Consider the following 72089-nt stretch of genomic DNA (forward strand, 5'->3'; position numbering starts at 1 on the left):
CAGTCCGACCTTCATTAGGTATCATTTTCCCTCCACAATCAATTACTTTATCTCTTCTTAATTCTTCTCCATCTTCCAATTTCTAAATCTATCTCACACATTGATTGTTATTTTTACAATAAAGCAATAAATTGACCCTACATCTAGGGTCATATTAATGTATCCATACAATACACCTAAGAGCTGTTAGCACGTATAAATGTCTCATTCATTTTTATTCAAATCTGACCCGAGAACACACTCTGTTTTTCTGAGGGAGACACAAGTGTGCACTTAAGCAAGATTGTAGCCGGTGGCACATAAGAAGATAAATAATTACTATGAAATGAAATATAATGACATAATAAACATCAGGAAATTATATTTTTAATAACAAATATTTAAATAAATGTCTTTTATGAAGGAATGATTAAAAAAGCAGGTGATACTTCTTTTTCTCCAAATCCAACGACCGAGCGTTGGATCTGAGTGTGGGTCAAAAGTCAAGAGAAGAGAAATTAACCAAGACTGTAAAGATAATAAAATATATGTGAATTTTGCATAGAATTAAAAGTGTCATTTTTGGGAGAGACGTGATCAGTTTCGCAACTGATTTCATCATTTTTGTATGACTCATATCAAGAAAAGAAGGATTTTATTTGTCAGCTGACTCTGGGTCTTTAAAGCTAAACATTTCTCTCAATTGGACAAAGCTTATTGATTGGGGGAAAAAACATTGTGGCCAATTGAAGATTTACTTTAATTAAGAACATGTAATATTTTGTAACAGAAACATAAAAATCTGAAACCAGTTAAAGAGGAAGGCCTAGAATGGCATCTCCATCTCCTGGTCAAGGACATAAATTTACCTGAAATTTCCTTCATATTTATGTTGCTGTTGTTAGTGAAGGCAGTGTGTGTTGTGTGTGTGTGTGTGTGTGTGTGTGTGTGTGTGTGTGTGTGTGTGTGTGTGTGTGTGTGTGTGTGTGTGTGTGTGTGTGTGTGTGTGTGTGTGTGTGTTAAAATGTTATTTTGCTTGTTTGTTTATAGGCCTATCTGTGGATGTGTGTGTGTGTGCATTTATGTATTTTCTACTACTCTGTGTGAAAATATAAATAACTACCTTGGCGGTGTGTGCAGTGTAATCTGCTCCCAGCAGGCTGGATTCCCACTGTGAGAAAGACAGTATATTGTTCCTGCAGCACCACAGATAACAACTCATTAGCATACTGAATCATTTGGCTGCAAGAGCCACTCTGCCACCCATCTGCACTGAGCTGATAAACACACACACACACACACACACACACACACACACACACACACACACACACACGCCTGCTCTCTCTCTCTCTCTCTCTCTCTCTCTCTTTCTCTCTCTCTCTCTCTCTCTCTCTCTCTCTCACACATACACACAGATCTATGTAGAGCCAAGCACATACACACTCACACAAGCCTCTCATCCCCTCCCTTTCAATCCCCCATATACACTCCCTGTATCCCTCTCTTTTTTGTGAGTGTGTGTGTTTGTGGAGAGTCAGGAACACTGAAGCAGGTAAATGTTTGGCAGGCATTAACCCTGAGGGCCTCTCAGTGGAGTCCCAGCACAGCCTGAGCAGAGCACAGGAGGGGTCCCCAAACACCTGGACGTCTCTGATGCTCCCTGGAAGCAATTTTAGTTTTTGACAAATGTCTAAGAGCTGTGGCTGTTGTAGTGATGGAAAAGCGTGCTGAGTGGAGTTTTTGGAATATAGGGACATATAGACGTTTCAGAAAAGTAGCATTTATTTGGCAAAGCAACAACCCTTCTGCAAATTTGTTATTAATGAACAACGGTTTGGTGAACATAACTTTTCGATTGCGTAAGTTGAATAACTTTCGGGCGGCGGGAGTCTCAACCACTGTGGCCATTTCACAGTGTGTACAGACACAACAGTGTGCAAACGAGTGCAGCGAAGGCTGTCAAAACCACTTTCACAATGGCAGGATATCCTGCAGGTCACCGAGCCGTGTTAACCTCCACAGGAAGTTGTCACTTGTTGGGTGGAAGTGAGGATTCCAGCGTCCATGGGTAGGGGGGGTTTCATGAGGAGGTTGTGGTTTCAACTATACACTCTGTTCAGACAAGGTGGGAAGCAGCTGCGTGGTAGGTTATGCCATTGCCTGTCTTAGAATTTTGTCAAATAAGTTATGCAATTATGAGTGAGTGGGTAAAAGGTATTATTAATCATAAATGGTGAAATGTGGTAACAAGTATCATACATTCAGTTTCTTTGACAATGAAGGAATTTAATTGACTTGAACCGAATTTAATCAAATTACATTGAACTGAGCAGAATATAAATAATTGAACTGAATTGAATATAACTGGATTAAATTACCTTGAATTACAGTAATAAAATCTACAACTTGCTTGAGTGAGATCAACCACAAGGCTTTTCCTCTGCATGTTTTATTCAGGGGTTTTGTATAAAATTCATCGATTTAACATTGGATATATTTATAGATACAGCTATCATACAACAAATATGTCATTACCAAACGTACAATGTCCCTTTACTGCAATTCATAAAATACCATAGTTACCAAAGGTACCAATATAGGCTACTAGGTCCTGCTGAAAAAGCAGAATAACCAACAACAGTGAGCAAACCTTAACTGTATTAATCAGAAAACTGCTGGTGTTGTTATGATATTAACACTGTATGTGTGCGTGTGTGTTTGTGTCTCTGTGCGTGTGTCTGTATGTGTATGCGGCAATGAAGGGATTTATTTGTGTACCTTACTAAACTACAACTGCATTACAGTTTTAAAAAAAACACACTGAAACATTCATATCAAAATGACTCCATGAGTCATTTCATAATATCATATGACTCATATTTTGTACACTTTAAAAAACACTGCATGTCTTGTACCTCCGCAAAATCAAATAGATATATTAATTGCCGGCAGTGAAAATGTTTAACTGTCTGTCGCCGTATTTGGTGTCATTTTCTCATCACCAAAGAGTAACAGAAGTAAATGGTACCACATTTGATGTACTTCGTTCAGTTGTTGCTTTACATTTTGAGTTCTTCGCATTCAGTCTCTATTCTTTTTTGTTTCATGTCTCCCAAAAGACCATTTTGCTAGTAAACCAATTGACAAACACATTATAGTACATCTTAAACCACATGACTTGAACTCGAGTCACTGTTGTTACATTGTGCCGTGGAAATATAATGCTATTTACAATACATACGTTTCTGCATGGGTACAATAGAGTCCAGTCGGTTCATTTACGGCCTCCAACTGAGGCAAACTTACTCTTGTGTCATTATTCTAACACATTAAATTTGTTGGGCATAAATCTCCAGGGTTGGCCGCATTATATTGTAATCACTATCATAATCGAAGCATCCAAACTTCAATATTACACATCAAAAAAGTGTCTCTTGATTGATCTTTTGTTTGGTTTGTTTTTTTTTGCTTGTTCTTTCTTTCTTTTTCTGTGTTTTTATTTTTATTTTAGAATATCCTGTCTTTGGACTTTTAAAAACACGGACGGTTATAAACCGCAGGTCAGTCAAAGACATGAGACATGCAGAATTTACAAGTCTTTTGTCGGATCAAATTCAAACAATCACCAATCAAAGCAAGCGATTTATCAGTGCTCCCTCAGGTGTAGGGTGGAGACAGTAACGCACACCACTATCTCACTAGGTGGTGCTTGATTCTCTTTCCTACACTGACAGCTCAAAGCTAACAGGTCCTGAGCATAGACACCTCTTTCTTAGTCCCTCTCATTTCCGTCTCAGGTATTGTGTCTGTGGTCTGTTGGCATCAGCATCAGCATCATCGGCGACTGGAGCCATCTAAAGGGCGGCCATTGCGCCTCAGATCTCTGGTAGCTAGATGCAGCGCGGGCCCACGTGAAGCCGTTAGAGTCCTTGGAGCTGGAGGCGAGTCCTGGTCCTCCATAAAACTCTCAGGACTGCCCTCGGCATCGCCGTCAGGCAGGCTTCCACAACTGGAACCTGGTGACATGGTCTCCAGAAGATCGTCCCTGGCCAAGCCAACCACTGTGTCCTGATGTGGACCACCCTGAGGGCCACCCTCGTGGGCCCCAACTCCAACCAGCAGCCCTGTTTCCCCGTCAGTTGTGCTGCCAACATTCCTCCCGCCATCCTGGTCCTCCAGGAGGTTGGAGAGGAAGCTAATGTACTTCATGGCAAGCCGCAGGATCTCATTCTTGCTCAGCTTCTTGTCTGGGGGGTGAGTGGGGATGAGTTTGCGAAGCTCCGAAAATGCCCCGTTTACGTTCTGCTGCCGCCAACGTTCCCGACTGTTAGTGAAGATACGACGCACGATCTTTGGCTGGCCAGCTAGCAGGGAAAAGGGAGGAAAAGAGTCGGACACAGAGAGTAAGAAGAAGAGGCATTGGTAGGATAACCCAATTAACATGAAGTGCAGAAGCTGAAACTGATGCTGTCTGTAAAAGGGTATAGCAAGTGCAATGATAAAAATGGAAGAAGTAGCCACAGGAGAATGGATGCACATAGGATTTGAGGAAATATGTTTTCGTGGCAAAGAAATCCTAAATAAATAAGCTCAAAATTGTCCTCCCTAAAATATGGGTTTTTGAATGATGGAGAAGAACTTATAGAGGCCTGCAAAATAGTGCAATAAGCTCAGTGTCAAATACTATGTACATGCGGTGCAAGAGAAATGGCATGGCAAATCCCAGAAAAGAGTGTGTGCTCCCGATTCCATTTTTTATGTACTTTTTATTTATTTACGATAAAATACCCCACTGCAGGTAGTCACATCCTGCCGCCCTCAACAATTGTGTCTTCCAGGCTATTGTCGCCCTTGGAACACACCCAGTCTATCTTAATCCTTCAGCCCACTCTGCAGTAAAACCTTGGCATGGAGGCAGCAGCACCCCCATCCTCCACCCCAGTATATGGCAGTGAGTGGGCAGCGATGGAAAGGAGGTTTCAAATTAAATAAACCCCAAATCTGACTAAGTATAGCTTACTTTAATGGCATGCAGGTACATGTATTTGACATTCAGATTAGCAGCATTCACTTATGCCATGAATTATGATGTATTTATTCCTCTGGGTTAACACTTATTTATTTAAAGGCATCTTCTGCAACACTCAGATTAAGTACAGTATAGATCGATGCCAGTGGATGAATGACAATGGAGACGAGGAAGGAGACATTTAGGAGACAATATTGGCAGAAGGCGGACACAGCAGAAGTGCGTCTTACCATACTTATAAAGATCTAAAATGCACCTACCCTCGTCGAGTTCAACCTCATAAGGCGCCGGGCGGCGCTTTACCCTGTTGCTGGGGTACATGCTGTACTGCTCCGACTCCCCTCCGAGACTACAGCAACAGAAAGCAGACAAAAGATGCACAGGTATATGAGAAAACATGAATTTACATCATTGCCTTCATTGCATCTAACCCTCAACAACCCCCACTCCTTGCACCAGTAGCACACACACACACACACACACACACACACACAACACACACACACACACACACACACACATTTAGGATAATTATCCGTCATTCCTGCACATTACTAAATAATGTCAACATATTGAATACATTACAAGCATATTTCTGACACTGTAGAAGCCTATTCCTGGGCCACAGGGCAACATAGCAGCCGTCAAACTTATGGTGAACACTCACAATGATCAAAGGAAAACGTGCATTCCTGAAACTACACGATATTTATTTTTCTTTCTCCACCTTTACCTGTTGATGGCGGCGAGAGGCTGCGCCAGGTTGTAGAGCATGGCCCGGGCCGGGACAGGAAACGCGTTTGGGCTCAGTTGGACCATTCGAGCGTCGTCTCGTTGCGGCGGCGGCAGCGGCAGCGGTGGAGGTCTGCGAAGTTCCGTGATCGGCACCAAATGGCTTTCTGTCCTCTGCTCCACCGCTTTTATAGCGTCCCTCCTGGAGAGCTCGATCACCGGCACTTCCCTTTTCAGGTCAAGGGCGTTGTGAGAGGCAGTTTCCTTGGCAACGCCGTTGATGATGATGCTGATGCTGGTCCCGTTGCTCGAGTTCTGCAGAGAAACGTCATCCGTCTCCTCAACCCCCTTGAAGCTCCCTTCCCTCCCCTTCTCCCCCTCCTCTCTCATCGGCTCCTCTTCCTCCTTGCATCCGTTCAGTCTGGAGATGATGGAGGAGTCCTCCCGCTTTTCAGGACCGGACTCTTCATCGGGACTTCCAGGACGAAGCTCCGGCTGCCGTTTTTCCATCATATTTATACCGTCACCACTCGCTCGAGTCCACTAGGTCCTAAATAAGATTTTCCTCCATTAATGTATTGTTCAAAATAATTTGTGACAGTCTCTATATAGCTGCAGATGAAAAACAAAGCGTTTGCTTCCTATGGAAGCCCATGGGAATTTAACATCCATTATCATTGTTATTGTTATTGGCATTTAGATTATGATTCAATGTTCTTATTATACAAATATTATCAATTACAGACTTAACCTTTCCAACAAAACAAATAGTCAAAGAGCAGTGAATATGCTATTAGTTGCTTACTAGCTAGATTACATATTTTTCTTAATTATTGCATCTAGCAAAATATTTAAAAAGAAAATGAAAAAATAAAACTCGAATTCAGACAATTTTGCCACAATGGACGATAACACTAATTATTTATGATAACTCAATTTAAAAACATTTTAATTTTCGAGGATTTTGTCATTTTTGTGAGCTGTTGGTGAAACTTTTCTTTAAGTTAAACCTGCTGGGATGTGATACATTCCTTATAATCATGAATTTACCCCAGTTAAACATTTTTTTCATAAACTTGGAGCCAGGGATATTTTTAAAATGTTCATTTGTTGTTTACAAAGAGCTTTGTCTTGTGGTTTCTGCATTGCATGTTTTTTTTCTCCCTTTTAATAAATCTTCGTAGGTAATGCTTGCTTGGGCATAACGTTCAACTAATATCTTAATGTATTTAAACCGACGTTTGAGCTCGACATAAAGTTATATTCGATTATTTCCAAATATGATGTCGGCTGCTGTTGATTTAGAGGTGACATTATCGTCTTATAGAGAGATTGAATGCCAGGACCACGAAGAGAGCTTGGTATCCATTCTTTGTCAAATAAAATTCATCATTTTTTTCCGTCTTCAGCTAATACAATAAAACAACCTCCAAAAACAGTTTGACGTGATCATTTTCATAGCAACACATGTCAGAGGTGCATGGTGTGATTCTCGTTTTATGGCGGTGTAGGCCGTGGTGCTGTTGTTAAAGCCGAACATCAAAGGCTTGTCATATGTAATACACCACACACCAGCGTTAGGGGTTTTAGTACAATTAACTCGATTAATGTACAAGGCACATTATCATAAACGGAACACAAGACCGCCGATAAAAAAGCGCACTTTTATTTCTGGGAATTCTCCAATAGGCCTCGCATCCGTTATTACATCCCGTACAGTGTGAACCATCCGATCGGACAATAGCGGAAAATATAGGCTGAAACAAATGCACATAGCAGTGATACAATCCAGACGATAGCAATCCAATTACAACCTTTAGGAACAACGAATACGTTGGTTTAAATAAAGAGGTGTATTTTTTATGCACTTACCGTTCCAGTCGTGTTGTTGATGTTACTGTGTAAGTGGAGCCATTTTGTGAGTGGGTCATCCATGTCTGAGGTTTTTTTCTTTTTTTTTTTGCCAGTTGTGGAGCTGTGTGTGTGTGTGTGTGTGTGTGTGTGTGTGTGTGTGTGTGTGTGTGTGTGTGTGTGTATAGCTGAGTTATTCCTCGCCGCATCCAGTGCGCTGCCTCAGTATGGGGAGCGGAACACAGGCCGCAATGTGGCCGAGTGAGATAAGCGCACGGCAGCGGCCTCTTCATTCCCGATAAGCCCCTAAACCCATTATTTATGAAATGATTCATTATTATTTGGCTGTCGTGGGCTATATAGGCTTGTGGAGGGCAAAGCATTAAAAAAAAGCAAACAGGCATAGCACAACGGCCTGTAACAACGTGAGGTACACTGTAGCCTGAGCTATTTGGAGGTGTTTTAATTTTTTTGATGAAAGAAACAAAAGCTCAGGTTAAGCTGTTGACCTATTTATAATTTCAACAAAGGGTTTTTTTGCTAAGCCAATTTATCCTTCAATAAGATAACTGACGATAGCAGAGGGTCGTGTCTTTTTTATTTTCATTTTACCCTAAAAAAAACCCAGTATATCCATTAATCCATATCCATTCCTGTGCCTTGAGGCTGGATGTGCTACTGATACAATAGATTGCTCAAATGAAGAGAGAGTAATTATGATAACGATGCCATATTCGAACGGGACACAATTCTTTATCAATCGACCAATCAATAAATGTACAATTGAATAGGCCGCTGTAGGTGCTGTTGCATGTCAGTGGTTGTGTTGGGGGTCTTGGACGGCGGTTCCCCGTGGCCCGTGGGGACTCATGGCTGGGAGAGATAAAAGCGTATCGGCTCCTGGTGGCATCAGATACAAGAGCAGCACGATATCAGACCACGTCCAGGACAACCTAAACGGTAGCAGGTACATCCTAATAACGGATTTTACACACAGTTTTTTTTCTTCATTTTTAGTCAAATACATTTATGAATTTAAATAATCGCATACATTGAGTCGGACAAATTCGTAACATGGCAAAGTACAGTGCAAACTGCGTCATTAGATAGAACCACATATATTGAAATAAGCCCAGTGTTTAAAAAAATAGCGAGCCCTACAATTAGTCACGACCTTTAAACAGACCTGTTGAAGCAGCAGTCACGACCTTCTTCCTGCATCCTGCTCAGCCTCGCATAATCCCTTTTAACTTTTTTTATAAGCATCTTGTAGGGAAACCTCAAATGTGCCAAGATGTATATTGCTGGGGAGCACTGGGCACTACTTTAGGTCCATTTTAATTATATAAAATTTGCAAATCAATAGGCCTAATTGATTTAATAGAGGCTGATTTAAGTATTAGGGGTTTTACTGTCAAATTAAGAAGACGACTTTCCTAATTCATATGTTTAGAATGCTCTAAATTTAAATGTTTCAAATATGCTCATCCAACTGAATGGATATGTGATATAATGTTTTGTTGTTGTGTGCATAATTCATGAGTTACAAAAGTTAATAAAACATTTTTATTTTAAAGAAAACAAGTATCAGTTTCCTGAAGCAATGGGTGGTACAGCACATGTAAAATGAAGGAAGGGATCCTGCAGAGCCCCAGGGAAATACAGTATGATCCGTTGAAAAACAAAGAGATAATTAATTGCTTTTATGTTTAAACGTAATTTGTGATGCAGTTGCAGTTCAGTGGAGGGCACTTTATTTTCAATAAATAGCTCTTTAGTTTTAGGGTCTCATGGGCCAAGATTACATTTGTGGCACATCCTTCAACAAGTGAATCATCTGAAATAATCAATTAGATTAATGGGAATATTTTAAAAAATGCAACAAAATATGGTTGTACTCAAGGGTCAATTAGGGTGTTAAAATAAATCACACTTTGAACATGACAAAAGTGAAGTTGCAGTTTTGTTAATGGTCTCAAATACTTAAATAAAAATAAATGCTGTCATCCCATTTCTCTTTATTTTGTGAATAGTTTTAAGATTTGGTTAAAATTCAGATATGTTGTGAATGAAGGGAGCCCTATTCAACTAAGTCTGACCAAAAACACATGCGCAGAAACAAGTTGTGCTGGAGTTGAATCAGTATTTATAGTATTACCATTTTATAAGTATCACTCTGAAATCTAGTTTCAAGCTAATGAGTCCTCTCTACTACTGGATGTATTTTGTGATAGATTTGTCATTTGGTTATTTTATTGATTTGTCATTGTAATTCAAATCCCTTGCAGTGTCATACTGTTTTACAACAGGAAATTAACCTCTAACCCTGTAATCTCATGTAGCCATTCTCAGATGTAAAACTGCACTGAAATACACACTGGTTATCCACCATATGCTACAGTACATCAGTCGTGTTTGCAGTGGTGAATTATAATCCACGGCTGCAGGAGAAATGGCTCCGTGCCAGGCCTATCTTCCCAGTCAGCGCTGGTTGCGTCGGGCCGGAATGATCCGGAGAGAAGCGGTGCTTTCCCGGGTCATGAGCCGCGTCACATGGTCCAGACTGAGTCCAGCCACTGCCTCTCCGTTCACCTGCAGAATTTCATCACCGATGCCGAGTAGACCCATGTAAGGGCCTTCCCCACCACCGTCACCCACTTTCTCTACATACACACCTGGGAATGAAACAATAGGAGGCAAAGACACATAAAGGGGAAGGAGTGGTTGGATTGTGTGAGAATGGAGGGAGAAATATAGAATTTGAAAACAGGAGATAGAGGATTCCTTTGTGTTTACGGGACCATACAAATATATAGGCTTATACACAATATTGTAATAAATAACATAACAGATTTACCATTAGTAAAAGCATTGTATCTGATGATGTTTGATTAGCAATTTAACATCTTAACAGTAAAGCCAATTTACATCTGAACAATGACATTTCAATTCTATTCTCTTTCTCTTTTAATGTCTATTCTGTTTTCAAGATACACTACAAAAACAGCCTGGCAGTTAGCAAAGGAAATAAAGTCACCACTAAATTGAAATATCTCCAAAACCAAGCTCCTCATTTAAGACGGTGTGGATTAAAGAAAGTTACCCGTGTCTGGTCGACCTTTGCCCCTTGAGATGACGAAACCAAAGGGGCCGTTTGGGGGTCTGACGAGCTCCAGGAGGAGGGTCCCGTCAGGGAAGGCCTGCGTGACCCGGCCCACTGGACGCGCAATTCTGGAGGTAAGTACATCTTCAACACTCAGGGCCCTGTGAAGCTCGAGCTGAGGACTATCAGGGCTGTAACTGCAAACATTCAGATCCAGTCATTAGAAAACGTATGAAGTAAAACAATGTAGAATTATTATTTTTTTAATCATCTCTGTCTTTCTTACTACTTTAGTTTTCTATGCCACTTACCTTGGTGCCAGGCCGTACGGTATCTGCACCTCTCCCAGTATTGTTGAACGTTCTGTTCTTCTCTCTAAACTCTGCACTGAGGAGGCTTTGCGCAGTTGGGCCAGTGGCAGCACCTAGTGGCAAAAAAATGGCACTGTCACAAATTGTGTTTTTCACATTGGCAAAAATTACCCAGATTGGCTTTTGGAAGAGTAACTTTTTGGCTCTAACACCCCTCTAAAACTAACTAAGTGTGTGTGTGTTTGGCAGCTCACACACATAATGCAAATACAGGCAACAGAAAGTTGTTTACATCTGCTTAGTCTACTCTTACAGCTGCCAAAAGGAAAACAAGGATGGCTACCACAGGAAGTGGAAGGAAACATGGACAACCTGGAATACATCACACAGGCAGAAAGGTCAGTAATACTGAAAAGCCTTGGTTTGGTCCACTGTGGCAAATGAGTGGTGAAAGGTACTGGAACTGGAAGTTTAAAGACATGCAAATAAGATGTTTTCTCCCACATCTATTTGATACGGTGAAATAAAATAAAAGGCAATGTGCAGAGCAGCAAAGCGGTCCTGCACAAAACATAACAACATGGCATGAAAAATGTTTGCTGCTCTTTGCTCACCGTGTGGAGGGTTTGCAGTGAGGGTGTCCTCTGCATGCGGGTGGTGGGCTGTGGTCTGCGCGTGGGGCTTGGGGAAGCAGAGGTGACCCGCGGGGCGGTGGGTATACTGAGCTGTTCCATGCTGCTGGAGCGGCCTCCTTTCACGAGTCTACCAACACTGTTCAGACCAATGGAGGAAAAGAAGCGACGCAGGAAGAGCTTTGGCCGTCCATCCAGCTTTCTGTAAAATGTAAGTTATACATTGTATATTTATTGTTTACTGTAATATAGACTCAACATGTATTAATATATAATTACATTCCCAACTAAACCACTGATGAACAAGCCAGGGAAAAAGCTTTTCGATGATTTTGCTTACAGTGTTCTGCTGTAAATGGCCTTTACAAGTAATGGCCTTTATTACCAGAAGAGGGCAGGGTTGTCTTGATGTTCACAGAACAGTTTAATAACAACATCCTGTGGACTGTAGGTCAGGGTTTTAATCTTCTAACTGCTACCAATCTGGCACGCTCAAGCCGTTTTGGGAACAGCATGAAGGGGGCAAAGGATTTAATGTCTAAGCTACAAGGAACGTTGTTATCTTGGCTTACCTGGACCCGTCAGAGTTTTCCTCCCATATGGCCTCAGCTCTCAGATGTTCTGCTCTCAGCAGCTCGGCTCTGAGGTCCTCAGCCCGAGACATGCCGCGTAGAGCGGGACGACATTCAGGACCAGAACCAGGTTCACCGAGACCTGATAGAAAAGGATGTACTGAGTGGATATCAAAAACTCTTCTCAAATATTTTTTAGCAATTGCATTCTGTTCTGGCCTGTTGTTCTTTTTGTTCTATTCTTGTTCTATTCTATTCTATTATCTTCTGTTTTGTTCTGTTCTACTGCATTGCATTTTCTTCTCTTGCATTTTCTTCTATGCAAGAATTATTATCATACTTATTATTATTACTATCATATTATTATGGAATCCCAGGGTGTCAAATACTGATGCGTTTTCTGTTACCGAAGCACAAGGAACCCCTTAGCATCTGTATGAGACAAACCGGGCTTTCAAGTAACTACATTGTAAACCCTGTTATCATTAGCTCAGAGAAAATGCTCCGAGAGTGCGATGATGTAGATTAAAGGAGCAGTATATGACATTCAGAGCATTATTGAAGCAGCAAACAGCTATTATTTATTTAAAGATATAGTAGAATAATGTCAACCTGGGCAGAGAACGAAGTCACGCTCCCTCTGCATGTGTTGTTATCCAAGCTTTTTCTTGCTTTGTTTACATAGCCGGGCCGGCCGCGCAGGCCTTTAGTGCGTGTTTGTGCATGTGATCGTGCCTTACAGGCTTGCTCACAGTCGCCGCGCTGCACTTCTCTCATATGGTGGTTACAGCTGATATGCCGTCCTGACCTCCAGCTTCGTTGCAGAAGGGTAGCACCCACTCTCCGTCGTCGGCACGTTTGCCGTAGTTGGTACTGTTAGCGCTATTAGCACCATTAACTACGAGTATATGTTTACGTTTTACTTAGTTTGCATACTTATTTTAAGCCCAACCATGATGTTTTCCCTAAACCTATCCAAGTGGTTTTGTTGCCTAAACTTAAGTGAGTGTTTTCACAGTGTTGACCACGTGTTTACTGCGACCATGCACCGTGCTACCCAGTGAGTTAGAAAGCGATGCCAGGGGGTCCAACAAAGCGTCAGTATGCGACGAGTTAGAGTCTTTGTTGGACTGTTTGGAGGCCTAATGTAAGTAAAGTATTGCAGAGTGCAATTTTTAAGGTACTGGTACTTTACTTAATGAGCATTACATATACTGTATATATATTCATTGGGAATAATAATCTAAAAACAGAATATGTATATTAAAATGCAAGATTCTATTTTGCGTAATGATTACATTATATTTTTTATTACATTTTGATGATAATAATTAATTTAATGCAGGACCTTTTACAATATTATTCGTAAACAGTACTTTCACGGTGGTATTGCTACTTAAGAAGAGAGTACTTCTTCTACCACTGCTTTTCCAGAATAGTAAATCCTCCCATAAGAAAGAGAATAAGTATCATTCTATGTCACATGTAAATGGCAAAGGCCCTGAACTTTCTACCCAACCCTCCAGAGGAACTGAAATCTATCTATAGCTGTGCTCATCCCCAATGACCACTCACCTGCTCCATCTGGAGTGGCATCCCAGAGTTCAGCAGTTGGTGGGTCAGTGGTGAGCCGGGCTGGGGAGTACCTCAGGGTGGAGGGCCTGATACAGGGCACTGGGATGCTTGCTGCTGGGGTCCCTTGGGTTAAAGCCACTGCACACTCCCTTCTTGCCTCTGGAGAGTCCAGGAGGGCAGAATGCTGGGATCCTCCCTCACCTCCCTGATTTGAGGTAATCTGGAACTGAACCGTGGACTGACCTGCAGCAGAGCGATTCCTTGAACTTGACTTCAGGGCTGACTTTATAGGCAGCGATGGGGGAGGTGATTCTCTCAATCCATCAGATGCCTCCAGCAAACCGGGTTCCAGAACGACGGGGCTGTCTGGGGCAAAGGAAACCGCTCTGCTCAAGTTACCCCTGTTCCTGGGATTTGAGTTACGCCGTTGAGCCCAAGAGGGACCGTAAGGGCCATGGCCAGACTCCAGCCGACTCTCTCCTTTCCTGCTCCTTCTCCTAAGTTTCCCAAACCCGGATGGTTTCCACCCTGTGTTGCTCTCTTTATTTTCCCCCAGAACAAATGCTCCTGCAAACTTGACAGTTAGAGGAGCTTTAGGACGAGTACTTGCCTCTGGCTTGTTATGAGGTACCCAGCGAGGAGACGCTTTTTCCCGTGGGTCCTCAGGCTGCTGTGGCTCAGTGTTCTTTGGCTCTGATGGTGATGAAACTGGCTGAGGCTCCTTGACTACAGAGCCACATGCTTCACACTTCTTCACCAGCACTATTATCTCTTTAATCACTGTCGTGGGTTCACCCACAACTTCCTTCTTCTGTGAAGGAGGCATGGAGACACTTCGATTGTTTCTGGTCCTCTCTGAACCACTACTGCTAGAATCCGTATTGCTTTCTTTACTCTTGGACTTGGGCATCCCAGGCCTGTTACGCTGCCTCACTCTATCCAAGTATCGAGACTCTGCTTCTTTCTCGGATTCGTCCTCAAAGCGCACCCGTGTGGGTGAACAACCATACCGTCTAGATCGACCAACTTGGTCACCTGGGGAAGTCTCTTGGTTGGGGATAAGAAGGGGACCAGATACAGTTTGAGCTGCATGCTCTTCTTTGGTTTCAACAGCTTTCTGTACACATGTTGGAATTGGAGACTCAATTTCCTGCTTCCTTCTGCAAGAAATGAGACAGAAGTGCAAATTAAAGAAACATATTTTGTCTGTAAGAGAGCTAACACTTGTGTAAGTGAAATTTAATGTCAGCCATCTCACAGCAACAGCCCACGTAGATAAAACTTCTTCAAAATAAGAGATTTTTGGTGATTAATTAAACAAATGACACAATACATTGCAATGAGACATCCAGTACATGTAGTACAGGTAGGTTTGCTGTGCAGTCTTGAATGCAGGATCCGATGCAAATGCTCCTAATTCTCCTGCAGAAATAAGGCGATTACTGCAAACAAAACTCTGTGATGTATACACTATTTCATGAGCAGAACCACACCAAACACTTTCTCACCATTGTCAGTTCAGTGTTTGAAATTACAAAGCACAGTCAAGTTCCAAAGCTTCACCTCATTTTCAGTTAGCACACACCAGCTTTGCCAAAATCAAACTGGTTATCACAACACTGATTCATACCCATGCACATGTACGCAAAACAGCACAAACACAAGTGGGACATTCACAGTCTCTAACGTCCTACTTGTGAAGATGCCAAAGAGGTCATAGCCCACGTAAGAAGATGTAGCCAACTTACACGGTGGATCTCTGATCAGAATGCGAGCGTCTGCCGGGGCGATCGCCTTTAATGTGATTGGAGCGAGCCTTGAGTCGCGCTCGCTCCAGAAGAAGCTTGGCTTGCTCATGTCTTGGGCTCAGAGGAAGCTCGTCACTGATTACAAGAAGTGACCTGACGATGAGGAGGAAGATACAAATTAGAAAATAAATAAATCATTTAGGTGATGAAAAACAGCAAGGGAACGGATAGAGTGAATGTGATTAGACTATAGGCTATATCACCATCTGTTTGAGTGAAATTGAATATTTGATGGTGTCTTTAAATGTGCAAAGCTTATTGTCTGTTGTGACATATCCAGCAACATCATATTCCCAGCGGATTGACTTAACGTAGAGTGAGTGAATCAAGCTGCATCCTCCTAAGCTGTTTTATGTAATATCAGATAGATAGACTGGGGCGCGGCACTGGCGGTGAGCAGCAGAGAGAAACGTCATCCTTCCATCTATCCTCATGCCCAGTAGCTAAGCTGCTCTGCATTGTGCTTCATCTGTACTTGTCTTTATCCCCTGGCCCAGTGATAAAGATAGCATGATACACCAGCCATGTGGATTATCCTTGTAATGGCCTGAGTATGATTCATTCTTTCCTGGGTGTCAAGAGAAGAACATATTGTGTTTCAATAGATTACAGTCAAACACTGACAAACACAGTATAAATAGCAGTCTGTTTTGGCTGTTTCAGCTGTTTTATTCTGCAGTTAATAAGAATAATGACCAGAATGCACTCCCTAATTAAAATGGCCTCTAAAATATGTTCACCGTTGCAAAGATTGAATGAAAGTGAACAATTCAAGTAACTGAAAAATAAATTCTGGTTTTATTGCTCAGTTGCACAAAGGTGTTGGATGTAAATATTTATTTATTATTGTTTTTTATCTCTTAAAGTAAAATTATGGAAGAAATAGTACAACTTTTTAACCTGGAGAGAATACGGTTCTCGCTTTCAAACACACTGAAACAGTTCAATGGGATTTGGCATCCCCTTCTCCAATACATTGGTAACTCAAACTGAATAGCTGTGTACGATATCGATGACCCCCTTTTGAGTGACACAATGTAAAGTCATGGGAATGTGGGAGGGGTTAGGAAAAAGGGATGTTGTGTAGAAGTCTCTTTCTTTTGGTTTGTTTGTTTTGTCTCTCTTGTAACACTAAATGTTTTATTACAGCTGCTTCGTCAATAAAAAAACACTTAAAGAGTGAGTTTTTGTGTCTCATCTACAGTGATTACAAGGTTGTAAGACTTTATCTCTCTTGTAAATTATCAGATATTTCATGAACTTATTTTGAAAGAATGTCAGCTTCGTCAATATACTCAATATTTGATTTGTAGGATTTGTATATTTGACACATGTTTGACACTAACAGCTTCAATCCAGGAAAAAGACAGATCCTTAATTCCCTCAAGTGACGCTGTAAGAGTGGAATTTATGAAAGCGTGGAATTCATGAAAAGAGGATAAAAAAGTGCATGATAGTTGTATGTCTGCACCCCCGCCAAGCACATAAAGAAGCTTTGCATTGCTCACCTCAAATAGGGTTCAAGTTCCTGAGCAAGAATGGCTGAGTCTGAGCTGTCCAAAACCCCATGGGCACCTGCGACTAGCATAAAACAGAGAGGAAAAGTACATATCACAGCTGATCTGATATGAATAAAGTGTGGATGTAAAAGCTTTAAAAGTATCGACAGGTTTTATGCCCACAAAACAAGGATTTCCTGTCTTTGTTTGCCTCGACATTTTGCTAGCCTAGTGTATTATTCAAATTTAGGGTTTAGTTCTTATTTAGTGTATCATGTTGTGCTTGCTTGGGGAAAATACTACTGCCAAAAGAGCCATCAGCCATAATGTGACCTACAGGGACATGTGGGTATTAAAATAATTGGGTCTCTGTATTATTCTAAGGATTTTCATAAACCTTCATACCATTAGATTTAGTGACAGTCTCATAGGTTATCCCTGACTGATCCTTAATGTCAGTCAAAAAAAACACAGGTTATGCAACCACTGAGGGACGGATAAAGACCGATTCCCCAGAGACGAGGGAAAAAAATCACCTGATCATCATAGATTTACCAATACGGATCGCATTGGTATCGACACACTCGCACGCACACACAAGACAAATACATGGTATCACAAATAAATAGTATGGGAAAATACATAATCTGTCCCCTTACATGACTACAAAGACATTCATTAGCACACAGACAGAGATACAAAAGCAGGGACACTTCCCCCACCGCTCTGACTGCTAATAATAGCAACAAACTCATGCACATCTGCACATCTGACATCTGTTCAACTCTGGGAATCAGCCAGGTTACATATTGCGTTTCTATACAACGTCATCAGTAGACAGGCAAAGGCTTGTATCAGGCACTTTGAGCAGCTGTGAAAGCTGGACAGTGTTCTAAGTAGATGAAATGTTGACATAATAAAAAAAGCTTTAGAATGTTTGGGGGGGTGCTATTTCTGAAGCACTGAGCAGAATTTTCTGTCTCCTCTCGTAATAAATAGCAAGCAACAGACCCCTCCACCAGCTGACAACAGTTAGCACACATTACACAGCTACAGTGCACAAAGAAGTCAAGAAACTATGACTGAGCCACTTGTATAAGTATATATCAACATACCAGTATGTCTGTTTTGCTTGTTTTGTTTTTTTTGTTCACACGATAGAATGTAATAGATTGTTACGGTGGCAGACATTAATGTCTCAGTCAGAGGTTTTACAACACTTCTATGTAATACAATACTTTCATCAACAAGCTAAAAATAAAACCACCTCAAGATGAGGAGGGAGGGATCTTATCTGTGACTCCTACCTACCTTTACAATCGCCTCTGTATGTTGTGTCTTCGTAACAGCCGGCACTTTCCCCTCCGCTCTGCTCGCTCTCCTCCATGCAGTTTTGGGTTCTTTCCGTTAACTTCACGTAAGCTCTCCGCTTCACCTTCAATTCCTCGTCAGCGGAGAGTAGCCCACTTTGTGAAGACATGCTCTCCGAGCTGTCTGAACTGCACAGTCCTTTGGCCAGGTCACCGGCCTCTAACTCCTTCTGCTCACACCTGTCCAGGTAGCACTCCACACTGTCCGAGTGTTTGAACTCTGAGGATGCGTCACTGTCATCCACCACACTTCCGGCATCGCTCCTGGTGCCTGTTTTGGCTGGCTTAGAACACCTTCGAGGCTCTGTTGGTTCTTCTGTCCGAGTATGGTCCTTCAAAGGTAAAGCAGAGGGTGTGTTGTCAGGGCTAACACCATTTAGAAGCAATGTTTCAGGGCGCACTACTCTCCAGAAGCCCTTGGGTGGTGCCCAGTGTCTGGTTGATGTGGAAGAAGAAGTGGAAGCTGTTGTAGAAGCAGACGTGGTGGCAGGAAATGAGGAGGGCATAGGTAGAGGAGGGGGAGGAAGAGGAGGAGGAGGAGGAGGAGATGGGTCATCCTTACTGCTGCTTGAGTTATCAGACAGAAGACTCTCTAAACTGGTGCCCTCCCCGAGCCCACAAGGCTGGCCTGTCAGAAAACTGGCCTGGTCCTCACTCCTCTCTGACCTCTTGTCTTCAGTTTCCTCTTCCCCCTGGAAGACCTGATCTCCTCGTGCTTCAGCCGGAGGGCTGTGGATCTCGAAACTGACTTGCACCTCAACCTCCTCCTCTTCATCGCTACTGCTCAAGTTCTTTGAAGTGCCTGATCGCCAGGAGGGGGCAGGCAAAGACACCTGACCCTTTCCTCTGGGCCTCTGTCTGAGAAGGACTTCGGATGAAATTCGCCCAGCTGGACTGCTCACGAAAACATGTGTGTCCAACCTTTCTCTTTCTTTCTCTCGATCTCTCCCCCTTGTCCTTCTCTGTGTGAGTGACTTCACCTTGGTTTGTAGGGCGTGAACAGCCGAACTCTGAGGAGGAGGAAGTTGGATGCTCAAAGAAGGTGCTGGGAACACCGGCTCAGGGACGGGGCCAGTGATGAGTCCCCAGTTAATGGGAATCCCAGTAGGTAAAGGGGAACTGGATTTTGGTTGGATATTATCAACCGCCTTTTCTTCCTCCATTGGCTGGTCATGCACAGAAAAGTCCACACAGATCCTATAGATAATAAAAAAGAGACTTTAAAAAAAAGAATACACGCATGTGGACAAAAAATACATCTGATCTACATCTCTGTTACCGGCTATACTTTCTATCTGATATGCCTGGTGAGGAGATATGTAATGTGGATTCAGTCACATTGACTTATCCACTGATTACTTTGCAGTGCACAGGATAATCCTTTAGAATGAGAATAAGCAACTGCTGCCTGCAACTGAGCCACATACACAACATTATGAATGCTAGTTGTCAAGTAAAATCAACAATATGCCATGAAACAAAATGTTCACTGTAATCCAGTCACCTATTCAATAAAAAAGCAGAGGGGGGAAAAAAAGTATGAATTATTCACCCCTAAGAGATTGACTTATTTAAAGATTCTGTGTCATGTAGATCATATGAACAACACCTGGCCAATTTCTCAAATATCACTTAAATGATGAACAAAGTAAGCTTCAAAACACATTATCTGAAGCCAGATGTAGTCACATAAATAAACTAACACACACAGTGAATAGTGTACCGGGATACTGACTGAAGATTGTGTCCTTTAATACAAAGTTCCAGCGTTGAAAGTTAGCATAAATTCTGGTATAACTGCACAAATGTAAGTTACCATCCGTTCTAAAACCTGCAACAACCGCGCATCTTCAGGTCGATCGCCAACATTAGCGAGAAGACGAAACAACGTTCATGTCCGGATCCCCCCCAAAAAGGAAACAAAATACCATCTCAGAATGTTTCTCCAGATCCTGCTGACGCGCTTCCACTCTCTGTTTACACTGCTCCCGGTCCGGGCAGTGTCAGGCGAGCCAGCAGCCTCTCAATCATGATTGGTCCTGTAATCCCTTCAGAAATCAGTAGGATTAGGCAAAAATGGAATACAAAAATGCCTTCTCTAATTTAGTCCTTTCCTCGCGAACCCATTGCCGAGTGAAGCTCTCTGTTGCGTAAGAGGAGTGCACTGGCACTGACTCCATGCGCACAGTAATAAACCAATGAAAATAATAATACAAAATACGACTAAAATGTCTTAAAGGGCTTCAGCCTAAATGAGATAAACACATTGTCATTCCTAGAATATTTCGATGGTCCTGATAAAATGATAAAATGATAAAGGCTGATGTGTTCAAGCGTAATTTTGGATATTTTCAAAGAACCGACGGTTGATTATTTTTTGTCAATACAGCTGATCCTTCCCGCTATCACGGTTTATCCCAGCTCTCTCTCTGTCCGTTTCATTGACGCGTGTGCACGCACACATATGCGCTCGTGCACAGTCAGCCTAATTGGGACAACGTTTGTTCTACTTGCCAGTTGCCACAATCCTCCCCAGATGTGATCGGACTCTGGCAAATGCTGCTCAGTTTTGTGTTGTGGCTGCGCATGCGGCCCAGTTTCAGCAGAGGGCGCCATGAGCACATACACTCAGACACAGACACGCGCAAGCAAACACACGCGCACACACACACATCTTGCCCAGCTAGCTGTAACCGGCTAGCGAGTCTGTTGTCGAGTTGACACCCTCCCCAAACCTCGGCAGCAGCTAAGCTGCACAGTCGACATGGCAAGAAAATATCGCAACAATTTCCTGAAGAAAGATGAAAATCTTCCAAGTCTTTTGGAATGAGTGAGTAGGATCGACATTAATTAACCATTTTCCGGACGGAATATCACGGTAGAAGCTGCATGTTTGGTTTTAGTCACATTTATGACGCATAGCTATGGTTAGCGTTAGTTGTCGCTAACACGACTGGGAGCTAGCTAACAAGCTAACTGCTACAAGAGGGAGGAGTGTGGTTTGTTCACTGTTAGCCTCCTGTTCTCAGCCGAGTACGAGACGAGTATTTGCGTCAATGTTAGCTGCTTCTCCAAATTAAAACACTATCCTAGTATGATCCGGAACTCTAGTAAGTGAGTGTGGCTGGTGAAATGAAATACACGTTCAAGGCAGTTGTGTTGCTGGGTAGTTTCGGATGCTAGCGTTACATAATCTCGCTGTTGCATTTCAAATGGCTCCCCTCTCCAGTGTCACTGTAGGTCTTCTCTAGCTATCGTTTCCTTCACCAAAATGCGAGATAATAACTCACGTTAATGATCTGGGTTGTGTAACGTAATGGATTCATAATCATAATCACAGCTACATTCCCAATGACTGTATCATGACCAACCAATGATGTATTTTATTTACATTTTTATATATATATATATATATATATATATATATATATATATATATATATATATATATATATATATATATTGCTAACAGGACGACGTTTGCCAGCTAGCCAAACCTAGCAAACTAGCCACCCATAGCGTAGCCCGCTAACACTAAGCTAACGCTAACGTTACCTACAATTAGCTAGCCAACGTATTGCCTCATTTCAGATAAAACAGTAATTCGTGTATAATCAAACATAAAAATTGTAACAGTCACGATAGCAAAATCATTGACTAAAAAAACGGTTAGTATCATAATGTGTCTAAACTCTATTAGCAAACATTAGCCTTATAACAAGTTAGATAGCGCAGGAGGACTTGGTTGTTAGCCTCTTCAGGACCCTTTGTCCACAGTCATAGTGGTTACCAGCTCCTCAGAGTAGGCCACACAGCACTTGTTTTGGTCCTTCTGCTCGCTTGTTTCATCGGTGTCTTTATAAATATGTGCTGTGTCACCTCTTTTATTTTCTGTATATGTTTTGTGTAACGACTGAACACCGCATAGTGTTGAGTAATCAAAGCAAAACAGACATTCGATTATCGTTTTTTATTTTTTTGATATAATGTATAGGTAGTCCACTTATACACAGCACAGCCATGTTTTGTTAATGGACTTTGTTAAAGCATTAGTACACTACATTTTGAAACGTATTTAAAGTTGTTTTAATTCATAAATGTGTGCAGAATTGTAATTCTCTTTGTCTCTCTCTTTTACAGTAATCATCACGAGATGTGATCCAAAATCCACAATGTGTGAGGACATTTAAGAACAATTGAGTTCGGAAGACAAATTCTTGATTCCAGTGGAATCTTCCATATATATATATATATATTATTATTAGATTTTTTTTCTCTGTGTTAAAGCTTACATACATTTACACACACACTCTCGTCCGATCAACATACAACCATGCCAGTGCAAGCACCACAATGGACAGAGTTCCTGCTGTGCCCGATCTGCACACAGACATTTGAGGAGACTGTTCGCCGGCCCATCAGCTTGGGCTGTGGACACACCGTCTGCAAGATGTGCCTGAACAAGTTGCACCGTAAGGCCTGTCCCTTTGACCAGACAGCCATCAGCACAGACATCGAGCAGCTACCTGTCAACACTGCCCTGTTACAGCTGGTGGGAGGCCAGGTAAGAAGTCATGTGTGTGTTAGTACATTTGTTCAGCAATTTATGACAAAGATCTTGTGTTGACTAGATTTATGCAGAGCCCCTTGTTTGGTGCTAGCTTGTCAAGCTTATTGATGTATTTGAGTAGTGGAACAGTTTAAAATACCAATCCTATCTTGACCGTATGGTGTTTCCTTAATTACTGTTTCTGGATTTTATTAGAGTTTTACTCACAGGCTATTGCATGATGCACATAGCTTGGAGATTCCTTTTATGAGTCACGCTCCAGTCATTGAGCAATGACTGTTGGTTTACTGAGCGCTGGCATCATTGGTGAAGCTATATTTCTCGTAAGCGGCTTTTGACCAATAGGGCGAGGCACAGCTAATGGGTGTTTTGACTTTGCCAAGTTTCCAGGTATACACTGTATGGCAATGGATAACGTCAGTGCATCAATAATGACTGTGTTGTGTGTCTGATATAGTCATGACTGTGATGTCTTGTCTCGTAGCTCAGTGCCTTGCATATTTGTGTTACTACAGATTAGCCGGGTACAATGTCCCATCAAATGAATATGCCCCAATTGAAATGGAAGTTATTATAATGGTTCTGTATCATTTTCATTCATGAAAATAATCTAATTCATCATAATGCCCCAGAGCTGCAGGTTGTTGTGGTCAGTATTTCACTGGGTTGCATTAGATTCATTGGATTGCCTTTTACAAAGTGTGATACAGCCAAAGCATGAAAATACAAACATGACAAGAAATGCTTTCCCCCCACTGTCTTATTTTAAATATTGTATATTAGCATTTTAATCTGGGATAAATGCAGTTCAACAAACCATGACCTACAGAGAATGGCGCATAAGCCGTCAGTACAATGCAGGGATTCTTAAAATGTGAAATATGAATTTTCTTGTCAGTCATATTCTGTTGCTTTGACCATAGAGTAAGTAATGATTTGGTAAACTGAGTAATTAGTGGAGCATACTCCAGTAACATCACATGTTTCATTGTACTTGACAGATCTGTATGGATGGCCTTTATTAAACATATCTGGTTTTCTTTCAGTAGTAGTCGTAGAAGTTTGTAGATAATTGCAGCTTAGACAACGTTCATGTACACGATTTACAATTTGCCATACCATTTCAATTTGTCACTTTTCATCTTAAATCTATTTTGCATGTACGTACAAAGAGATATTTACATTATTACTTTGCACAGTCTGATGTTTTGGCTAAAATAGCTAAATACAAATACTGTACTAAACAATGTTCTTTTAATTCTTTCCCTCTTGGTGTCCTGCTGAAGGTTCCTAAGGCTCAGCCAGTTGCCTTGATTTCCAGTCCAGAGGACTCGCAGCATTATGAGGAGGCCAGGCAGTGTGTGGAGGAGCTGGCCCTCTACCTCAAACCTCTCAGCAACACCAGAGGTATAGGAAAAAACACTTGCTTACTTACTTACTTTTAGTTTGTTCTACCTTTATTCTGGTCTGTTGACACTCTTGTTGCCTTTAAATGAAACTGTAGGTTGTTGTCAACATGGGACGTCCAGGACTCAATATTATTGGCATTCAAGTGGTTTTAAAACACTTCTCAAAAATAGTGCATGTCTGTTTGATGAAAGTAACAAGAAAGTGCCAGAAAACAAGTTATATAAAAAAAAAAGTCATCCTTAATTTCCTCGAACAGACTAACATTTTTAAAAACACGATCACATGTCACAACTGTTGAACTTGTACTTGTCTGAACATTTCCACTTACAAAGTTGTGCACATGACATCACTCTGTCGTGATTTTTGACTTTCTGTTAATCATCGAAAGACATTCAAAATAGAAAAGCAGAACTAGTTTTTTAATAAATAGTACAGAGATATATCTCATGCAAGCTCTGGTTGATGGCTGTAGAAGTGATAACAATTACACAGTGGAGCCAGTTTGGACAAAAAAACCATTGCGTGTTTCAATAACAAGAAATTATACTCAGAACAGTCTGTATTTAAGAAAATGTAAGGCCATCCTTTCAATGAGTGTGGTATTATGATGCTGTTTATATGACGCTGTAATGAAGTATGCCATTGATTTTTTTTTTGTCAGGACTACATACATTAATTTTTAACTGAAATGATATTTCCAACGAACGGGGGTTCAAAAAGGTATTCCAGATATGGTGTTGCCAATGTCACTACAACTGATTGTCACGACCATAATATTCAAAGGTCAGAGTTGTTTCTTTTTATTGATTAATTTATGGCTCATTATGAGAAAACTTGTAGAAAAGGTTTCATGGCACATACAGCTCTTGCTATAGTGTTCACCTGAGGTAAACATTAAACAGGACATCTGCGTTAAATGTTAATATAACACACAGTGGTGTCTTTTAAATCCAGTTTGTTCAATTGCAGAATCACACAAATGCAGTAAATGTATTGTTTACATTAGATGTGCACATTTTAAGCAGTTTCCTCAGTCAATCATTGGTCATGTTAATAATTTAAAATGAGTGATTGACCTTTTAAAAGCTTGTAACAAAATATATTTCTAATTGGAACAAATGCAATCACAGCATAACTTGAGTAAATTAGGTATTTAAATTGTAATTTATTCAAACACAGGGAAATGAATACTGCTGATTATCCCACTCCACCGTACACAGTTCAACAACATTTACAGTTGTGGTCAAAAGTTTACATACACTTGTAAAGAACATAATGTCATGGCTCGCTTGAGTTTCCCCGTTATTTCTACAACTCTGATTTTTCTCTGATAGAGTGATTGGAACAGATACTTCTTTGTCACAAAAAACATTCATGACGTTTGGTTCTTTCATGACTTTATTATGGGTTAACAGAAAAAGTGATCAAATCTGCTGGGTCAAAAATATACATAGAGCAGTGCTAATATTTGGTTACATGTCCCTTGGCCATTTTCTCTTCAATTAGGCGCTTTTGGTAGCCATCCACAAGCTTCTGGCAAGCTTCTCGTTGAATCTTTGACCACTCCTCTTGACAGAATTGGTGCAGTTCAGTTAAATTTGATGGCTTTCTGACATGGACTTGTTTCTTCAGCATTGTCCACATGTTCTCAATGGGATTTAAGTCAGGACTTTGGGAAGGCCATTCTAAAACCCTAATTCTAGCCTGATTTAGCCATTCCATTACCACTTTTGATGTGTGTTTGGGGTCATTGTCCTGTTGGAACACCCAACTGCGCCCAAGACCCAACCTTCGGGCTGATGATTTTAGGTTATCTTGAAGAATTTGAAGGTAATCCTCCTTCTTCATTATCCCATTTACTCTCTGTAAAGCACCAGTTCCGTTGGCAGCAAAACAGCCCCACAGCATAATACTACCACCACCGTGCTTGACGGTAGGCATGGTGTTCTTGGAGTTAAAGGCCTCACCTTTTCTCCTCCAAACATATTGCTGGGCATTGTGGCCAAACAGCTCGATTTTTGTTTCGTCTGACCACAGAACTTTCCTCCAGAAGGTCTTATCTTTGTCCATGTGATCAGCAGCAAACTTCAGTCGAGCCTTAAGGTGCCGCTTTTGGAGCAAGGGCTTCCTTCTTGCACGGCAGCCTCTCAGTCCATGGAGATGCAAAACACGCTTGACTGTGGACACTGACACCTGTGTTCCAGCAGCTTCTAATTCTTGGCAGATCTGCTTTTTGGTGGTTCTCGGTTGACTCTTCACCCTCCTGACCAATTTTCTCTCAGCAGCAGGTGATAGCTTGCGTTTTCTTCCTGATTGTGGCAGTGACAAAACAGTGCCATGCACTTTATACTTACAAACAATTGTTTGCACTGTTGCTCTTGGGACCTGCAGCTGCTTTGAAATGGCTCCAAGTGACTTTCCTGACTTGTTCAAGTCAATGATTCGCTTTTTCAGATCCATGCTGAGCTCCTTTGACTTTCCCATTGTAGCGTTTGTGGGCGTTTGTATCCAATGAGCCCTATTTAAATGGCCTCAGAGAAGTCACCAGCTGTAGTCACTCATAATCACTCACAAGAAGTTAAGAGGCCATGCTATGAAGCTCATTTCATTGACACAACTTTCTAAGTCACCAAAATTGCTAATTCATGTTGCTGTATGTATATTTTTGACCCAGCAGATTTTGTCACTTTTTCTGTTAACCCATAATAAAGTCATGAAAGAACCAAACTTCATGAATGTTTTTTATGACAAAGAAGTATTTGTTCCAATCACTCTATCAGAGAAAAATCAGAGTTGTAGAAATAACTGGAAACTCAAGAGAGCCATGACATTATGTTCTTTACAAGTGTATGTAAACTTTTGACCACAACTGTAGGGAAGTCATTCTGTTGAACCTCCAGGCTTTATTGGAGAGTACTGGAGCAACATTGGAGACATGCAGACCCATTCTTGTATCAAGGGGGTAACCAACCAGGGTTGTAGCGGACAAATAACCTGATCTTCTCACAACAGTCATGAGTCTTTTTTTTCATTAAGCACACCCATGTTATCCTAAGTACGTTCTACTCGTAGTTCTTTTGATGCAATTCCATTTTCCAGAAAATTAGCTAAATCAGATTTACAAGAGATGTTAGTGCAAAGGAGGAATTGTAAAATGGGAAGTAACCACGGTAAACTCTTTCGATGTAGAGGTGGAACCACATCATTCCAAATGATCATGAAGTTGAATCAGCAGCTCTCTAAAACAGTTTCAACAAGAATGGAAAATTATAACCTTTTTATGAAGGTAAGATTTATTGCAGCAGTGTTTTACTAGACTGCATTATTTTAAGATAGCTGTACCTGATAAGCTGGCGAATGAGAGTATAATGTGTCTGAGTTCATATTCCCGTGGTTTACCAGTGTTCCTGTCTAATCCCTCACCAGGTGTGGGCCTGAGCAGCACGGCCCAGAGCATGCTGAGTCGACCCATGCAGAGGAAACTGGTAACCCTGGTCCACTGCCAGCTGGTGGAAGAGGAGGGCCGTGTTAGAGCCATGAGAGCCGCCCGCTCTCTGGGTGAGCGAACCGTCACCGAACTCATCTTGCAGCACCAGAATCCACAGCAGCTCTCCTCCAACCTGTGGGCCGCCGTGCGTGCACGAGGATGTCAGTTTCTCGGCCCAGGTAGGTGGTTTTACATGGCCTGCAAAATTAAACCAGCACATGTTCGTTTTTGAGAAGAAGCCGTACGAATATCCTCTTTAAATGTTGGCTTTTGGCAATCCCCCTTTTTACTCGTGTTCTTTTATGTTGTTCCTTTCCTAGCCATGCAGGAGGAAGCTCTAAAGTTGGTCCTTCTTGCTCTGGAGGACGGCTCTGCACTGTCCAGGAAGGTGTTGGTTCTCTTTGTAGTTCAGAGGCTTGAGCCACGCTTCCCGCAGGCCTCTAAGACGAGCATTGGCCATGTGGTGCAGCTCCTCTACAGGGCCTCCTGCTTCAAGGTACGTCACTGACTGAGAACCAGAATAAAACGTCGTATGATTTTTTTGCAAATAGTGTACACCATGTGGTGGCCATTTTTTTTAACCCTCTGAACTCCAAGCAGTTTCAGGGCGTTTTTTTGCTCCTGGAATAGATTTTTTTTTTTTTAATGAAATATCACAATTTTATGCTTTGGTTTTATTTTCATCACACATGTGTTTAACGATCGTTGTAAAGATGAAAATCTGACGTTTATGACCGTTTTTTGGGATTAATTACACAGTTTAACGTTAATCATCACAGTGTGAAATAAAAGTTGTACTGACTATCGTTATCTGCCAAAATAAGTAAAATATGCAATCAGGACATCGGCATTTATGCTTTTCTAGTCGACAATCTCTGATAATGTTACATTGTAAACAATCAGTCGCTGTTGAAATAGACAGGAGGAGAGCTAGTAACATTAGCAGCATTGCTAACGGCTAACGAACGAATCAGTTACATTGTGATGCGTTCAGGCTCTGTTCAGTGAAAATGCGTATTGGGTGAATTTAAATTATAACGTTATCATGATGTGTTCACATGTGATCTCACTTCACTCTGTTCCTCTTTCGTTGTGGCTACTTAGGTGACCAAACGCGATGAAGATTCATCCCTGATGCAGCTGAAAGAGGAATTCCGTACTTACGAGGCTCTGCGGCGCGAGCACGACTCTCAGATAGTTCAGATAGCCATGGAGGGCGGGCTGCGCATCGCACCCGACCAGTGGTCTTCTCTGTTATATGGAGATCAATCTCACAAGTCACACATGCAGTCTATCATCGATAAGGTATGTGAGAGAAGTAAATGTGTGTTTATCTGATTTTTTTTGTTTCCATAAAGGCATATTTCATAAATTATTTATGTACTGCAATGCTATAAATTATGCAGTTTCTACGCTCTTTATATTAAAACATGTTCCTATAATATAAATCCTGTCTTGCCATAAACCTACCAAAGCATTAACTCCCTGTTTTCTGCTTTCGGCATAGCTGCAGACCCCGGCATCTTTTGCTCAGAGTGTCCAGGAGCTGACGATTGCATTGCAGAGGACCGGAGACCCAGCCAACCTGAACAGGCTGCGGCCACACCTGGAACTACTGGCCAACATTGATCCCAGTCCTGGTAAGAACCGAGCACACTTCAACAATCCTGGTTTTACAGTGACGTCAGGAGTAAGTCAACTACATGCGGCGTCACAAGCTGGAATCCAAACATTGGCCATTGCGTCTAATCAACCCTCTCTTTCAAACCTTTTGTATTATTCCAGTTCATCTTATCTAATACGTTGTATGTCGTAATTAGGAGTGTAAGGGTATACAAAATTCACAACTCGGAAGAACTTCGGTTTTTGCGTCACGCTTCAATATGTTTTCAGTACAATAGGGAAAACAGAAAATGCAGAAAATAACTTTTTTGGTTAACATTCAACAATTGTTTATTGGTCATAATTCTTTAACAGTTAAGGCACTCAAATACTTGGATATTGTCAATAATAAATAAATAACAGAAATGTCTCTAATGTAAAGTATTTCTGAGCAGCTTTACTCTTTAGTTAGTTCCTTTTGGCTCAGTCTGAATCTGCCGTTGGAGGCTGCCTGAATGCGTTAGAGAGAAGGACTTGCCGACGAGACCGTTTTTGTTTCGTTTATTTATGTCTTACGAGTCAACCAATTGCCATCAATTAAAGTCTGCGTTTCTTGTGTTCTGTTTTCCCAGATGCTCCTCCTCCCACATGGGAGCAGCTTGAGAAAGGGTTGGTAGCAGTGAAAACAGTGGTGCATGGTCTGGTGGACTTCATCCAGAACCACAGCAAGAAAGGAGCTGATCCTCAACAGGTAAGTCTATCCATCGGACCACAAAAAGAGCTGGGCCCCAGCCCTTGTAAATTGATTAATTAACCCATGATATGTCCATAGGAGTATTGTTCATTAATTGTAGAAATGACAAGCTGTCCTAACACCTTACTGAGACACCTGTTGTTTGTTTTGTTTTTTTTAATTTGTAACATCCATATCAAGGTATTAAATAAAAAAATGTCAGACTGTAGTGTTAAATATCACCACTATTGAGTGTTCAGCTTTGTTTGTCCTTAAATAGGGTTTTACCATAATAACACAAAGGTTGTATCTGTTATCTCTGTTTTAACAATACTTGTTGTCTCTTTTTAGCCTCCTCAGCACAGCAAGTACAAGACATACATGTGTCGTGACATGAAGCAGAAGGGAGGCTGTCCTCGTGGAGCCAGCTGCACCTTCGCTCATTCTCAGGAAGAACTGGAGAAGTGAGTCTGATACATATCCACATTCAGCATTCAAATTAGATATTGTGGTCGAAATGAAACAGTTTTCACACCATCCAGCATTTTTTATACAATTTGTACTTTGTGTTCGTCAGGTATCGTAAAATGAATAAGCGTTTGGCAGCTCGCCTCCCTGGCTCAGGAGGGCTCATGCCAGATGAGGGTCTTCCTCTCGACGTAGCAGTGACCCGGAAGCCTTCACCTCTCACCAACGGTAGCGGTGGACCTTCCATGCCTCAGCTAATTGCCCGCGGCACTGACGCAGTCCCGTACGAACTGTTGCGTAAACCCATGAAGATGGATGGAGGGAGTCCCAGCGCTCCAGGATCACCACCTGATGGGTGAGTATTGCTTTCTCAGCACATTTAATTCATTGGCAACCAAAGAACAGGCCATGGAGTTAGCAGACTCCGGGCACCTTATGGCACATACGGTTATATTTTATTCAAATCTAACATTTATTCTTGTAGCATGGACCCTGGGCTGGTCAAACCTGGTATGGTTCTGCCACCTCATGCCATGGCCCACCAAAGGATGTCAGTGGACCACCTCTCTGGGGTGAAGCACATGCCTGTGGTAGCCAGAGGTTCACCAGTCTACCCCCAGGCACCGCTCCCTGAGATGTGCTATGACAGTCGCCCACCACCTTCTGCTTCTCAGTATGAGCCCCCTCAGTACCCTACAGGTAGGGCTTGAGTAAAATGAATGATGCACAATCAGCTTCTGTATGTGTGACTGATTAAATCTTTGTGTTTTATGTTAATAAGCCGCTTTTTATTTCTCAGGGTACCCTTACCAACAGCCGCCGCAGTATGTCCCTCGGGATTACATGCGTAACCCTCCTCCCCCCAGTGAGTCAGGACCCCCTTACCAGGACCCCTATCCTAGCTACGGCCCTCCAGAGCGCCCCTACCAGGCCCCTCATTCTGGTCCACCTTTCTCTTACCCTCACCCTCCGCACCATGACCGAGGTCGCCACGGGACCTACACTGGCCCGCCACCTCCCCCACAGCCTTACCCATCACAGAGGGACAGCCTGGTCAGAATGAGTCCCGCTCCTCTGGATATGCCCCCGCCATCAGCAGGACAGGCTAACTCCCTTTACCACCAGGAGCCCAGTTCCCGTGATAGATACCCTCCAGATGGCTACTATACACCGGGGGCCCAGCCTCCACTCATAAGGGCTTATGTCAGGGTGAGTTTGCTTGGATTGTTCCTCATTTTGAGCTCTTTGTGGTGCCAGCCTAGTTTCAAAACATTTTAATAAATGACAGTAGTTCAGCAGCAATGTTTCTCTGTTTGTGTCTTAGGGGCCATCATATAGTGGTTCACAGCCCAGCCTTGACTACCTGCACCGACGCCGGCAGGAGCTGTTATCACAGCTGGAGGAAAGGAAGGTCATATCCCCTCCACCATTCGCTGCCTCACCCACTCTTACTCACCCCTTTCCCAGCGACTACCCTCCAGAGGTTAGCACTGTGTGAATTTCACACCTCTCTGAGACCTGTTCAGATCACACACAAGCATTTTATGATTATATTCAAGAACTGTAAGTACATGCAAGTGTTAGTGACAGCACTCCCTCTGTATGTTCTGTGTCTGCAGTATGGCGAGGAGAACTCCAAAACCATGGGGAAATGCAGAGAGCCGGATTATGCAGGGCAGTACTCTCCCTGGTCTTGTGAAATGATTGGCTCCTACATTGGTACGAAGGATGCCAAACCCAAAGATGTTATGGGTCCTGGTACCATGGACATGATGGTGAGTTCAGATGGATAACTCTGTTAGTAGCAACCATGTCAGTATTTGGAGGTGGGGAAATGATGCGTTGTGGTTCTGTCTTGAAAGATTCAGTGTTGATTCACAAAACCTTAAAGGCAGTTTAACAATGTAACAAGCTAAATGACGATTGAGGTGTGTAATTAACCAGGCAACTCAAAAGTAAGCATTTGATAAGAAAGGAACATGTCCTAACCTTTCCTCTCTATACCCATCTCAACCTTTGAGTGGTCGGAAGACTAGAAAGGTGCTGTACAAGTCCATTTACCATCTCTTTCACTGTGTCTCCCAGAATGCGGAGGCTAAGGGTCTGAGGGATCCATCACTGGAGGCTCCTCGGAGGGGTGCAGAAGTGAAAGACGATGACCCCATCATCCCATTTGGCCCCCAGCCCACCGTATCACGCTTCGGTGCCATCTCCCGCACCTCAAAGACGGGCTACCAGACCACAGGCCCTGTGCAGGCGATGGCCTCCACTCCTCAGAACCCAAGCTCTAAACACATGGCCATGCCAGGTGAGAAACCATGTATAAAACAACTTATTCATGGATAGACCTACTAATATGGAGAGATTGATCTCCCGTCTTATCATATTAATATGCCTTGATAAGTTGGATATTAAGTCGCCATTTTAAATATTACAGTTTGGCATGAAAACATTTCTAACAGCCATTCTTCCACCTCGCCTACAGCAGAATACACATATGGCCATGGAGGATGGGGTGGAGCTTCATACCCCTCACACCAGACTGCCTCCTCCTCTCAGGGACACTTCAGTGAGCGGTGAGGCCTGTGTTTGATTTCCTGTCACCTTTTTTAATATTCACATGCTTATGAAAATATCAGAACTACATGCATGAAAGTGAACGTTTGTCGCTTATAAAGACGATTGTAAAGCGGTTGTGTCAATTTCTTATTGTATTTTTACTATCACAGTATGCCTATGGCAACTCCAGACAGAGAACAGTTAAAGATTGAGCTGCAGCAGGTCAACCAGCAGATCAACCAACAGACCCAGATGCGAAGCATGGAGGTGCGTATGCTCTCTCACTAACAGGAAGACCCAGGAAGTTCTGGAAAGAGCAAAAGTCTTGTTTTTAAATTCCAGAGGACATGACTTCATATTTTATGTATTTATACCCCTGCTATTATTTAATCATGATAAGTGATGTTGTGAAGAATCAAAGCAGTGAAGCTGCCAAGTCACTCCCAAAATACAGTCAACACTGGAAAACAAAAAAACAGGTTTTCTATTTCACGCAGCATTCCTCCTGCCAGAAATTTCCAAATTGCGCACTCATCCTCTTCACTTCCTGTTTGGCTATCACAGGCTGCCAGTAACTCTTTACTGCTGCAGAGGGAGGCCAGTGCATTGGCAGGCCAGCCCGGGCAGCCCGGCCAGGGCCAGGCAGCAGCAGCTCAACAGCAGCCCAAGTGGCCGGCAGTGGGAGCAAGTACAGCAGCTGTCTCCAGTGAGCAGCTGAGCCTGGAGCTCCACCAGGTGGAGAGAGAGATTGGCAAGAGGACCCGTGAGATGGCTTTGGTGAGGGGGGGGGGGGGGGGGTGTTAGGTAGCAACAAGGGATGAAACAGTCTAACTATGTATGCTGAGAGAAGTTATTGGGGTGGAAATTATTGATTTAAAAACAAAACTATAAGTTTTCCCTTCGACTTTTTATTGTGGAAGTGTTGTTAACACCATACAGCAGGATGAGTGCTAATATACATACAACAAATTATGCATACCTATGCATACAATAACGGTTGTAATGATCTAGGCCATGGCTTAAGTCTTAAAAGATATTGACTGATTAGGGTTCAGTATGTAACTGGGTGTCTTTCTAGCAACTAAGCATGTTTTATCCATCTACAAATCAGGAAAACCAAGTGACCCATGACGTTCAGCAGTATAAGATTAAACCTGCAGAGAATGGACAACCAGAGCATAAGACTCAGCTAGAAGAAATCTCCCTGGCTCTTGGGTGGGTAAACACGTACTTTAATATAAATATGTGTGTATTCCCTGAATATGTGTGTTTCTTTATGAGCCCGACCTTCTTCCCAGTGTTCCCTGTTCTCACCTGGGTTTCTTTTCTCTGTCCTTAATTCAGCGAGGTGTCCAACGGCTCCAACAGTCTGCAAGAAAGTGCAGTGGGCGGGTCCATGCTGTCACTGACCAATAAGACGTCTGCTTTGGGCTTGTGCTCTGACCCAGGTGCCACTGGTTCAGAAATGCAGAAGAATGGCGTCGTCCATTCCTGCTCATAGGCAGTACACACACACACACGCACACGCACACACTCAAGATGCTCAATTGAAAAGCATGCACAGGCACCCATTCTATTTAGAAGATGAGCAGTATCTGCCGTGATATGAATTTTCTTTCTTTTTGTTCTGTGAATGAGCTTTTTTTAATGACTTTCCTTGCCTGGAAACCAGAGCATATGATAACATTTCTTGTGTGTGTTAATTTGTTTTCTTTCTTTTTTTTTTGTACTGGGATTAAAGATAAACAAGGCTCACCATAGATGTATCACGAAGAGAAAATGGTGGTGATGTTGACAGTGGTATTGTAATTTCATCCAAAAAGGTTAGGCCTATTCCGTTTGAAATAAAACCGTCATTTATTTGATTGATCCTCCCCATGTAATACTTTTGGTTCAGCTGTACCAGCAAACATACAGATGGACACAGAGGAGCAGATTAACAAGCCCACTCACACGCACGCACTCCGAGGAACTTCTCCTGCATTCTGACGATCTGTGAAGGTATTGTAGGAAACGGCAGAAGTGCGTCACTTGGTACTCAACCCCTGAATCGTAAAAAAAGAAAAGTGTTTGCTCAGATGCAGATGGTCTGAGGAGGGAAAAGCAGTTCAATATTCCACCAGTATTCAGCTGAGAAGGAGATGAGAGGTGTTTCAGAAATCACTTTTGCAGCACTTGCACGTCTTCACCTGCCACAAGAAGTATAATTTTATTAATGCGTTTTATGAACACATCATGTATGTTTCATACTTGAAAGCAGTATATTCTATATTTAATTGAAGCATTCTGTTTTAAAGATTGCAACAAGTCTTTTTGATAACGAGCTTTCCACATGTTTTCTATAAGGGACTCTACTATGTGCTTCTCTGGGTTGTGGTGTGACCTGATGTGGTTCCGTTGTAAAGCCTGTGCTCAATAGGGCTGCATTCAATCCCAGCTAATTATGCTGTGAAATTTCTTTTACAGCATGCCCAAAAATATTTTTTTTTGGGGGGTATGAATGCACATGTTTAGGCTGACAGAGAGTACATCTTTCTGTGTCTTTATAAATTAGCGTAATTAAGGAATTCCCTCCTCAGAGCTTCTCGTCTAGCCACACAAAAGGCCTCCCCATTGGGATTATCTTGTCATTTGTTCTCCTAACTTCTATGAAGTTGCCTTCCCTTGTGTTCTTTTGTTCAATTTCGTTTTATTTTTTCATGCTTTACGTTGTTACGATTTGGGGGGGGGGGTGTGGCATACCAAGTGAAGGCTTTATAGAGGTTTTGCTTAGTGCGCGTCCTCTGTCAGGAAAATGGTTGAATTCCAAGCAAAAACCTAAACTCACTGTTTGCATTCCTATAAAAGTAGCGGTTGTAGCGTTTTAAGCTGCACAGCACATTCAGAATCATGTTTACAGACGAAGATATTGTCGTCGGTTACTGAGGAGTAAACACCTGCTCTCAAAGATGGCTGTCCGCAGAAAGCAAACTTCATAAGTTAATTTATATCACATTGAGTATATTTAAGCATTTTTTATTGGTGAGTATTACAATATCATATTTTCCTTTTCCACACCTTGATGTCATCATCACCACCATGACCACTATTATTGCTCTTTGTCCATCATGTAAATTGTTTACTGCTGATGCTCGACATGGAGCTCTTTGCCTTTTGTAAACAGTTACATTATTGGCTTCAGTCTTACAGCTCTGCTGAGAGCGAGTGAGCCCTTGTTCTCGAACGGTTGATGGGTCAAGTTTAAGTTTAACATTGACCCATCATTTTGGTCACATGACAAACTTACAGTCCGATAAATCCCTGATAACTGATGAGTCAAAAAAATAAAGACACAAATGTTTTGTGTCTCTCGTCTGGGTTCGATAGGCATCTCTTCCAATATGTCAGCGCCATGATAGATGTTTGGGTTTTTCTTTTTTTAAATTTTTTCCTACCACACTTCAAGCCTCTGGCTGCTCCTTGCTACATTTATTGTTTAGGTACACAGCTCACTTATACATATGAGTATGTATACATACATTAATATACTAAAGCACTATTAATGTGCCACCTCTTATTTTACTCGCTCAGCATTTATATTAAATGATCTCTATTTAGAATCAGCAAAATGTTTTTGTTTCTTTTCGTCGTTTGATTTGTTTTCTGTCCACTGGTTGCCAACACAGACTTTATCCTTTCCCAGACGAAGGACTTCTGTGCGCATTGATGTGTGTTCACTTAATCTTTTGTGTTCAAACAAAGATGTTCTTTATAGACTATGCTTCCGAAGAAGACAAAATTCTGTAACTTTGGAAAATGTATGGAGAAGTTTTGTGTGTGCTAGATTGTATTGTAGAAAATGTACCCTAAGTTTTTTTTTTTTCTTTCCTCAAAGTGTGCTGTACTGGGTGATAGTTTTGAGGTATTAGAAAAGTGTTGGTTTTTTTTCCCACGTCTGTCCCCAAGAGGATATTCAGGAAGTCTCTGACGATAGGTTGGCCTTAAATCCTCTTGCAATGCCCCTTTACCTTGTCTGCTTTAGGAGCACGAGGTGATTTCAAAATGACTAATTAACACTGAATTGGACTGATTTAGAGTCATACAGATGGACTCTAGTAGATCTCCCCCCCCCCCCCCTCACTTTAAAATTTAATGTAGAACAGCAACATGCAAATAATGCAATTCTCTCAAGATTTGAGGCAAAATGTTATTTTTTAAGGAAATGTTGTTGACCTAGCTCGGTTTGTAGTCCTTTTCTCTTTCTCTTGTTTTTGTTCCTGCGATAGTTGAGTGAATTTACTGACCTGCAAGTCTTACAGTCTTTAATGTATCATCTGACCTGATGTATCGTCAGCAGCTAAGAATATCTGAGTGACATTCACACGAAAGTTTTGTTCTCCTTTAAATGTATATTTACAAGAAATTGGCCCACCAGCTTAATTCTGCTGTTATAATGCCATGAATTGGCAACAGATGATGTTAATTCAATATGATGTTTCTCACCCTCTCTAAGTACAAGTCAACCAAAACTGACCCAATGCTGATTCTATCGGATACGTCCCTGCAGGTGTGAATGAGCCTGAATCACCTTTAGCTTAGTGGAACCAACATACGACTAATTGGGGTGGTTTACTATATAGTAAATAGCAAAGATGTTCATTTCAATCTCCTGTGTGTTTTTGTATCTGAGTGGAACTGCTGCCTCTACCCCTCATTTACATAACCAGTTAACTCCTCCACTCCCACCCTTGACCACTGAACTCTGTTACTGCTGTTTGAGGCTCACATTTTATTCCCTGACTTTCTGGGGAAATTCGCAAATGGCTATTTTATATGATTACTCCCTTGTAAAATATCTCTTAAATTAAGGTACAGGTTTGATTTCAGCAAGAAAAAAAGTTTTTATATGTATATTATACTCCATTAAGGAATGTCTAGAAATATCTTCCTCCAATGTGGATGTAGCCATTATTACGCCATTTTATGACTTTGTAAGAGAATTCACTGTGTGAAAATTGGTTTGCATTTTTGTATAATACAATCTGCTTTTTTTTTCGTTTGATACGAGAGGGAGGTCAAACTGGAAGTTTGAAGAGAGAAAAAAATGAACCTGTGAAATTGAGAAAACAAAGTGTAACTTATGTACAACAGTGATTCTAAGCTGAGGGGAAATGATTAAATGATATTGCTAACTCTGATTGTTTGTGTCATTGTTTTTTTTTTTTTTTTTAAACAGTGTTCAGCAAATTAAAGAGTAACTTAAGCTGTAGAAGAAGCCTTTTTTTTTTTACCCTGACCCCCAACCACTTTGTTAAGTGTGTTTACACCTGAAAGGTATTTCATCAGGTAAAGGGACGGTTTATAATCTAGGGCACGGAGCAGCTAAAATAATGATGCAAATCAATCATTTATATCCGTAAATCAAGAAATTACAAGAAATGTTTAAGTTTTATGTTGCTATTACCGTGCTATACAGTAACACAGCACACGTCCTTAATAAACCTTTAAACAGACCTACAGTATGTAGGACGAGGTGTAAAAGGGGGAGAGGCTGGAGGAAAACAGCAGAAAGAACTGGAGATGTTTGTGAATTATGAGGTAAGTCGGAGGCTGAACTGCCGCACAAACATGTCCATCTAACCTCATCAAAATGAGGTTAGATGGACCTGGAAAAACTACAATCAGATAACATATCGTCAGATACATTTTTAAGTTTTAATTATTGTGTGTATGTCATTTTTTTTTCCCCCAGAAAAAACTGCAGGAGCAGCTGGAGAACCACAGACTCATCAGAAGCAGCTCAGCATCCAAAACAAGATCTAAGACAAGATGAGAATGCTGGACGAACTCGCAAACTATGGAAACATCAGTTCTCTCGATACTTTGGTTATTGTTTCAGATGTTTTTTTAAAGCAGTATTATAGTAATTTTATTGATAGATTGTGTAGAATGGAACCAGTGGAATTCCATAGTATGTGTCAAAACCACTTGATTACCTGGACATGCATGTTTTATTGATTTTTGATTAGTATCAAATATTTTCCTGCATAGTATAGTATATCATAAAAAAGTCAGTCATAGTAAATTATTACATTTTCATTGTATAGTTTGCCCTAACAATTTCATAAAATAAGTCATAGTATAGTATGCCGTATGAATGTCAGTGTAGTTTACAATAAAATGTCATAACAAATATTGTATAGTATGCGATACAAAATAATCATATACAGTGCCCTCCATAATTATTGACACCCTTAGTAAATATGAGCAAAATCTAACTGAAGTATAATTCCAGTCATATTTTACATTCTTAAGTTCATCTGTTTGATTCGGAACTCTTAAGTGGTCAACCATGACTTCCTGTTTCACTGGGGTATAAATATGAGGTGACACAGGTCAAATTCTCTCAGTCATTCATCACTATGGGAAAGACCCGACAACAGAGTGACGATGTGCGACAAAAGTTGTTGAGCTGCACAAATGAGAAAATAGATGTAAGAAAATCTCTTAACAGTTGAAAATACCCATTTCCACTATCAGGGCAATAATTAAGAAGTTTAAAGCGACAGGAGATGTTAACAATCAGCCTGGAAGAGGACGTGTGTGTACATCGACCCCACGCACCGTGAGGAGGATGAGTCGACTGGCAAAAGAATCTCCAAGGATCACAGCTGGAGAATTGCAGAGGTTAGTTGAGTCTTGGGGTCAGAAAGTCTCCAAAACTACCATCAGACGCCACCTACATCACCACGAGTTGTTTGGGAGGGTTGCCAGAAAAAAGCCTCTGCTGTCAATCAACAACAAACTAAAGTGCCTACAGTTTGCCAAACGTTATGGGACTTTCAATGGGACCGGGTTATATGGTCAGATGAGACCAAAATAGAGCCTTCTGGCAACAAACATCAAAGGTGGGTTTGGCGTAGACAGAAAAGATAGCCATACAGAGAAGCACCTCATACCCACTGTCAAGTATGGCGGCAGATCTTTGATGTTGTGGGGCTGTTTTTCTTCCAAAGGCTCTGGACATCTTGTTAGGATACATGGTATCATGGACTCCATCAAATACCAGCAGATATTAAATGAAAACCTAAAACAGCCTCTGCCAGGAAGCTAAAAATGGGCCGTGGTTGAACCTTCCAGCAAGACAATGATCCGAAGCACACCTCAAAATCTACACAAAAATGGTTCACCGACCACAGAATAACGGTTTTGCCATGGCCATCACAGTCCCCCGACCTAAACCCTGTGGGATGAGCTGAAGAGGAGAGTCCACAAGCATCGACCTCGGAATCTGAAGGATCTGGAGAGATTCTGCATGGAGAATGGTCTCAGATCCAGTGCCATGTGTTCACCAACCTCATCAGGCATTATAGGAGAAGACTCAGAGCTGTTATCTTGGCAAAGGGAGGCTGCACACAATATTAAATGAAGGGATGCCAATAATTGTGGCACATATATTTTTGAGAAAAAAAATTGTTTCATGATAATAATTTAATGTTTCTTTCAAATATGTTACTTCAGTTAAAGGTTAGATTTTTGTGAATATTTTGAATGAAAGATCATGAGGATAAACAATAAAGACATTTTTTCGAATCTCGTTTTGCTCATTTTTATTAAAGGGTGCCAATAATTCTGGAGGGCACTGTAGTATGCCATAAAAAAAGTCATAGTATGTTTACAAAAACCTTATTTTTATTATTACTATTATTATTATGTCCGAAACAATAAAAAATATAATTTTAAAGAATGCCATAAAAGAAATAAAAAATATTTTCAACCCTTTTCTGCTTTTATAATGGTTGTGTATTGCGCAGTCTAGAGTGTGTGATGTCACCGCTAGAGTGAACCTCTGTTTGTGTTTGTCAAACATTATGATTATGTCTCCTCTCACACACCCAGCCCCACCCTTTCAAAGTAAAAGCCCCACAGAGTAAATTCTAAACTAGTCAATGATCAGTCAGTAATCAGAGTTTTTTTCCACGTTGACTTCCTGCTCTGACACATCCTCCAAATCACTCTCAACCTCCTCATCTTGGAAGAACCGATCAAGGGCCTGTTGCATACTAAATCTTGCTGCCATGATGTCAGTCACTGAAATGGCAGCTCAGGTACCTTGATAATGTTATGGCTCATACTATGAATTTTCATGTAATACTATACCATGACATTTTGTACGACATAATATATTGTTATTTTTTTGTGGCACACTGTACTATGACATCTGTTAACGCGTACTATACTATACATTTTTTTTATGACTTTTATACAATAGTATATTAGGATTCTTTATTGCATACTCCATGATGGCATTTTTATGACATTTTTAAGGCATGCTATACTAAAACATTCTATATGGCATTTGATGGCACATATTATAACGACATGTTTAAAGACATTTTTAGTGACCTACTTTAGTATAATGTGTTTTTAAAAAGTATAATATGTATATGTCAAAAGAGTGAAAGAAAGTGGTAAGAGAGTATGTTGAACAAAAGTCATTGTACAGTATGTAAAACAAATCATAGTATAATATGTCGAAAACATTGAAAAAGTCATAGTATAGTATGTAAAAAATATTTTTTATTTCTTTTATGGCATTCTTTAAAATTATATTTTTTATTGTTTCGGACATAATAATAATAGTAATAATAAAAATAAGGTTTTTGTAAACATACTATGACTTTTTTTATGGCATACTACAGTGCCCTCCAGAATTATTGGCACCCTTTAATAAAAATGAGCAAAACGAGATTCGAAAAAATGTCTTTATTGTTTATCCTCATGATCTTTCATTCAAAATATTCACAAAAATCTAACCTTTAACTGAAGTAACATATTTGAAAGAAACATTAAATTATTATCATGAAACAATTTTTTTTCTCAAAAATATATGTGCCACAATTATTGGCATCCCTTCATTTAATATTGTGTGCAGCCTCCCTTTGCCAAGATAACAGCTCTGAGTCTTCTCCTATAATGCCTGATGAGGTTGGTGAACACATGGCACTGGATCTGAGACCATTCTCCATGCAGAATCTCTCCAGATCCTTCAGATTCCGAGGTCGATGCTTGTGGACTCTCCTCTTCAGCTCATCCCACAGGGTTTAGGTCGGGGGACTGTGATGGCCATGGCAAAACCGTTATTCTGTGGTCGGTGAACCATTTTTGTGTAGATTTTGAGGTGTGCTTCGGATCATTGTCTTGCTGGAAGGTTCAACCACGGCCCATTTTTAGCTTCCTGGCAGAGGCTGTTTTAGGTTTTCATTTAATATCTGCTGGTATTTGATGGAGTCCATGATACCATGTATCCTAACAAGATGTCCAGAGCCTTTGGAAGAAAAACAGCCCCACAACATCAAAGATCTGCCGCCATACTTGACAGTGGGTATGAGGTGCTTCTCTGTATGGCTATCTTTTCTGTCTACGCCAAACCCACCTTTGATGTTTGTTGCCAGAAGGCTCTATTTTGGTCTCATCTGACCATATAACCCGGTCCCATTGAAAGTCCCATAACGTTTGGCAAACTGTAGGCACTTTAGTTTGTTGTTGATTGACAGCAGAGGCTTTTTTCTGGCAACCCTCCCAAACAACTCGTGGTGATGTAGGTGGCGTCTGATGGTAGTTTTGGAGACTTTCTGACCCCAAGACTCAACTAACCTCTGCAATTCTCCAGCTGTGATCCTTGGAGATTCTTTTGCCAGTCGACTCATCCTCCTCACGGTGCGTGGGGTCGATGTACACACACGTCCTCTTCCAGGCTGATTGTTAACATCTCCTGTCGCTTTAAACTTCTTAATTATTGCCCTGATAGTGGAAATGGGTATTTTCAACTGTTAAGAGATTTTCTTACATCTATTTTCTCATTTGTGCAGCTCAACAACTTTTGTCGCACATCGTCACTCTGTTGTCGGGTCTTTCCCATAGTGATGAATGACTGAGAGAATTTGACCTGTGTCACCTCATATTTATACCCCAGTGAAACAGGAAGTCATGGTTGACCACTTAAGAGTTCCGAATCAAACAGATGAACTTAAGAATGTAAAATATGACTGGAATTATACTTCAGTTAGATTTTGCTCATATTTACTAAGGGTGTCAATAATTATGGAGGGCACTGTATATGATTATTTTGTATCGCATACTATACAATATTTGTTATGACATTTTATTGTAAACTACACTGACATTCATACGGCATACTATACTATGACTTATTTTATGAAATTGTTAGGGCAAACTATACAATGAAAATGTAATAATTTACTATGACTGACTTTTTTATGATATACTATACTATGCAGGAAAATATTTGATACTAATCAAAAATCAATAAAACATGCATGTCCAGGTAATCAAGTGGTTTTGACACATACTATGGAATTCCACTGGTTCCATTCTACACAATCTATCAATAAAATTACTATAATACTGCTTTAAAAAAACATCTGAAACAATAACCAAAGTATCGAGAGAACTGATGTTTCCATAGTTTGCGAGTTCGTCCAGCATTCTCATCTTGTCTTAGATCTTGTTTTGGATGCTGAGCTGCTTCTGATGAGTCTGTGGTTCTCCAGCTGCTCCTGCAGTTTTTTCTGGGGGAAAAAAAAATGACATACACACAATAATTAAAACTTAAAAATGTATCTGACGATATGTTATCTGATTGTAGTTTTTCCAGGTCCATCTAACCTCATTTTGATGAGGTTAGATGGACATGTTTGTGCGGCAGTTCAGCCTCCAACTTACCTCATAATTCACAAACATCTCCAGTTCTTTCTGCTGTTTTCCTCCAGCCTCTCCCCCTTTTACACCTCGTCCTACATACTGTAGGTCTGTTTAAAGGTTTATTAAGGACGTGTGCTGTGTTACTGTATAGCACGGTAATAGCAACATAAAACTTAAACATTTCTTGTAATTTCTTGATTTACGGATATAAATGATTGATTTGCATCATTATTTTAGCTGCTCCGTGCCCTAGATTATAAACCGTCCCTTTACCTGATGAAATACCTTTCAGGTGTAAACACACTTAACAAAGTGGTTGGGGGTCAGGGTAAAAAAAAAAAGGCTTCTTCTACAGCTTAAGTTACTCTTTAATTTGCTGAACACTGTTTAAAAAAAAACAAAAAACAATGACACAAACAATCAGAGTTAGCAATATCATTTAATCATTTCCCCTCAGCTTAGAATCACTGTTGTACATAAGTTACACTTTGTTTTCTCAATTTCACAGGTTCATTTTTTTCTCTCTTCAAACTTCCAGTTTGGCCTCCCTCTCGTATCAAACGAAAAAAAAAGCAGATTGTATTATACAAAAATGCAAACCAATTTTCACACAGTGAATTCTCTTACAAAGTCATAAAATGGCGTAATAATGGCTACATCCACATTGGAGGAAGATATTTCTAGACATTCCTTAAGCTCAGTGTGTCATCCCTGTTTGTCTGATGACACTTATACTGATGTATAATAGACTGACAAGTCCATTCATCCACAAGCACTGTTTAAACATCCACAAAGCATGCTGTCATCATATTGTAGCTCTGTTTTGAAATAACGCGTTGGAGTTTTGGATGTGCAGCAGAGACACAGTGGAACTCCTCTTTAGGAGTTCTTGCAAAAGAACCCCAACAAGTCAAAAACAGAGAATCCAATAGAAAAAAAGATTAAACTTGTTAGTGAATTGGCAAGTTGAAAAACAACAAACTTCAAACGAAGCATCACCTGACACAGCTTCATGTCAGACAAGCTTTAAATTTGCATCCAGCTGTGAGCTGACTCATAAAGTTTTAAATGAGGTCATGCGGTTCATCTAACAGTGAGCAGATATGCTGGATAAGGACTGATGGTGCTTTATAACTGAGCCCTACAGATCCCAGTGTGCACGCTGCTTTTGGTCCAACTTCCTCAGAGGAATCAACTGTGCTTAATGGAGTTTCTAATTGTCTGCCCTGAATATGAGAGCTGCTCCGAGCTGAAGCTACTGGAGAGTCTACAAACTGCATGTGACGGGAGGAGGCGGGAGGAGGTGTTGCATTTGTCTCCCGGTAAAATGGCATTTTGTCTTGCTCTGGAAATACCGTAGGATTTTTAATGACTTGGGAGGTGTAGTTGTGTTATGAGCAACAGCAGCATTGCAGTGAATTTGCGGAGACATGAATAGAGGACATGGAAGGCATATTAGGCATTTTGCCAAAGGCTGTTGAGTGGTGGTTGTGTATGAGCGCAAATGCATGTGTGTGTGTGTGTGTGTGTGTGTGTGTGTGTGTGTGTGTGTGTGTGTGTGTGTGTGTGTGTGTGTTATTGAGACTCTCTGTTGTACAGTGGATGTGTGGCAAAGTGAGTCACATTCAAAAGTACTGTTTGGTTTCCCGGGTCAGGCTAAATGCAGCTCATCTGAAACTATATTACACCATGCCCAGTTTTCAGCATGCATTAAAGTAGCTGAAGTATAAGTGTAGAGACGGTTAAACTTTATATTTAACTCTGTCTTGTCAAATTGGGACAAATTGCAATCAATGTGGGGTATCCTGGATGATAGACATCTTTTTACTCCCCACATTAAAGGTTTGGGAGCCCCTGCAGTTGGAGTACTTCTGCCATGGCGCTATCCGTGGTGCTGAACTGTGCAGCTTGTTTTGGGGGCCCTAAAACAAAGCTGCCTCTCCAGGCCCCATGAAGTTTAATGACTTGATCCCAGCATTGTTCAATTGTTTTGGCCCCACCGCTTCAGATGCAGCACTGGAACACGCTGGTCTGCAAATACAGCTCGGTCTGGTAATGCCCCCCCCCCCCCCCCCCCCCCCCCTCTCTCTCTCTCTCTCTCGCTCTCTCTCTCTGGAGTAGTGCGGCTGGCCATGGATGCTGAAAGCCAGCAGCTACCCGCATACACACACACACACACACACACACACACACACACACACACACACACACACAACGCGGGACAGATGCAAAGGACCACAAGGATAGGCTCTCTCCACTGCAGAATCGAAAGATGTAACTCACACACTGGAGTGGCCAATGAAACCACTCCCCCCCCCTCTTTTTTTTTCTTTTTTTCATCACTCAAGAGAGAAAGCATGCAAAGCGAAGGTAGCTTGCAAAGCTACGGTGCTAAACGTTTATCTCTCACCGTCGGGGATAGTGGTCGACTTCGATCGTTGTCCACAGAAACACTGCAGCATATGCGCTCCTTTCTGAAGGAATGGCCTCAGAATCCTCATTGATTTGGGTTGATGGGAGCCCTCCTCAATCCAAACAATCGGGCAACGCTATGACAACCACAGCAGGGTCAGGCAGCATAGCGTAGCCAGCCAGCCTCTCGCTATAGGCTCACAGCAGCCCTCCAAACGCCGGAAGGGCACAGTCTGCAGGACAAATTACGCTAAAACGAGGCATCTTGAGTGATCCCCCCTCCTCGCTCTCTCGCTCTCTCTCTCTCTCTAGCACTATCTCTCTCGTTCTCTGTCTATCCTCTTCTCGTCCACCGGCGGTCATTCGCGTTCACGGCACACTCCTCTTCCGCCACGGAAGGCAACGCTAGGGCGTTACAATGTGCTCTTAATTGTACAATCCCCCCCTCCTCCTCTTGTCTTCGCGTCTTTACCAGCAGAGAGAGAGAGAGAGAGAGAGAGAGAGAGAGAGAGAGAGAGAGAGAGAGAGAGAGAGAGAGAGAGAGATAGAGCATGCACGCCAAAGTTAAAGTGCAGGGGTAAAGTGGCAGGCCGGCCACGAGTGAGGTAATGCGGAGCTGACAGTTCAGGTGACGATCCGACGCTGGCTGCACAGATGTTGAAACCCTGGAGTTTTTTGTTTTTTTTCATTTTTCATTTTTTTTTTACCCCAGATCCTTTGGGAACGCGGGTAACGCAGAGCCTACGTCAGCTGCAGCCCGCCGCTTTAAAGACAAATGTGTTTTCTCTCTGCGATGACACAGTGACAGAAAGTTTACGGCTCAGTCAGTCACTGCGTTATGAATTACCAGAAAAATAAAATAAAATGAATACATCAACTTTATCTAGAATGCCAGCTTCTGCTGAGTGCATCAATGTGCATCAGATCTGAGTAAATAAAATTGATTAGGACCGTATCCATGTGGAACAAGGCAAATAAATAGTTTTCACTTGTTGACAGTTAGTAAAAGTAGCAGTAACACACGGTAGAAATTCTAGAAGTAAAAAGGGAAAATGTTATCTTAAAGCATAAGTTGTATTGAATGTATTAACGTATTGCTTCTATGTATATTAGCAAAAATATCATTGGAGTATTATTACTGATGAATCAATGTACAAAATATGCCTTTCATTGTTGTATCAGTCAAGGCGGAGATCATTTTAATTATTTTGTATATTATTGGTTCATAATCTGCAACGATACATTATTCTTAACATATGTTTCTTAATGTAAGATCTTTATCTTATTTTTTTAAGTAATTAAAGCTGTCTAATAAATCCAGTGGAGTAAAATGTAGGATACAGTATTTTCCACCACATTGTAGCGAGGTAGATGTATGAAGTACACTGACAATGTATATACAACTGTGAAGCACCACCACTGTTTGTTGTATCTGCTAACTCTACACTAGACATCTCTGAGTAAGTAAAAGCACTTTATAAATAAAATTGCTTTGTGATTTAAAAAAGGATAATAACATGCAAGAACAATAAAATTGAATTAAAACAAAAAAATAACAGGCTTTATTTCACCACAGACAACACTTTCTTACTTATTATGTGAAAGAAACAAGTGAGTTTGATCTCACAGCTGCTCTTACAAAACTGGCTCAATACTTTAAGGATTGAATGGGATCGACAATATGACAAGAATTGTTGGAGCATCACAGAAAAACATGTTAGTACTAAACTAAAAAGGACCCTTAGAATAATGCATGGAGATATAATAAGTGAAACATGTGATTCAAAATGTGTAAAGTTTACAACCATGTGCCGTCTTCAATGTGATTTCCTTTTAATGTATTCTAAAGATATTTTTTTGTTTACTAATCAAGATCTTAAAGACAAAATCTTTCAAATTTGACCCAGTATGAGCATGAAAGCAAAACTATGTGCAACAGTGTACTCTAGGGGGTGCCATGACATAAAGCACTCCGATTACAATAACATGCAGAGAAACTGAGATTTGACCATGAAGCAAAGAGAGGAAGAGAAAGAAGGAGAAAAAGTAGCATCTCTTCTTTCTAAGTATTCAGAGTCACTAAAGACAAAACACAAGTGTTTGGATTTACTGTGTGAGACATTGCTGTTCTTCAGTCTGTGTAGTGAACAAAGACGCTCTGCACATCCTCCTCTGCAGCATTCATTTAACACACGACTGCATTTAAAGTGTTTTACAGTATATCTTGTGTTTTCTTGTGCTCATGTAACCTTGTACCACAAGGACTACAATAAGCCTATGGCACCGACTACCTTGGGAACATGCCCTCACAATGTGTAATATATACATTGTACATAAAATTTTACATTTTAGGTCAGCAAAATGCTTCAACAACAGCATCCATGCAAATAAGGAAAGGTCAGAGAGGTGTAAAGAGAGAATGGAGGAGGGAAGGAGGGAGGGAGGGAGCTGGCATCAGACCCAGAGTCACAGATATGGTGCTGTTGCTATATTCATCTCCCACTATACTGTCCCACTGCAGAACAAGTCCCCATAAAGAGAGAGAGAGAGCATGAAGAGGAAAAGGTGGCACAGAGGGCACAGGGAGGAGATTAACTTAAAACTGGACATGAACTGACCCTCCCATACTAATAAAAAAATAATTGGTTTTAATCTGGCATGCATTCATTTCACTTTACAGCATGTCTTTGTGTATGTATAGGATAATTTGCTGTTGTATGTTTCCTAGTTTCTTAAAAATCATTCGCACTAACAGCAAAAAGACAGAGAAAGACAATTCTACATAAAGAAGGGCTTAAAGGGACAGCTCACCACAAAATAAAAATCACACGTTTTTCCTCATACTTGTAGTGCTATTTATCAATCCAGATAGTTTTGGTGTGAGATACCTTGATTATATTACTAAAGATAATTCACAGACCTTGTTGTGAGCAGTTTCACGTAGGAGCTATTTACTACCAACCGTATCACGGACAAAACCTTCTATCACGATAAAGGCCATTTCATATCTCTAACAGGATATAGCATGTTTTCCAGTAATTCAATAAATAATTGTCTATATGAAATAATGACATGGTTATGTATACTCTTGTGTGAATTATATTCAATTAAAGTAATGAGTATTTTCTAATTTAATTAATAAGAACTTTAGTGTAAAATTATTTGATAAGAAATTTGAGTTAGTATGTGCTTAATGTCTATTTAGACAATGTTATTGTTTATCACGATATCTCGATATATGATTTCATCACAGTATGATTCAATTGAAAGATGATAAATTATAATTTTGAATTATCGCCCAGCCCTAATCACTGTTCATAAACATTAATGGCGTAATCCTCGGCTGAGCTGTAACATTACCTCAGTGGTGCTGGGAGAGCTAGCAATAGAGTAAACATGCACGCTTCCTTCCGCTCGGTGATACGGTTGGCAGGTGTAGTTTGGTAGAAAATAGTTCCTACATGAAACTGCTGACCACAAGGTCTGTGGATTATTTTAAGTATCCGGGTCGTGAGTTCTGAAAAGAGACATTGCTGTTGAGCTTTTTTAATTTATTGTCTGCTACTTTGAGCACCACAAGCCGAGTGCCATTTAGTTCCATTCTATTGGAGAAAAATACATATTCATCAGCTCCTCTCTTCTCCCGTCTGGACTTGGAAGTACCAATTTCCGATGTAAAATTCCCCTTCCTCCAATCACATACTTCTCTTAGCTTCAGACCCCATGTGACACCTTGTGAATGACCCGTCGTCATTCACTCAGTGTGTTCCGTAACGTTACCTTGTCCAAAAAAGACGCGTCCTGTATGTATTTGAGCAAACTCAGATCTGTCTGTGATGACACTGTGGAAAGATGTGAGACAAGCCAGCTCTCATTTCACCTTCCTATACTGTCAACAGAAGCAAGGTTAAACTGTTCACCTTGTAAAGAGATAGCAGCTTTGAATGGTACTGCAATCGAAATGGATCATGTAGAAATGCATTGTGATTATGCTGACCAAACATTACGGGAAGAAAAACACATGTCCAATTTAGATAAGTAGCTGCAAATTGAAATTTAGATGTCCCTGTTCTTCCAGATCATTTCATTTGAAAAACAGAAGTTGTGATTTTAGTTTAATTAATTCTTTCTCAACAGCAGGGTTGGTTGTTTGTTTCTGCAGTGGGAAGCAAAACTATTTCAAGAATATTAAAACTCAAACTAGTCAACCCAACAAACGCTTTGGTGGCTTTATCATTACAAATTCATGCTGTGCAGCCAAGCATTGATCAAACATCAGTGCACAGAAGTACGTATGTAAAACAATGCACAACACTTCTACACTTATTTGTTTGACTGTAAGGTGCCGCCATTACAACCGTATTTTAGATGTTACAGTCAGTTTAATAGCTTCAATGAAGCGTTAAAACAAGCAGAAACAATACACGCAATATATACAGAACAGTGAGTTTGTCCAACACTTTTTTTTAAACAAATAGAAAAATAAATTTGAAATACAGCATATTGATAACTACTAAAACTAGTGCAAGTGTTAAATTACTGTGAGGATGACTCAGTTGTTTGTAAGTGTTTACAGCAGAGCTGCCCACAGTAAAACACATCATTACAAAACACACGAAAACGCCACTTACTCATTTAAAACCTGATGTATAAAGAGCCATGTTTTGGAAAATATTTGGACATCAAGTATTTGAGTCTACAATATTACAAGTATTGTATTGTTTACTGTTCACCATTAAATTCATTGAAGTACCATGTGAGTGTTATTGACATGTCTGTTTTGGTCAAGTTTATGTTATTGTGTGACTGCAATCACTACATACAGCTACACTGCCTTGCTCTAATATATTTAACATGAATTGCAAACAGGATGTCTGTCACAACATATTTTTAAAGCTTCAACAAAGTGACTCAGACTTTAGACAAAATCTACTAGAAAATGTAAAACATGTATTTGAAAATGGTCAGAAGTAAGTTAGAAGTTTCTCTCTGGCAGAAGAGATGTTGTATCTTAATTATAAAAAACGGTCAAAGTTTTTGGAAATACACTTCTTTGCTTTGTTGCAGAGAGTCAGATGAGAAGATCGCTAGAACTCTCATGTCTGTACAATAAGTATGAAGCTGGAGCTAAGGGGAGATGCGCTTAGCTTAGCATAAAGACTGGAAGCAAACGGCTATCCTGGTTCTGTCCAAGGGTTTAAAAATCTGCCTACCAGCACCTTGAAAGCTCAGAAATTATCATATAATAATTGAGTTGGTTTAATCCATGTCGAACAACTAAAACCTGTGTGAAATCACCCGTTTACTGTTTTTGGACTGCACCACTTGCCATACTCCAGGAAGTTACTGCTTTTTTTAAATGTATTTTTTTTACTTTGGTCAAAGCTAGGTTAGCCCTTTCCAGTTGCTAAGCTGACCTGCTGTTGGCTCCAGCTTCATAAAAACTGTGTGGACGTGAGAGTGGTATCTGCCTTGTCCTCTGACTCCAGCCAATAAGCGTATGTCACAAAATGCCAAACTAGTTACTTTAAATAAAATAATTGGGCATTTTCGCCCAGTGAACAATACTGATTGTTACTTTAAATGTCTCACTTCTGTGTATTACTCTTTCTCGTCAAGGCCCTGGTAAGACACGTCCAGTCCAAAGGTTACCCTAATGAACGCTTCAAACTCGTCACCAACTTTCCCAGAAGGAAGCTGGCCCACTTGGACTATGACATCACGCTGCAGGAGGCGGGGCTTTGTCCACAGGAGACTGTATTTGTTCAGGAGAGGAACTAGCTTTGTCAGACACACTCACTTTCGCTTGACTGTATCTCTCTGTGATAGACCTCACCCTTTCACCAATGATCTGGGACGATGTCACTGGCTTTGATCCCGATACCTTTCTGTTGTCCTGGAATTAGGCCTTGATTTTGCCAAGACAGCTCTCGGTGGATGGACTACTTTCCCCGCCACTCCACTAATCTGAATACTGACGTCTCTACTGACAGCCTAATAACTTTGTACTGCTCTACAATTGGCCAGTAAGGTGTACGGATGCCGGCACCCTTTAATTTTTAGGGCCCGAGCAACCGACAACGTCGGGCCGCGAAGGCCCTTTTGAAAATCGAATACACATAGTACATCGGGCGCACATTTGGGAGACTTGCCATACTCGAAAACTCACCAAATTTTGTACACTCGTCAGGCCTGGTGAATATGTATATAGATATAGGTTGCATATTTGTGTGTAAATAAATGGCTCTCTAGCGCCCCCTAGAATTTGGACCGGCGACGCCCTTCAGCCAGTATGTCCGATTTACTTGAAATTCAACACGCATGTCCACCTCCTCTAGATCTACAAAGAAGCCTCTCAGATCCTTAAACTCCGCCTTCTTAGATTTTCCGCAATTTTTAATTTTGTGAAAAACACATTTTTGCAAACTTCTCCTGCGCGTTGATTTTGATTGAAACCGAATTTGCTCTGAATCATTATTGGATCTACATCATCAAAAGTTATCAAAAGCTTTTTGATATCTCTTTGCGTTTACAAGATATGGACCAATAAACTTCTTAGGGGTGTGGCTTATATATCAAAATACACAACTTCTCAACTATTTGTCCTAAAATCACCAAATTTGCAGCTTATGTGCACATCACATCCTGTAACATACCCTGACATTTTTATTTCATTCAACCACTAGGGGGCACTACAGTAAACCCGCCATGTTGTGCTTTTTTGTCACTTTTCGCAGTTTTCAGCCTTTGTACTTTAATGAACTCCTCCTAAAGAATTCATGGGATCAACCTCAAATTTGGTCATGATGCTCTTCAGGCCTTTGTGATGAAAAGTTATCAAATTGGTGAGTTTTCATGGAAGAACCTTGACGTGGTGGCTATTTTGCCTTTGGCATGAACAATAAAGTTGTTATAACTCCAAGGTACATTATTCAATCTGCAAAAAATTACATATGCATGATACTAATTCAAGAATGAGCATATATCTATGCCAAAATGTTCAATAACTCATACCGCCACCTACTGGCAAAAGGAAATGTCACATTTTCAACTTTTATTTTGTCCTCCTAGCCAGTTGACAAGATTGGTCTCAAATTTAGTAAGGAAATCCTTATGACATTGAAGACACTTCATCATGAATATTACAAATTAATAAGATACATTTATTTCCAGTTTCGGGTTCAAAGCAAAGGACGATGGTGACTGTATCACTTGTCGCACCCGCGTTGGTGACCGCACATCACGTAGATCCCTTGATGGTGACTGTATCACTTGTCACACCCGCGTTGGTGACCGCACGTCACGTAGATCCCTTGATGGTGACTGTATCACTTGTCACACCCGCGTTGGTGACCGCACGTCACGTAGATCCCTCAATGGTGACTGTATCACTTGTCGCACCTGCGTTGGTGACCGCACATCACGTAGACGTCACGTCAAGAACAAGAGCAAGAACAACTCCACAAAATAATTTTTGTTACCAAGTATTTATTGGGAAGATGAACACTAGAGAGACCTTCTTCCAAGGCGTACAGGTGTCTTTACGGTAACAATAACAGATATTTAAACATAAAAAATGGCTGATATGACACAACTCTCTAGTGAGCAAGAAACAGTACAAAGTAATATTGTTACAAAGTGTTTCTTGGGAAGATGAACACAAGAGAGACCTTCTTCCAAGGCGTACAGGTGTCTTTACAGTGACAACAACAGATATTTAAACATAAAACATTAATATAAAAATGCTGTATCGACACAACTCTCTAGTGGGCAAGAACAACGCCGCAAAATAATTTTTGTTACAAAGTGTTTCTTGGGAAGATGAACACTAGAGAGACCTTCTTCCAAGGCTTACAGGTGTCTTTACAGTAACAATAACAGATATTTAAACATAAAAACACACCAACATTTGAATAAAGGGAGAACTGTCACTTTTTTACACTTCAAGCACTGAATATAACAAAATAACAATAAAAGACAATCAAAGAGGAAAAACTTACCCCAATAGTTGTGTGTACCTGTGAGAGAGGAGAGAGAGAGAGACCTATACCTACCGTATACCTGCTGCAAGACTTGAACTAATCTTTACAGCTAAACTAACCAACAAAAGCTATTCATGAAAGTCATTAAACGCCAGTCATAATGTGAAAAGTGGCGTCGTCTTCTCCTTCCACAAACGATGGACATTTCCTGATGTTTCTTGATGATCCACTGGTATCAGAAAGTTAGGTATAATGAGAAAAAACTCTAAGTAGTATCTCTAATCCGATCAGCTCCAGAAAGTATTTCTAGAGCGGCAGACAGCTAGAGCGACGGCTAGAGAGGCAGACGGCTAGAGCGCCAATAAATTAAGAAACATTACAGTAAACAGTGAATTTGAACAAAACTCTTGCCTCCCTTTAACAAAAAGCAGATGGCTTCACAAGTGTAGAATCCATTTGCATCTCTCTTTGGTTCTGCTCAGTGGTTTTGTTCATCGCTACTCTCAAATGTTTATGAGGATAAAAACGTCTACCAGGTATTAATATAGACTCTTCAAAAGGCAAACGTTAAAGCACTTTGCCATGGGATTACACCATTGAATGACATGGAAGGACTCATTGTTATGGATACCAGATTGAATGTTTTTGTTTATGTTTGAATATAATGATTTCTGATCCATAAAATATGGAAAAGAATAAAATAGAAAACATATTTCTATTTTATTTCTCAAACTTTTAAAAACTTTTCTTTCTTCTGATTGAGGCCATAGTTTCAACAACCTTCTGTACCCGAGAGCCCCCACCGGCGGGGGCACAAGCGTTCATCCAAAAATTCACCTGCTCATAATGCCAAACAAGTGCACTCATCAGTAACAAATATAATTATGTCGTATAGCTACTCAAACTGCAGCTCCTGCGCTACAAAGTCATCTCAGCTGTTTGTACAATCTCCAAACACAACTCAGAAAAAAAGCTATATATATTACCAAATATCAATATCCATATACCACCTCCTAGGCAGACCCACTCGCCACATTTATGCCAATAACTTTTCGAAAATGAATTCAATGCTAACAGATTAAAAGATAAAAAACAAAGCCATCATCACAATCCACATTATCGACTCACATCAACAACAACACCTGTTATCAGTTCTCCATGTCGAATTAACCTTGTAGTCGATCGGTAATCAAGACTGTTGTTTGTGAGTGGCGAATCAGGGAAGGACATCACGTTACGTTGGGTGGGTTGCCATGTTTGAGCGCAGTGGCTCCACCAATTTCAGCTATATATTTTTTCAAAAGCAATTTAATATTATTCAAATGTATTGTTCGGTTCGTAATGCTTACTGAACCCTGAGCCCCTTACCGAAGGGTTCAATACGAATACGTGTATCGTTACACCCCTAATAATTGAGCATCCTGATTGAGAGACTGCTCCTAAAACCAGAATGTATAGTTCACACACCTCAGCTCTTTATGCAAACCTGCCTGTCTGGCTGCTACTGTTGATTTCAGGTTGTATAAGCATCCTATAATATATCTAAAAGCAACACTACAGGCTACAAATATCACAGGAAATCACTTTAAGTTTTAACACTATGGGTCAATTTACAAAGGTACCACCTGAACCCTCCAATGTTACAGTTATTATTGGAGTGTTACAGGGCTGCTATAGAAGATGCATAGTCCAAGTATAATAATATAATGATAAAATCTCAACATGATTATGAACGAGGCAGAAGGCTAAAACATGCTTAAAGAAAGAATAAATGAAGTAGAGAGATAGTAAAAGATAGCTGAAACCGGCCAGTACACACGCCAACATTTGAATAAAGGGACAACTGTCACTTTTTTCCACTTCAAGCTTCATATATGTATACTGTATGTATATATATATATATGTATAGAAATATATGTATATGTATAAATATGTATATATTTACTAATTTACTGAGTTTTTTCAAATGGCACTAAAATAATGCTATGAGTTTAAGATAGTAGCCTATCTTAAACTCATTGGAACAGTCATAAGTAGCCTGACTGTTCCAACCAGAGCCTCCTCATTACACTCGCTTGTATTGACATGTTGGCCATTTCATAACATTGAAAAGGTCTTTGTTTGGTCATGTGGTATTTGCTTTTTGAGGAAAAGGAGAGGAACGTGGTCGGTCATTAATCTGTATGTAACTATGTGCATAATGACACATTTAGTCCTGCACTCATCAAACTGGCTATATCTCAGCATTATACATAGTTCAATGTGAACCATAGGTAGTATTGAACACGGTTCACTCAAATAAAAGTGGAAAATTTGTGATTAAAATACACATCTGGTCGTGAACAATAACAAAGTGTCATCAAAGTATTTCGTGGGAAGATGAAAACAAGAAAGACCTTCTTCCAAGGCTTACAGGTGTCTTTACAGTGACAATAACAGATTTCCTCATCTAAAAACACAACATAAAATTCACTAGATTATATTCACTATATCACCACTCTCCAGTTGGCAACTAAATAATCCCAAACATCCTTTTGGTCAGACACTCTCCAGTGGACCAGAAGTTTGACCAGTGTGGTTAAAACTTGCATCACCTTCATTCAAGAAAAGTCTCTTGGGGCCATGCTCTAAACCATACCGGAAGTCGGCAATGATTTAGATTTTTGTGTAATTTTTTGATAGATTTTTGTCCAGTTGTAGTCGCTATACTTTAACGAACTCCTCCTAGGGAATTTGTCTGATCCTCTTCAAATTTGGTCAGTAGCCTACAATCTGAGAACCTTTGTGATTCAAAATTATTAAAAGCTTTACGTTTGGTTGAATAGCTTAGCCGTAGCGGGCGGCTACTTTACGTGATTCCCCATCAAAAAAGCTGATGTAACTTGTTCCAAACGGTCCTAAACTTCCCATGCTTGATAACACTCATGGCCTGAGGATGTCTACAAGCTAATTTTCACTAATACTCACAGTGCCACTTGCTGGCGAAAGGAAATCTGCGTTTTCTGACAAACGGCATCCGATTTACATGACTTTTACAAGATGTGGTTTACACTTGATATAGAGCAACATAATGCATGTTTGCGCGTGTTCTGTAGTGCCACATAGCAGATACAGGACGCGGTGGACTATTTGCAAAGCATAATTTCCAGCGTCAGGCGGTCCACGCGGGAAAACAAATTCCGACTCGCGGACGCGCTGTCCGACGGTCGCGGACGTTCACAGCTATATATATATATATATATATATATATATATATATATATATATATATATATATATATATATATATAGCTCATATTCAAATAAAAAAAAAACAATAATAATAATAATAATGGATCACTGATTGATGATGAGGCACCAGAGACTTGTACAAAAACACTTTTACCTCCCGGAAAGGATGTTTAATGTCAGTTTATTTTCTTGCTCTTCTTGTCATTTTCTGTACCTGGGGACAGGTAAAGGGAGGCTCATTCTTGTTTATTTGACCCAAATTTGGTCTCTCATACGGTCCGTGTTTCAACAATTGTAATTATTAGGAAGGCAGGGGCACTAAGAGAAATGGTCCGGAAATTAACAGGTCGGACATCTGTTACGCACTTGTGTAAATCTGAGAGGATTTGGGTGGATCTGCACATTTTTACTCAAGTTTCTAATGGTTAATTAGGGACTAGTAGATTGTTTTTGGATTTCAACTTTTGATACAGAAGGGAATGAATGAAGGGTGGTACATCTCATCAGTCGGACCTACACTGTACAGAGATGGCTTCGAGAGACTGATATTTAGCTGTAGTCACTGTTTCCTTTTCTTTTTTTTATATGCTGCCAAGAAAATATGCTGATGTTGAAATATAACCACCAAAACCAAGGGAGGTTCTGCTTGGTCTTTTGTCCCAATTTCAATGAACTTCACAGGCCGAATGTGATGAGACAAATGTCATAGCATACAATGCAAACCAATATCAAAACAGATATAGGAAAAGTGTTATGGAAAGGTGAAAGCAGCTACTCTTGAGAATCAACTGAAACGACAAATATGTATTACTCTGTATTCTGATATGAGGAATTATTTATGAGGAATACCCTGCTTATTTTATTTAATCAACTTATGTTAGTAAGGCACTAGAGCAACTTCATATAGTTTCTTCTTAGTTAAGAGCCAGGGTTTCTTGTCAGATAGCCTAATTTGTTGGCATTTAGACCCTAAAATTGACAATGTTTAGTACATGTAACAGTCTGTGGAAGATGAGAGAAGCACCTCAGAGTTCAAACCAATGCCTCAACAAACCCTACGGCACATTTTAGACAGGATCTGGAGTGACGATGGCTGGAGTAATAAGATACCACAAGCTCTTTATTAAGCTTAAATCTGGGCCATAGGTGGCAGTAATGGGCCTTAAATGGCAACAGTTCTTCCATAAGTAAGGCCAGGATCAAGCAGACCACTAGCCAGTGTATATAATGAAGGTTTTGAATATATTAAAATGAGCCTTACACATGTTTTATGAAGTAGGTAATGAATACAGTTTGTTCAGCCTTAAGAAATTGTTTTTGGGTGACAACCGCTGTTGCAGGTGGTCCTGGAGAGTAGCTGTTTTCCTTTTCTACATTAAAATGATCCAGAGCCCTCCAGTGCTGGAAGAATGGAGGTGATATGTGCCACCATGTCAGTTTACTAATATCAGAACAAGCTCTGTGGTAGAATCTCAGCTTGAATCATTAGCCATTTAAAGGATTTGTGCAAATGTTGCGATTTGGATATGATGACTATAAGCAGGGTTATAACTATTAACAGCAATACCACTAACTAAATTACTGGATGAATATTGAAAATCTCTCTCATCTCTCATCTTCACCCGCTTATCCGAGATCGGGTCGCGGGGGCAACAGCTCCACCAGGGGACCCCAAACTTCCCTTTCCCGAGCCACATCAGCCAGCTCTGACTGGGGGATCCCGAGGCGCTCCCTGGCCAGTTTGGAGATATAGTCCCTCCACCTGGTCCTGGGCCTCCCTCGGGGTCTCCTCCCAGCTGGTCGTGCCTGGAACACCTCCCTAGGGAGGTGCCCAGGTGGCATCCTTACAAGATGCCCAAACCACCTCAACTGGCTCCATTCCACGCAAAGGAGCAGCGGCTCTACTCCGAGTCCCTCACGGATGACCGAACTTCTCACCCTATCTCTAAGGGAGATGCCAGCCACCCTCCTGAGGAAACCCATTTCGGCCGCTTGTACCCGCGATCTAATTCTTTCGGTCATGACCCAGTCCACAAGACCATAGGTGAGGGTAGGAACAAAGATTGCCCGGTAGATAGAGAGCTTTGCCTTGCGGCTCAGCTCTCTTTTTGTCACAACGGTGCGGTAGTGCGACTGCAATACCGCCCCAGCTGCTCCGATTCTCCGGCCAATCTCACGTTCCATTGTTCCCTCACTCGCGAACAAGACCCTGAGGTACTTGAACTCCTTCATTTAGGACTCATTCCCTACCCGGAGTGGGCAATCCACCGGTTTCCTGCTGAGAACCATGGCCTCAGATTTAGAAGTGCTGATCCTCATCCCAACTGCTTCACACTAGGCTGCGAACCGATTCAGTGAGTGCTGGAGGTCACAGCCCGATGAAGACATCAGGACCACATCATCTGCAAACAGCAGCGATGCAATCCTTAGCCCACCGAACTGTAAACACTCCTCCCCACGACTACGCCTCGATATCCTGTCCATGAATACCACAAAAAGGATTGGTGACAAAGTGCAGCCCTGGCGGAGGCCAACCCTCACCGGAAAGGAGTCCGACTTACTGCCGAGAACCCGGACACAGCTCTCGCTTTGGGCGTACAGGGATTGGATGTCCCCCAGAAGTGGCCCCCTTACCCCATACTCCCGCAGCACCTCCCACAGTATCTCCCGGGGGACCCGGTCATACGCCTTCTCCAGGTCTACAAAACACGTGTAGACCGGATGGGCGTATTCCCAAGCCCCCTCCTGGATCCTTGCAAGAGTGAAGAGCTGGTCCGTTGTTCCACGGCCAGGACGGAATCCGCATTGTTCCTCTTCAATCCGAGGTTCGACTATCGGCCGAACCCTCCTTTCCAGCACCTTGGAGTAGACTTTACCAGGGAGGCTGAGTAGTGTGATACCGCGGTAATTGGCACACACCCTCTGGTCCCCCTTTTTGAACAGGGGAACCGCCACCACCCCCACTCCACACAATGTTGAAGAGACGTGTCATCCAAGACAGCCCCTCCACACCCAGTGCCTTCAGCATTTCTGGATGGATCTCATCGATCCCTGGGGCTTTGCCACTGTGGAGTTGTTTGACTACCTCAGTGACTTCCACCAGGGAAATTGATGATGCTCCCCCATCAGCCTCCAGCTCTGCCTCTACCATAGAGGACGTATTAGTCAGATTCAGGAGTTCCTCAAAGTGCTCCTTCCACTGCCCGATTATCCCCTCAGTTGAAGTCAACAGAGTCCCATCCTTACTGTATACAGCTTGGGTGTTTCCCCGTTTCCCCCTCCTGAGGTTGCGGATGGTTTTCCAGAAACACCTTGGTGCCGACCGAAAGTCTTTCTCCATGGCTACTCCGAACTCCTCCCACACCCGCTGCTTTACCTCCTTCACGGCAGCGGCTGTAGCCCTTCGGGTCTGTCGGTACCTTGCAACTGCCTCAGGAGTCCTCCGGGATAACATATCCCGGAAGGCCTCTTTCTTCAGTCGGACGGCTTCCCTGACCACCGGTGTCCACCACGGTGTTCGAGGGTTACCGCCCCTTGAGGCACCCAAGACCTTGAGACCACAGCTCACCGCCGTAGCTTTGGCAATAGAAGCTTTGAACATCGTCCATTCTTGTTCGATGCCCACAACCTCCACAGGGATGCTAGAAAAGCTCCGCCGGAGGTGTGAGTTGAAGATCTCCTGGACAGGGGCCTCCTCCAGACGTTCCCAGTTTGCCCGCACTACCCGTTTGGGCTTACCAGGTCTGTCCAGTGTTTTCCCCCACCCTCTGAACCAACTCACAGCCAGATGGTGATCAGTTGACAGCTCCACTCCTCTCTTCACCCAAGTGTCCAAAACAAACGGCCTCAGATCCGATGATACGATGACAAAATCGATCATCGACCTTCGACCTAGGGTGCTCTGGTACCACGTACACTTATGAACATCCTTATGCTTGAACATGGTGTTCGTTATGGACAATCCATGACTAGCACAGAAGTCCAACAACAAACGACCGCTCGGATTTAGATCAGGGAGGCCGTTCCTTCCAATCACGCCTCTCCAGGTATCCCCATCGTTGCTCATGTGCGCGTTGAAATCCCCCAGCAGAACTATGGAGTCCCCCACTGGAGCCCCATACAGGACTCCAGTCAGAGTCTCTAAGAAGGCCGAATACTCTGAACTGTTGTTCGGTGCATATGCACAGACAACAGTCAGAGTTTTCCCCCCCATAACCCGCAGGCGTAGGGAGGCGACCCTCTCGTCCACCGGGGTAAACTCCGACGCAGCGGCACTCGGCCGGGGATTTGTGAGTATCCCCACACCCGCCTGGTGCCTCGGGCAGGGTCTCCTCAACTCTTCTTAGTTTTTTCATTGGGTTTTTTGAACCATTCTTAGTCTGGCCCTTCGCCTGAGACCAATTTGCCATGGGAGACCCTACCAGGATTGAAAATCTCTAAAGATAAAAAAAAAATAGGAAGACGTGACCAGTGCTACAGTATTTTCGAAACAAACAGTCCCCCTTCTTCTTTTGTCCCAGTATATCACTGTGATTCATACTGTGGATCACATTTAGTGTCAAGCGTTTGAAAATAAAATAAACATTTCATTGGTTAGCATCTTAAAATTAAAATTTGTTTTTTCATATTCCCCTTTGAATGAGGGCTCCCAACTGACTATGGTAACAGTGTCTGTACGGGACACGGTCAGAGGTGAAAGAAAAGGACTTGCAGCTGTACAAACAGATGAGGACACTGCAGTGTGGATACTACAGCACACAAAGGGCATTCCTTCACCTTCTTATGTGTTATGGGCAAGAAGAGGGTTAGGGGGAAATGTGCTGGCAAAGGGCAGCGCTGAATTAAGCACTGAAACCTTTTCCCCTTTGACCGAAATGCAGAAATCCCAGATCAGCAGCCTCAAATACAACGCAGCAGAGATATCTTTAGGGTTTCTTTGCACGATGGCACCTGGAATTTACAAAATCACAGTTTAAAAGGTCATCTTCAAATCAGCAAACTATCTCCATTGCTTTGGATGTTTTACATGGAACTCTTGTTTTGATGTTTTGCTCTACAGTTATAAAAACATGTTCAAACCCAGCTGGAAAAACACCAACAAGCTAAAAAAGCAAGGCTGATTTAGTTTCCTGCAAAAGTTGGATGTTGAGGAGGTTTAAATACTTTAACCTAACAGTAGAAACCTGCATTTATTTCACGTAGAAGCTGAATTTATTCATCAGTGCTTACAGGTTAATTAGGTAACCAGGACGGGGCCCCACACAACCTACTGTGTTTGAGGTTTTGTCGGTTGCATAAGGAGGATGTTGACCCCTGTCATCCATGGTTCTCAGAAAGAAGTCAATTGAAGTTAATGTGTAATGTGTAACGTTTGTGGCAGATTTGAATCACCCGACTTGCCCGAGAACATCTGTTTGCAGTCGTTCCCATCCTGCAAAAAAACAGCTGGATGTACCTACAGATAAAATGGGACCATCAAAATCAAATTCAATGTGATCAAACTGGAGGAAAGACCCGATCAACTAAATAAACGTCACCCTCCTCTCGTGCTTCAAGCTTCATATTGGTGCACACTGCACTTGAGTACAACTTTGAGGTACTTGTACTTAACTTGAGTAATTCCATTTTATGCTATTTGATACTTCTACTCCACAACATTTCAGACAGAAAAAAGACAGACTAGTTACTTTTGAGATTGTAGGTTAAAAACATTTTATATAAAATAAATATTTGATAAGCCCATAGAATACAATGCATTATTAATGAAGAAACAAGTGATTGACTTTTTTAGCTTGAGACCCTTTACAAAACAAGCTGTGTCTATGAGTTATTCCACCAAAGAATGACTCACGAACCCTCACATTTATCTTGTGACCGTTTAAAGGGTGGCCGACCCCCTGATTAGGAACCACTGGACTAAACTAATCAACTAGCTCCACCAGCTACAACGATAACATGCTACTTATGCGCCGATGTGTTAATATTAAAATATTGTCATGATATATCACATTTTATTATATTACATTTTTCCACAGAACCAGTTCTTTTATTTATGATACTTTAAGTACATTTTGTTGATAATACGCTTTTATTTAAGTAGGATTTTGAAAACAGGACTTTTCACTGTGTATTACTTTTTACTGAAAGAAAGTGTCTGAGTGCTTTTGCTACTGCTGCAAAGGTGTGGTAAAAGCTCACCATAGAACTTTTTCATTGCAGACATTGTGACTTGTCATAGCAGGAAAAACAGAGGTGTATTTACTAACATTAAGGAGGGGTGCATTCCACTTATTGGGACACTTAATAGAACTGAGCCACCGAGTCAATATCACCATAAGGTGCCTTTTCCAAAAGAAAAAGCTGAGATTTTCCATTGAACTTCATATTTATTGTATTAAGTAAATGTTATGCTGTTAGAAATGCATGTTGGTCAAGCTCCAACACTTTTTATAAATTAACTGCAAGCAGATAATGTACATGCAAACAGCAAAATATGTCCACCCTGTCATGGACAAATTCAATGTAGAGTAAATACATTGTAATTACATAGTGATTATAAAATGTACATTTTCAGAAAGCTATTTAGTCCCTTTCTCAACAATATATTTTAGTTAATGGGAAAAGTATTTGGATAATAATGAAATTATGGCAAACTATTTGTTTCTCTATAAAATCTGCGAGAGTTGCACTTTCTTTTCTAAATAAAATCTAACAACAAAGATATCTGGTCAAACTTTCAAACAATCTTATTTGGCCCTCATTTGTTTATGAAGGAATCACACAAAGGGTTTTGCTAACTTGTGAAAATAATTTGTTTATTTTCATAAAACATGAAAATTACAGGGTGGACAATGACATAACAGGGTGGACCTTGGGCATGACAGGGTGGACACGTTGTGAAATGTCATTGAATGGCCTAATAAATGCAATAAATCTAAAGGAAATGATGTAAAAAAAAATGTCAGAGGTCCTTTTCCCATGTAGGGGGAAATTACCAGTTTAACAGACTGGTTTTGATCCACTCTACCTGCATGCGGCCACTGAATAAAGATGCACAAAATTAACCATTAATCTAGTGTTAAACTCTACATCATTCTGCACAGTAAAAGTCAAACTGTAGAACAAGAAGAAAAAAATGTTTAGGTGGAGAACGGTTGATATAAAAAAAAACAGCATGTTACAGAGAGATCACTTAGACGCCTCTCCAAACGGTCTCTCCCTTTCTGCAGAGACATGGCTCAATTCTACAGTTGCTGTTCCACATACATCCAAGCAGATGCTTCAATCTGTACAGAGCGCTTGTTCAGAGCCTGTGGTTCTGGTATTAGGCAAAGTATCTTCCAGCCAATGTTCCAACAGATGTCCTCCCGGAGACTTGGCCAATGGAACTTGTTTATGCCATTGCGGTGCATATACAGTTGTGGTCAAAAGTTTACATACACTTGTAAAGAACATAATGTCATGGCTCTCTTGAGTTTCCAGTTATTTCTACAACTCTGATTTTTCTCTGATAGAGTGATTGGAACAGATACTTCTTTGTCACAAAAAACATTCATGACGTTTGGTTCTTTCATGACTTTATTATGGGTTAACAGAAAAAGTGATCAAATCTGCTGGGTCAAAAATATACATACAGCAGTGCTAATATTTGGTTACATGTCCCTTGGCCATTTTCACTCCAATTAGGCGCTTTTGGTAGCCATCCACAAGCTTCTGGCAAGCTTCTCGTTGAATCTTTGACCACTCCTCTTGACAGAATTGGTGCAGTTCAGTTAAATTTGATGGCTTTCTGACATGGACTTGTTTCTTCAGCATTGTCCACATGTTCTCAATGGGATTTTAAGTCAGGACTTTGGGAAGGCCATTCTAAAACCCTAATTCTAGCCTGATTTAGCCATGCCATTACCACTTTTGATGTGTGTTTGGGGTCATTGTCCTGTTGGAACACCCAACTGCGCCCAAGACCCAACCTTCGGGCTGATGATTTTAGGTTATCTTGAAGAATTTGAAGGTAATCCTCCTTCTTCATTATCCCATTTACTCTCTGTAAAGCACCAGTTCCATTGGCAGCAAAACAGCCCCACAGCATAATACTACCACCACCGTGCTTGACGGTAGGCATGGTGTTCTTGGGGTTAAAGGCCTCACCTTTTCTCTTCCAAACATATTGCTGGGCATTGTGGCCAAACAGCTCGATTTTTGTTTCATCTGACCACAGAACTTTCCTCCAGAAGGTCTTATCTTTGTCCATGTGATCAGCAGCAAACTTCAGTCGAGCCTTAAGGTGCCGCTTTTGGAGCAAGGGCTTCCTTCTTGCACGGCAGCCTCTCAGTCCATGGAGATGCAAAACACGCTTGACTGTGGACACTGACACCTGTGTTCCAGCAGCTTCTAATTCTTGGCAGATCTGCTTTTTGGTGGTTCTCGGTTGACTCTTCACCCTCCTGACCAATTTTCTCTCAGCAGCAGGTGATAGCTTGCGTTTTCTTCCTGATCGTGGCAGTGACAAAACAGTGCCATGGACTTTATACTTACAAACAATTGTTTGCACTGTTGCTCTTGGGACCTGCAGCTGCTTTGAAATGGCTCCAAGTGACTTTCCTGACTTGCTCAAGTCAATGATTCGCTTTTTCAGATCCATGCTGAGCTCCTTTGACTTTCCCATTGTAGCGTTTGTGGGCGTTTGTATCCAATGAGCCCTATTTAAACGGCCTCAGAGAAGTCACCAGCTGTAGTCACTCATAATCACTCACAAGAAGTTAAGAGGCCATGCTATGAAGCTCATTTCATTGACACAACTTTCTAAGTCACCAAAATTGCTAATTCATGTTGCTGTATGTATATTTTTGACCCAGCAGATTTTGTCACTTTTTCTGTTAACCCATAATAAAGTCATGAAAGAACCAAACTTCATGAATGTTTTTTGTGACAAAGAAGTATCTGTTCCAATCACTCTATCAGAGAAAAATCAGAGTTGTAGAAATAACTGGAAACTCAAGAGAGCCATGACATTATGTTCTTTACAAGTGTATGTAAACTTTTGACCACAACTGTACTTAACTTTCACACTGTGCCCTTCTGCATCCACGATGACACCTGGGTATGCTTCATTGTCGTAATTAACGACACACCACTCTCCAATGTGCTTTACGTCAATCATTTCTGGTCTCCTAGGGTTATCTGGTGTCTTTCCACATGTTGGGGGCTCATCAGATGAAACAGGAACATCAGCTAGAATGACCTCTTGAAATGTCTCGGTATTTCATCTGGCCGGGTGTCAGACTCATAGTGTCTTTTATGGCAGCTATTGCAGGTACCTCAGTCTTTGATTCAATATCCCTCTCTGGGACGAAGAACAGCTCGACAGATGTGTCCAGACTTTTCAGCTTGTCATACAAGCTCTGGGCATCAGGGATGTCTCCTCCATGGGCCACAATCCGGTCTGCTGACCTCTTGAGGGCCCCACCCACACCGTCTGGTGCCCCCTTCCCATGACTAGCCTCAAAGAAATTCCACTTTATTTCTTTGAAGCCATACTTGTAGGGTTCCGTTGAGAGGTAGAAGAAATTTCCCTTTTGTCGATACTGCGTTGCAGGCCCGTCGCTGAAAAAATGAAGTATGCTGACTTGAGGGTGTCGTTCTCTCACTACCTTCAGAACTGGATCAAGGTGGGCCCAGATGGCCACAGGGTCGTGTCTTCTGGAGGGTGATATGGAGCAGAAAGTGTGCGGCGCTTGTTCATCAGCGGTGTAGAGCACTCCAGTGTGCAGACTGGCCTGCTGGTGTGAGCCTCCAAAATGCACAGATTGTATTTCTTCGCTGTACTTGCATGAGTAATTTTCGCTAAAATCTATATGCAAGACCGACTCGTTGTGTGTCAGGCTCCTCCTGAGCTCCCCGTAGGCATCAAACTGCCATTTAATGTTGAAGACATGGCGCCTAAAATGGAGACGCCTCTCCTGGAAATCTGCGTTAAAGTCATGCTCCATTGTTGTTATCTCCCTTTTCACTGTGATTGTTGACACCTTCTCATCCTTCGTGATCTTCTCTGTCATCCACTGCGATAAACAAATGTTCTCTTCCCCAGGAGTTTTCAGCATTGTTCTTCTGTCCGGGTCAGCATCACAACGTTCCCGATATCTCCTTGCTATCTCAGCTCCTTTTAAGCTCATTCCTTGAAAAAGACAATTCAAAATGTTCCCTTACACACTAATTGGCGGTCCAGGTAAACTAGGCTTGCCTTATCAAACTAGGGTTGCTGATACCGATATCGCCAAAAAAGTCCATATTGTCCACTCCTACTATGTATAACATGTACTGTTATAAAATGTGTGTAATAACTGTTGTAATATGTGTAACATTATCAGCTTGTGGTATAAACTACGCACATGTCCTTCCTGTCACGAACCATGTCCACCCTGTCATGGAAGGCTTGATGATAGGGTGGACAATGACAGGGTGGACATTTTTGGCTAATGTTAGCATTTAATGAGCACATGGTGGACCTTCAGTTAGCAACATGATTCAGTTAGCAAGGTGACTGTGTACTGTTTAACAAGTATCTTTCAAATTTCTGAAAGGTTTTATATTCATTGATATTTCACTACGACAGAGTGGACATGTTAAGCTTGACAACATCCAATTACACACATAATATGATGAAAATTACGAAATATAAGTGTAAATACTTACTCTGCAACTAGCCATTGTTTCAGCCTCCAATGAAGAAAGACAAAATGATGGTAGTAATGTAACTGAAAGCATCAGAGGGTTTCTTAAAGGGGCAATTACCCCATAATGACAGGGTGGACAGCAATTTCAGGGACACATGCAAAATGTTCAATATGATTATGAAAATAGAATATACATGATCAAAATGACTCGTTTTATCAAATAACTTGTTGTGGACAATAAAACCATATACATTTTTGGGGGATTTAGTATCATTTAACCACTTATTACGCAAACTGTAGTTAGCGGAGCAGTGTGTGGGACATGCCAAAATCACGTACATCCAATGAAAAAAAATGGTATAAAATGAAGGAAACACATTTCAAGAGACTTATTGTACTGATATGTGTGTAAATGTTTGGCCATTTATAAAAATACCTCAGAGTTTCATTATTCTGCTACATTTTCATGATGACTGAGTGATTCTGATGAGGACACCAAAGGCACTTTATAGTGATATTGACCCCACCGTTAACATTTTCCTGCCACGATAAGTCAAAATGTCTGCCGTCACTGGGAATGACATGATACCATCATAAACAACTGGGACCAACTCTCTCTGTGTTTACTGATTAATCAGCCAGATGTGTGTGTGCTTTTTTCCCCCAGAAACAGTTTTTAAAGGCGCTGATCAAGAGTGTTATCATCATGTGTGGGTGTCAAGATGAATCATTGCCGGCTGAACAAAATGTCACGGCTCACTCCTGCACTCCACTTTTAAATCTTACTCAACTGTAAAATACACAACCCCTTTCTTTGAACGTTTGTGTGTAGTGTCCAGTCTATAATGCCTTATTAACCCCCTGCCCCACATGCAGAACAATCATTGATAATAAGCTTATCCGCTCTGTGATTTAGCATGGTCAGGACGGCCTTGTGGACCGTAATCCTCGTCACTCAGACACAAGAATCCCAGAGGTATTTCAGGAAGATGGGTTGGAAAAATTTTAAATATATATACACATTAAAATGTGTTGCTTAATATCCCTAAATATTCATGTGGTTTTCTAAAACGTATATCTTTCAATTCATATATCATTTGTCTGTGGCCTCCAGCAGAAATTCTGCTCACTTGATCAGAAACAGTACAAGAGTAGAATAAAAACCTTGATTGTTTGTTTTTTTGTATAGATAAAGAATGCATTAAATGTCTACTTGTGCTATACAGGACAGCAATGTCATTGACTTGCAGGCTGCGTTATCAAGAGGTGTCACTACAGCAGTGCTGCTGAGTGAAGTGTCAGCGCAGATTGACAAAGGCACAGTAATCTGCGAGGGTTCAGGAAACTGTCACAGGGATAAAGACTCAAAGCCCAACTCACAAGGCAGATAATGAGAGAGTCTTAAATCTACCGGAGAGCAGACAAAACCAGTGGCTATGAGGCAAGAGGGCAAACACTGGGCCAGAAATTCAAGGCAACATACAGATCTGGTGAAGAGGGGAATGCTGGTTGAGGAGGATACTTATATATACACACTCGGTCTGATTGATAGAAAACAGGTTTCAAGGGGGAAAAACAGTCACATGATGAACTACGGTGGGAAACACACCAAGGACAACTGGTGGACAGGTGGGGAATGACCAGAGAAGTTGCTTACGGGAGTTTGTGGGAAACAGTAACACACTTTTATCCCATTTCATTGTTTTCAGTCTTACATGAAATTAACGACTTGCTCATTGTCACAGCAAACATGTTTTCCGACACTAGACCTTGAAATCAAGGATCTGCTATATTGTTAGTTTTATTGCTGATTTTTTAAAGTGGCCTATAATGTGTGCTGCAGTCACTCGTGTGATAAATAAATGTGGAAAGAAGGTTTTTGTACTCAGTGCCAGGTTTATCTCAGAGGACGGAGGTGAAAGTAGAGTTTTTTTGTCACGCTAGGGTTTGAGTGAGGTCAGGGTTACACAGTCTGTAAGGATTCAGTACAAAAGGCATTTTGTCAAACATCTACTTCACGGGCACCTGATCAACATTGAATTTTTTGCAAATAAAACGTTGTGTAATGTGCTGATTCCCTTTTTGAAAAACATTTTAATGCACTTTTCCAATCACATAGAATACCTCAAACTAAACTGCTTTATATCTTCGCTACCACCTGTAGCTTGACCAAAACCAGAATATAACGTGTATATAGTGTGGTTTCATGATGCTACAGTTTTCATATCTAAATGTATGTCTTTTGAAAGACTGAAGATGATTACTGGTTTGGCTGTGTTATTTGACTGTTAAACTGTATAATGCACACTAGAAACAACGTTTATATTCTCTGAATATTAATATCATTGGTTCTCCTGATAAGCTGCATGCTTCACAAAATGTAACCACTGATTTAATCCATTTTCCACATGTTGACAGGTTTTGCCTCGGCGGTATTTAAGCTCAGCGTCAGTCACATTCATAAACTTAAGTGCAGCTGCATCCTTCATCTGCAGGCTGTGGTAAAATCAGGGCCCTTTTTATGCCACTTTCTGATGGATTATACTGAACTGAAATTCTGAATGCAGGACTTTTTCTTGTATTGGATTTTTTTATTTTTAACACTGTAATTACTTTTACTATAAAGTCTCCGACTAAAACCCAAAGCACGTGAACACACCATACAAAATAAAAAATATGTGATAAACAGAGTTAAAACAATGAACTGAAATAAGTTAAACTTCGAATACAACTATGAAATCAGAAAGTAGAACAGAATTTGAGTGAGTTGGCAATATGTTATCATGTTTTTAATCTTAAATTACCTCTTGCTTTCTGGCATATTTAACTCTTTTTTTCTGGCCCTCTGGGGGATTTCAGAAACCTGAGCAAAGTTTTTTCTTTTCTTTCCCCCCCCCCCAGCTCAGTCAGAGGTTTGCTATAAAAGCTCGAGCTGCCTCCCGGACAGCCTGCTCTGCTGACCTGGAGACCCCGCCGTCCAACATGCAGACTCTCCTCTTTGTATCGCTGCTCGGATGCCTCGGTAAGGACATTTAATATTGTTCCACGGGCATGTTTTAATGTTTTAAGCACATTTTCATTGTTTATTTTTTTCCACCTGCATTTGCAGCCGCCGTGTTCGCGGCTCCAGCTAACAAGGTGAAATGGTGCGTCACGTCGGTCAAAGAACTTCAGAAATGTGTGGCCCTTGAGAGGAAAGCTCCGGTGTTCTCCTGCGTGAAGAGGGACAACGCCTTCGGCTGCATCATTGCAATTAGGGTGAGGAGAGGAACATCATCCAGAGCACGCGCTCAATGAAATGTGCTCGTCACACAATTATTCTTCATAGCTCTGTCTTCGGTTTGATTTTCCATCACCACAATGTAAAAATACTCCATTACAAGTACGAGCTTGTGCATTCAAATCTTAATAAGTAAATAAGTACTGAAGTGTTACTAGCATAATATACTTGAAGTATCAGTAATTAAAGTATACACTATATGCAGGATGGCCCCTAATGTTACATTAATATATGTTATATTATTTATATTATTAGCCTATTATTGATGAAATTATGTGTAAACAACCTTTTAATCTTTTAACAGGTCAAGATAGAGCTATTTTTGAGTACTTTGCAACGGGTTGATTACGTATATCAATCATAGTGCTTTATGTTTATGTTTAACATACCAAATCTCAATCTATAATATTTTTTTTTATAGCTGTCTGAAAAAAGTAATGGAGTAAAAAAGTACAATATTTCCCTCTGAAAACCTAATATGTATAAAATGTAAATGCTCAAATAAGTACCTGGAA

The 72089-nt window shown here is 41.1% G+C and overlaps 4 protein-coding genes across 6 annotated transcripts in view; 2 read left to right on the forward strand and 2 right to left on the reverse strand.

Moving 5' to 3' along the window:
* Positions 1–1769: 1769 nt before the first annotated feature.
* LOC137892777 (T-cell acute lymphocytic leukemia protein 1) lies at positions 1770–7787 on the reverse strand. Its single transcript, XM_068738150.1, has 4 exons — positions 7616–7787; positions 5745–6293; positions 5272–5360; positions 1770–4346 (listed from the first exon to the last, which is right to left on the reverse strand). The coding sequence occupies exons 2-4, from the start codon at positions 6254–6256 to the stop codon at positions 3817–3819; spliced, it is 1131 nt and encodes a 376-aa protein (XP_068594251.1). The 5' UTR covers positions 6257–6293; positions 7616–7787; the 3' UTR covers positions 1770–3816.
* A 1359-nt stretch (positions 7788–9146) lies between these two features.
* Positions 9147–20495, reverse strand: si:ch211-13f8.1 (uncharacterized protein KIAA1614). Its single transcript, XM_068737832.1, has 10 exons — positions 20446–20495; positions 18406–19661; positions 17104–17176; positions 15536–15688; positions 13788–14947; positions 12213–12354; positions 11623–11842; positions 11009–11121; positions 10698–10894; positions 9147–10269 (listed from the first exon to the last, which is right to left on the reverse strand). Exons 1-10 carry the CDS (start codon positions 20493–20495, stop codon positions 10076–10078), a joined length of 3558 nt encoding a protein of 1185 aa, XP_068593933.1. The 3' UTR covers positions 9147–10075.
* Positions 20496–21190: 695 nt separating this feature from the next.
* Positions 21191–38470, forward strand: rc3h1b (ring finger and CCCH-type domains 1b). 3 transcript variants are annotated; one of them, XM_068738144.1, is made up of 20 exons: positions 21191–21294; positions 22605–23028; positions 24321–24441; positions 27871–28110; positions 28252–28427; positions 29036–29236; positions 29439–29571; positions 30166–30284; positions 30618–30730; positions 30844–31089; positions 31219–31433; positions 31534–31943; positions 32059–32217; positions 32354–32509; positions 32820–33042; positions 33220–33310; positions 33464–33560; positions 33858–34070; positions 34405–34508; positions 34638–38470. In XM_068738144.1, the coding sequence occupies exons 2-20, from the start codon at positions 22798–22800 to the stop codon at positions 34792–34794; spliced, it is 3405 nt and encodes a 1134-aa protein (XP_068594245.1). In that variant the 5' UTR covers positions 21191–21294; positions 22605–22797; the 3' UTR covers positions 34795–38470. The 3 variants fall into 3 exon arrangements, with proteins under 3 accessions (XP_068594245.1, XP_068594246.1, XP_068594247.1); XM_068738145.1 differs by having other exon boundaries at positions 33223–33310; XM_068738146.1 differs by lacking the exon at positions 33858–34070.
* Positions 38471–71214: 32744 nt separating this feature from the next.
* Positions 71215–72089, forward strand: part of LOC137892781 (serotransferrin-like) — a 7834-nt gene continuing 6959 nt past the window's right edge. The window contains exons 1-2 of the mRNA XM_068738158.1: positions 71215–71316; positions 71404–71552. Of these exons, the coding sequence (XP_068594259.1) occupies positions 71277–71316; positions 71404–71552 (189 nt within the window). The 5' untranslated portion in view covers positions 71215–71276. The remainder of the gene's footprint in view (positions 71317–71403; positions 71553–72089) is intronic.

This window comes from Cebidichthys violaceus, unplaced genomic scaffold (genome assembly GCF_023349555.1).
Source record: "Cebidichthys violaceus isolate CVI_PGR_0920_01 unplaced genomic scaffold, fCebVio1.0.p SCAF_8, whole genome shotgun sequence".
NCBI lineage: Eukaryota > Metazoa > Chordata > Actinopteri > Perciformes > Stichaeidae > Cebidichthys > Cebidichthys violaceus.

Excerpts from the sequence above, each read along its gene's own strand:
- rc3h1b (XM_068738144.1), top strand. The coding sequence starts at position 22,798 with ATGCCAGTGCAAGCACCACAATGGACAGAGTTCCTGCTGTGCCCGATC. Across the intron at positions 32,218-32,353 it reads CCAGCGACTACCCTCCAGAG|TATGGCGAGGAGAACTCCAA; the intron begins GTTAGCACTGTG and ends CTGTGTCTGCAG. Across the intron at positions 33,043-33,219 it reads TAAACACATGGCCATGCCAG|CAGAATACACATATGGCCAT; the intron begins GTGAGAAACCAT and ends CCTCGCCTACAG.
- LOC137892777 (XM_068738150.1), bottom strand. The coding sequence starts at position 6,256 with ATGATGGAAAAACGGCAGCCGGAGCTTCGTCCTGGAAGTCCCGATGAA. Across the intron at positions 5,361-5,744 it reads CCTCTCGCCGCCATCAACAG|TCTCGGAGGGGAGTCGGAGC; the intron begins GTAAAGGTGGAG and ends CTGTTGCTGTAG. Across the intron at positions 4,347-5,271 it reads TGAGGTTGAACTCGACGAGG|CTGGCCAGCCAAAGATCGTG; the intron begins GTAGGTGCATTT and ends TTTCCCTGCTAG.
- si:ch211-13f8.1 (XM_068737832.1), bottom strand. The coding sequence starts at position 20,495 with ATGATTGAGAGGCTGCTGGCTCGCCTGACACTGCCCGGACCGGGAGCA. Across the intron at positions 12,355-13,787 it reads TGCCACTCCAGATGGAGCAG|GTCTCGGTGAACCTGGTTCT; the intron begins GTGAGTGGTCAT and ends CTTTTCTATCAG. Across the intron at positions 11,843-12,212 it reads GAAAACTCTGACGGGTCCAG|AAAGCTGGATGGACGGCCAA; the intron begins GTAAGCCAAGAT and ends TACATTTTACAG.